At 43.3% G+C, this 72,089-nt stretch overlaps 2 protein-coding genes and 1 long non-coding RNA gene across 4 annotated transcripts; 1 reads left to right on the forward strand and 2 right to left on the reverse strand.

Annotated features, from left to right (window-relative positions):
* Nucleotides 1-5,169: 5,169 nt before the first annotated feature.
* LOC118019588 lies at nucleotides 5,170-40,750 on the reverse strand. Its single transcript, XR_004681712.1, has 5 exons — nucleotides 40,222-40,750; nucleotides 39,691-39,830; nucleotides 38,928-39,047; nucleotides 36,135-36,185; nucleotides 5,170-7,713 (listed from the first exon to the last, which is right to left on the reverse strand). It is a non-coding gene; the product is annotated as an uncharacterized LOC118019588 (long non-coding RNA).
* A 4,676-nt stretch (nucleotides 40,751-45,426) lies between these two features.
* Nucleotides 45,427-48,046, forward strand: LOC118019594 (2-aminoethanethiol dioxygenase). The gene has a single exon (XM_035018986.1). It carries the CDS (start codon nucleotides 45,756-45,758, stop codon nucleotides 46,566-46,568), a length of 813 nt encoding a protein of 270 aa, XP_034874877.1. The 5' UTR covers nucleotides 45,427-45,755; the 3' UTR covers nucleotides 46,569-48,046.
* Nucleotides 48,047-52,494: 4,448 nt separating this feature from the next.
* Nucleotides 52,495-56,872, reverse strand: LOC118019604 (E3 SUMO-protein ligase EGR2). Of its 2 annotated transcripts, XM_035018998.1 has the most exons (3): nucleotides 56,530-56,872; nucleotides 56,321-56,429; nucleotides 52,495-54,978 (listed from the first exon to the last, which is right to left on the reverse strand). In XM_035018998.1, exons 2-3 carry the CDS (start codon nucleotides 56,337-56,339, stop codon nucleotides 53,732-53,734), a joined length of 1,266 nt encoding a protein of 421 aa, XP_034874889.1. In that variant the 5' UTR covers nucleotides 56,340-56,429; nucleotides 56,530-56,872; the 3' UTR covers nucleotides 52,495-53,731. The 2 variants fall into 2 exon arrangements, with proteins under 2 accessions (XP_034874889.1, XP_034874884.1); XM_035018993.1 differs by having other exon boundaries at nucleotides 56,321-56,872.
* Nucleotides 56,873-72,089: the final 15,217 nt, after the last annotated feature.

The following is a 72,089-nucleotide window of genomic DNA, read 5'->3' on the forward strand; positions in this document are numbered from 1 at the left end:
TTCAGGATTATTGTCAACTTTGGGAAGATCTCTATGAAGCCTCTGCCATATATGAACTGTAAGGCTTAGAAGAACTATCCACAGACAGGCTTTCAACTCTGTATATCTCAAACCTTGTTTCTCTTCCACGGTCCACGTGCTTCCAGTACTGGGGACCATCAGACACATTAATAGTAAGACAGAAACCTTGCCTGAATCTGTGTCAAGATGTGAGGTTAAACTGGCACATTGGACAACAGAAATATTCCTGGAAGACGTGTGTATACCAGGATAACTAGGCAGGACGTGGAAGGGTTGGAAAACCATATAAATATATCCCACTAAACCCATACTAAGTGTATCTTCAGTTGTGCTTTCTCTAAGTTGGATTTTGAAAATATATAAAAGGTATGGTTTTGCCGATACCAGCTGACATGAGAAGTGTCACATGAGAAGAAGTGAGAAAGAGAGGAAAGAGTGAGCTTAACTGATTGTAATTAAAATATCTAGAAACTCTCCCTAGGGGTGAATATTTTAATAAAACTCAGGCTGATGTCCAAAGCTGACATGATCCATGGCTTTGGGGATTAAACGCCCCACTCCCAAATAGCAAATGTCATTCAGGAAATCCTAACTTGGCTTCTTTTATTGAAGTGGGTCCAGTCATGTCCCAGATTATCTCTCTCTCATTGCAAAAGAGACAGTCTCCCAGTTACACTGAATTTTGTGAACACTCCCAGGAGGCAAGACCATGTACCAAGGTGCCTAAGATAAAGATGGATACTGCCTATTGGCACAGAAAGGTTTTGAAGCAGTCACATTAGCTAAAATAAGACCCTCTGAATTTTGTAATAGCTCAGGTGGATTGAAATGGAAGGTGGGTTGAGATTATCCAGATGGGTTAGAAGTTGAGTGGAATTAACATGGAAAAGCTCCTTGGGGGAGATAAGTAATTTGGAGCATTATAGGATAGTAGTGGTTAAGCTCCATGAGTACGGGGACCTTGTCTGCTGTGTTTGCTGTCACCTCCAGTGCCTATAACACTGCTCAGCACAGTGTTCAATTAGACTTGGATGGATGGATGGATGGATGGACGGAAGGAAGGAAAGATATGGAGAGAAGAGGAAAAGGGGGTATGGAGAGGGAAAAGGGGAGGAGTGGAAGGAAAGAAGAGAAAGGAAGGGGTGGGAAGGGGAAGGAAAAAATAGGGGAGGGGAGGAAAAAAAAGGGGAGGAGGGATGCAGGGGGAAGGCCTTTGCCTTAGGAAAATTGCAAATTAGTATGTCTCAGTTTCCTCACCTATAAAATGAGAATAAAGGGGCTCCTGGTGGCTCAGTCGGTTAAGCGTCTGCCTTTGGCTCAGGTCATGATCCTGGAGTCCTGGGATCGAGCCCCACATCGGGGGGTCTCTGCTCAGCGGGGAGCCTGCTTCTCCCTCTCCCTCTGACCCCCCCACCCAGCTTGAGTTCTGTCTCCCTCCCTCTCTCTCTCTCAAATAAATAAATAAAATATTTAAAAAATAAATAAAATAAAATGAGACTAAAAATAGTCCCTCCCTCATAAAGTTGTTGTGAGGATTAAACGAGCTAATACACATAAATCACAAGAGGGCCTGGTACTACTTAGTCTACCTTTAGTTACTACAATGAATATTTGATTTTCACTTAGTTCCTTCAAGCACTTAGTCAGGGTATCCAACAAAAGAGGATATTGTTACTGGCATAGAGAAAAGGGAGCTAAATTAGAAGAATAATTAATGGGAAATCTGTCAGAGGGCCTGAAATCTCTACTCTAAAAATTCTCAATTTCATGGGAGAGTCCAGAAGATCCTGGCTCTCAGGCAGGACGAAAAGAAGAGCATGCTGTGTGGTATGGTAGGGCCCCATCTCAAGCCCCAGTTGGGTAAATGCAATCAATAACATCCTGTCAGTAACTTTTTGTGGTCTCATGTAAATATAGGGTACCTGAATAAAGATAAAAACTGTCATTTCCTCTCTCAAGTTGTAGCATAATGATTTATCTATTCTTTTGAAAGAACCAAACCAAACAATTGCTTAAACTTTCCTAGTTATATATGTCCATTGTGAAATATGTGGGGAAAATATGGTGCAAGATGGTACAATATTTTTAGGACATTAGCAGAGAGGAATACTAGAAAGAATAAGGAACAGTTAACTCAATCCAATGGGCAAGTCATTATAATTACTCCTAAGACAGCCATTGAGGGAAAAGGTGTCATGGGCTGTTTAATCAACCCTGAACTGCGGGGGTGACTAGGTGTTTTCCAATTAGCTAATACAAAACAGTAATAAATGGCCAGCTGCATTTTTTTTTAAGCAGGCTCCACCCTGAAATCAAGACCCGAGATCAAGAGTCAGCCAGTCTTCTGACTGAACCACCCAGGTGACCCAGCCAGCTGCATTCTTAACAGATGCTTCCACATACTTAAAAAGAGTTATTGTAGACTTCCTTTCCAACTTTAAACTTGACTTGGGATGCTCATGAAAAATTTTATTTTTCAAAATTATTATTATCAAACCCATGATCTTCAAAGAAACTTAGGCTCACAAAAGCAATATGAAATATCACTGAGGCAGGAAGTGAGTACTGTTTTAACATTTAGGCAAGCCTTTGTGAATAACAAATCCTTTACACGGAGACAAGGTTGAGGTCCAGGCACAAAAGACCAATTCACAACTTGTCTCCCACCATTTCCAATCTGCTTTCACTTTGATGCGTGGGGAGTGTCATATTCAACACTGTCTATGTTGAAAGATACATAAGATGTGTGGCAGAGAACTCGGTGTTTCAGACGACCCCATGGAGAAACAGGGAAACATCTGGGCAGGCTCCCCAACTTGGGCTCAGCCCAAAGGCTCCTCTTATCTCACTCAGCAAGGCAAAAACAAAGGTTGACACCATCTAGCCCATACCTGCAGACCTAAGGCCTCCAGACAAACACCTACATAATCTTACTGTGATCAAGTATCAGGGTCGGGGGTGCCTGGGTGGCTCAGTCAGTTAACCAGCTAACCATCTGCCTTTAGCTCAGGTCATGATCTCGGGGATCAAGTCCCGCATCAGGCTCCTTGGTCATCAGGGAGTCTGCTTCTCCTTCTCATTCTCTCCCTCTCAAGTAAATAAATAAAATCTTAAAAAAAAAAAAAAAAAAAAAAAAAAGCATAAGGGTGGGATTCATACTGTTTTTCCTAAACCTCAGCCTAATTTTTGAAAAATCAGCTCGTTTGTGTAAACAACACTAGGGATTATTTTCAAAGGCATCTTTCTGAAGTCAAAATATTATTTTAGAATAATCTTGTTTATCATATGGGTCAATATTCAAGAAAGATTAAAGTAAAATTATATCCACTCAAACCCCAATAACTAATGAGAAAGAAGCACGGAGAAAAAACTTGACCCTGAAAGTCAGACAAACTAAGAGTAAGCTCTCAACTTATTAGAAATAGGACCTGGGATAAATTATTTGACCTGGAGGAGACTAGGTTTCCTCGACTGTAAACGGAACTAAGAAACCTCACCTTATAAGGAAGCTGTGAGAAACAGTATAAGTGCCAAAGAGATAGCAGGGGATCAGGAGATACTCCATTATTGTTATGGTCAACATGAAGATTTGGTGGTAGTTCAACAAAGACAGGGCATTCGCAGATCTAAGTTCTACTCCTGAAGGCCCAAAGCTCGGCAATATGATACTAGATAAATCAATCGTGTCCCACTGCCTTATCCTTAAATGAAGATAATAATTGCAATCCTTGTAGAGTCTATAATTTTAACGGTGAAAAATACAAATGTAAAAATCTCTAAAAATTAAAAGCACGTATAAAGTATGATTCGTGTAACTGCTGGGGCTGCTGGAGTGGCCACATACCATGTGCGTCTTTGTTTTTGCTGCTCATCTGGTCCCATTTCCAGCTGGGCGCCTCTGAGTTCTGTGCTCCCCTGGTTTGAGTCTGCCAGTGTGGTTGCGGGGGCAGCGCCACACCCCATTTGCTCCCTACCCGGTTGAAATAGGACATTTTTCTAAACTGAAATTTGGCAGTTCTAGATAGCATATGGTAGGTGCTTTTGAGTAAAGTAAGCAATTTCTCCTTGTGGAAATCCTAACCTACTGAGCAGGACTTTGAGATTGCCCGCGGCCATTTTGACAGTCTCTGACCTTTCCGGATGCGTCTTGTCTTCCTAACTTTGAGGTACTCTTTCTGAGGCCAGGATCTGTATTTTAATTACTTTTGAACCTTCTACATCACTTCCTATTTTCTCTTCACAGGCTGTTAATTCTAATCTCAGATAAATCCTTCTTTTTAACTACTTATTAGCTAAGTTTAGCAAAATGATTCTCCCGCAATATAATGGATGGAGGACCTTGAGTTTCTTCATCTTAAAAACAGGATATAACAGTATTTCATGATGATGATAATAATAGTAATTATCATAACTAACACTGGGCATTTTTAATACCTGAGACATTATACTAAGTGCTTTACAAATATGACTTCATTTCATCCTCTCCGTAACCTGATGAAGTAGTTTTCATCTCTCATTTACAGAGATGGAAGCCAAGGCACAGAAGAATAAAGTAGCTTGCCTGAGTCTGTGGATAGTGGAACCAGGATTCTGACTCAAAGCCACACCACCTCAACATTTATAACACCCCTGGCTTTTGGTCCCAAACCAAAGTTTCAAAATTTACTTTGAAATGTCAAAGGCCTGTATACAAGCCTATCGCTAATTGTGAGAACTTGGTTTGTGGATTTATAACACATTTAATTAATGTCTCTCATTTTATGACCCAAACCCACTTGTAATTTGCATTGTCATTTAAAGTAATGAAACTGGCCTAATTCATAAATATTCAGTTTCTCCAATTTGTACCAAGGAAGCTTCCTATTGGCAGAGCTCATTTATCCATTAGCTACAACAGGCACAGTGCCTACACCCCAGAAAACTTTTAGGGGACCACAAAAATCTTTTCATTTCCTTAAAATAAGAGGAAAAAATGAACTTTTAGGTCAAAAGAAATGTTGTGATATATAACATTAATATGCTGTCTTTATACCAATGCAGTCATGAAACTTAATTATTTACTTATTTATCTAATTTTTATGGAGGAAAGGGCCACAATGGCAAAACCTCTAGGGCCCCCTGAAAGCCCTACCTGTTGGCTCTGCAGGCTTTACTGGCCCTCTCTGTCTTACTGATGCAATTTCTCATTGCATCTCTCTCATTGCTCCCATGGTCACTCCCCTGCAGCTTGTGACTTCTGGCTCTGTGGATGTCAAGTGTGACAGAGAGTCTGGCTTATAAAAAGCATTACAGCTGCTCCTTAGCATAAATAGCACATCCTGGGAGCCTGGTGTGAGTTGTTAGAAGGTGGTTTCCTTCTCCCTTTCAGCGTGATGAGGAAACGCAGCTACTGGGGTGTCTACATCACCCATCGGAGGAGGGTTTTCTGGCCACAAAGTGTCTAGCCACGAGAAACAGTCTACAGCAAAAGGATATTACAGAGAGGAAATAGAAAATGTCAGGAAAACCCATCTTAACTGCTCAATGGGAGCACTCAAGTCTGAGATTCTAAGAAATGTACTTGCCACAACCAATGACAGCAATGACAGTTCTAGGTCACCTGGGGGCCAAGGCCCTAGAGAAGGGAAGACCTTCCCCAACTTGAGGCTGTTTTGTGGCCATTCGTCCCTCTCCCCGTGCCCATAATCTTGAGCTCTTTTTAGCAGGCTCAGATTCCAGATGTCAGCCTGAAATCCTTGCAAAGCTGAAGGCAAGCCTTGGGTTAAGACAGGACCCTAAAGACAGGACAAGGGCTATTTGACCCCAGTGGGGCTGGGGACCCACAGAGAACCATGGATTTTCACTTTTGTTATACTTGAACTGTAATGACCTTTATCCTCAAGTCTGGCTTATGAGTAATGAATACGAAGTCCTCTCCTTTCAGCCTCTCAGTTTAAAGAAAGAGGAAGGAAACGGTCCATTGTTTTTCTAACCTTACAGTTTCCTAGTGTGAGGTGGAAAACTGTGGATGGCAAGTGAAAGCACCAGGCATCTCTATAGGAGGACATCCGGTGAGGCCCGACCTGCTCTTGAGGGGCACACAGGGACTGTGGAGCCATGGGGCACAGGAGTAAAAACAAACTGAAACAAGTTTCCTTAGCAAATACATCTGAATACTCACCACAAGCAACTCTTTACTCTGAAACCTAGCACACAGTCTGTCCATTCTGTAACTTAAACCCAGGGAAAGAAAACCTCCTTGGGTTTCCAACAAAGCAGCAATTTTCTCCAGCTCTGAGAGAGATTTTGTTGTACCCAGAAGAGCTAAAAGGGGTAACCAAAAGAGTTGTGTTTTTTTTTAATATTGTTCTGTTCATCCACTAATTTGTTCAAAAATAGCTCTCAAGTTTGTTCAGCACAATTTGACCTTCATAATTATGCAGGTGATTATGAGGCCCCATTAGAGTTTTCAAAGCACTTTGTACATAAGGGGCCTTTAAACATTCTACTATAATAAAAACAAGCTCATAAAAATCCCACACGTTTCACATAGACCTTTGATAACCCATCACATGATAATGGCCTTGAGTAACTAACAGTCTGTACTACATTCAAACCAGTAGCTTGGAGGTAAAAGTTTTTGTATCTTATTATTTCTGGCTAGAGTCACCCAGATCCTTAGAAGAAACACACACACACATACACACACACACACACTTGCCCTTAGATGAGCAAATTCCATGAGTCATCAAAAATAACCCCCGTCTTCTCTGGCTACCACCTTCTCCCAAGCAGGTTTGTCAGAATAGATGGTCTGGATCAGCACTCACATGACCAGGGTGCCTCGACCCCAGTCCTACCTAAATGGGGGATCCTTGGTCCCTTCCTCTATCTGGGTCTTGGTTTCTCTTCTATAAAATCAGAGGGTTAGTCTAGAATCAGTGGAATTCTGTGCATGACTTTAGGGCTTTTTGGTTGGGGAAAGCTGCGGAGCAGGGAGGTGCTGCCCACCTCCTCTCAATCAGAGCGTAGCCCTTTTTGTTTTATAGGTGGTGTTCTGAATTATCTTTCAGTTGGAAAAAAAAAAAGGTTGAAAACCATCATACTAGATGATCTCTAGGGCACCTTTTATTTTGAACACATTGAGAATCTGTGACTATCAGCAGTTTACCTTGGGTGAACTATCCCTTCGGTCGAGCAATTGTTAGTTTTGGGGGGATATTTTTTAACCCATTACTATCAATTAATGGATTAATAGAGATGATTTTATCCTAGTCTATCCTGAAGAAGCAAGACATAGGGCAGATAAGTCTTAATAGGGACATTTAAGAGAAAAGTGGGGAATAGATTAGAGGCGACAGAGTGAACAGTAAGGCTCTGCCTGGGGACAGCAGCCTCAGTGGGGCAGCAGACGGCGGTGGACACCTCTGGGCCCCCAGAAAGGGCACTGGGCAGTAGCAGAGCCACTAGCCTTTGCTGACCAGTGGCTTTCACACAATGCCGTCTTACTCCATCTTTACAAGGGAGTAACAATATCCCCATTTTCCAGCTGCAGTCAGAATCCCAGCACAAGGGAAGGACCAGTGTGCCAAATGGGAGGGGGAAAAGAAGGCCAAGTTGTCTGGTTCTCTTTTCCATTTTCTTCCAGCCCCATGCTAAGCTCTGCAGGCAGCCAGTTACCAACACGTATCGCTCTCCTACTACAGGCTGGTGCTGAAAGAGACAGAGGAATGAGTCAGTGTCATTACCTTCAGTGAGTTTATGGCTGGGAAGACATATATGTAAATGTGGTAGTATTGGTGCTAATCACCCAACATTTCTGTTCTCCAGCCAAACACACATGACAGCTGTACTCTGCTGCTTCGTTAGAGTGTGTCCATGCTTCTTCCAGTGACATTTTGAGCTGAAATGATGTGTACCACTTCCAGGTGGGAGATTTAGGACCCTGGGCTCAATCCACTACTCTGTGTCTCTGGGCCACAATGACTGGCAACATGTCCCGTGGTGGCTCCTCCATCAGCCTGGGTCCCCAGGGAGGCCAATCTGGGGCAGAGACCTCGACAAACTGATATGGGCATGTCTCATAAGAAAGAAATCAATCTCGTTTAGGCCACTGAGAGTTTTCAGAGTTGTCTGTTACCTCAGCACTACCTGGCCTAACTTGGCTAGTAAATACCCACCATGGCAGAAGAATCAGGAAGCCAGAGGTTTACATCAGTCATCATCCAAATGGGTTAACCTATAGCAACAATTCTTTTAAAGAGAGGTAGTAGTTTTTCCTTTCATTATAAAACCCAGCAAAATATATTTCACTTGCTTACTATATGGTAGCCAGCAGGCTTCTATTATTTAATTAAATACTACAGATGCTAATAAATTCTACTGATATAATTTACTGTTAATTAAAAGTTCTTTCCAAGTTCCTACATTGTAGGCTAAAGAAAACTATCTGGCATATTTAGTTTTACACCAATTTCTTAAATAGCCATAGCAAACTCTGAGGGAGAAGTGGGTATATGAGGGGAAGGGGAAAGCAGAAAAGTGTAGAAAGGACTTCCAATTTTTCCTTTGCAAAGCTAATGCCAGTTTTTTTAACTTGCCCCACCAATGGCTATGCAGTGTTTTCAACCAAGTCTCAATTTCAGCCTTACCTTTCTACAATATTCAAAATACTATTGCATTACTCATTATAAATGACAATTCTCTTTTCTGATTTTTGTCCCTTCCATTGAGAAGTTCTCTACAGCCTGATTCCCTTATCAACTCATGAAATGTCATTCACACCTAACAAGAAGCCACCACTTGTAGACTGTGGGCGGGCTCTTTGCTGTGTGTGAATCTCTTCACTGACCCTCACGACAACCCTGTGAAGTAGGCGCTCTTGTTACAGATTTTACAGATGAGGAAACTGAGGATTTTTTCGGGGGCAAGTAACTTATTCAAGCCCCATAGCCAGTAATTGGTGGAACCAGGCAGTTTGCCTTAAGAACCCACATACTTTACCCCCACACTTCCCAGGCCTCCTGGTTCTCTCGCAACTGAGGAATGCTCCCCTACAAAATGGCTCCCTCCTCTGTGGCCTTTCACACCACCATGGGGCTGAGGAACAGGGAGGGGGCTAGTAGTGCCAGGCCCTGTGGGGCACAGACAGACGGCCAGCCAGAGCCCAGAAGCCACACGCCCCTGAGAACAGACTGTACGGCTGGAGGCAGCCAGCCAGAGCCCATTGTCCTGGGGCCCTGCTGAAAGGTCTTAAAATAGCATTTGACAATGTGGAAACACACAGGTGTTGCATGTGACTGATCTCTGGAACCCCATGGATACCACGAAAATGCAGAGTCAGGAAGTTGGGGACTGGGCCTGGCTCTGTCATTAACTGGCTTTAATAATAGGAAATAGCACCCCAACAAGGTGTCAGGGGGTATGCCCAGCACATCATGTGTATGTTCTCATTTCACTTACTCTTCCCCAAAACTACAAAAAGGAGGTGTTATCATCCTGCATTTCAGAGATGACAAGTGACAAGTAAGCGACTTGCCCAAGACTACACAAATAGAAAGCAGCAGAGCTGGGATTTATTCCAACCATTTCCTTTCTCTGGGCCTCAGTTTATCCATCTATATTAGAATGTTGGGTGTGATGAACTCAAAACTCCATTTCAGCTCTAATATCCCAGCTCTTTCACTCTGTTGCAAAGTTCTGTTTACACGGGCACAAATATCCCTCGAGAGGGAGATATGCAATCTATACCACCTTGAATTTGCAGGGTACCATTTGTATCTCTGTCCCCTCTGCCCATCTTTGTAAAATTGGCCAAAATAGGCCAAACTCAGATCAACACAGCTCCTCATTTTCTGCAGCTCCTAGATATTGTTAAGAGAGAAGTTAGCAAATCTACGATGGGATTAATCCCAATGACAGAGGTAATAATGAAAAAGAAAAGATTGATGTTTAAACATATCCCCTTTTCTTGTAATATAATGATGCAACCCTTTCCCCATCCTCATGGGTGAGTTTATAATGTGTGGAAGTGGTTTGGAATTAAGACTAACTTCATATTCTTTCCGCAGCGCCGACTGAGGTTAACACTACCCCTGGGATTAGTCCACTGGTCCAAGTTCTGAACGTATTTGTGACTTTAAATCAACAAACTAAAAAAAATAATAATAATAAAAAATAAATAAATAAACTAACTAACAACATTCCCCAAATAATGAACTTTCTCTAGGGCCTTAGTGTTTCCTTGATTCTAAGCATCTCATCCCAGATATCCTCAAACTTTAGAGTACAGCAGAACTACCTGGCGAACTTGCTCTATATGCCAAGAACGAGGCCCATTCTCTGAGAATGATTCTGGAGTCTGGGGTAGAGACTCAGAATCTGCATTTTAAGCTCCACCCTCCCACCCCTTGTCCCCTGCCCCAAGCAAGTCTGATGCCCAAGGTTTGTGGACTGCACTTTGAGAGGTATAGCCTGGTCCTTGCACCAAATCTATTAAACTTCCCTTCCCTTGAGAGAGATATGGACTGTCCTTGCCATTTTGGCCAGACACAAACCAATTAGGTCAATGTAGATGACCAATTCAATGTGGTTGGTTGGTTTGGTGAGGTTTTATTGTTTGTTTTTGTCAATTCAGATTTTTAATTGTGGCACACAGTTGATGCCCAATAAACCTTCACTTATGTCGAACAAAATCACTATTTGGCTTCTTTGCTGTACAGTGAATGGACAAGTTTTTCATGGAAATAACACACTCTGCTACTTGTTTGGGGCCATTAGCCACAGCCTTCATGCCACTTCACATTGTTACTCAATAGTACTTTACTCTATTCCCCTGAAAAAGTTCACTTTGAAAAGCACCACCCTCAGGTGACCATGTAATGTACCATCCAAAACAGGAGACTGGTGACACTAAGAGGAGATGCTATTAATAATTTCCCTGGGAAAGCAAGCATAAAGCAAGACTGTCTGGGAGAAGTGGGAGATATGGGCCCCCCTACTTTCTCAGTTAGAAAGGAGATCGCCAGGGGGCCACCTACTTGCCAAGACTCCAAAGCGACCCCTCCCCTCTGTGAAGGTCCACAGCGCTAGATCAGACACGGCCTGGTGTTGCTTTTATCTTCCCACGGGACTTACAGCTGTCTAGCCACCAAAATGCTTATCACTGCTACAAAGGTAGAGGCTGTGTCTCTCCTCATCTCCCTCACGTCTTCTGGCCCAGGTGCTCCTCAAGGGTGCCATCTGATGGAGAGGTAAGCTAGGCAGTAGAATTCACTGTTCATATGACACTGCAGGGGCTCCCACCCAGCCCAGGGAAGCCTCATGTGCTAGGGGAAATCCTTTGAACTATAGAGCCACAAAAATTAGGTTTGCTTTCTAGCTGTGTGACCTTAGGGAAATCATTTAACCTCTCTGAGCCCTAGTTCTCTGGACCATAGAGTTGCTAATGTTAATTTTGCAATGTCAGTAGGAAGATCAAATGAGATAATATATGTAAATCACCTAAAAAGGCCTTCTAAACAATGATAATTCCCTCCCTCCCTTCTCTACAACACTGATCCTGTTGAACAGAGAGATGAACTGCAAAAGGTCATTAATGCTTACTCTTATTTTTTTCTTACTGTTCTAGTTATGACCACAGCATAACAAATTACCCCAAACCTAGCTTCATAAAATAACCATTTTATTATGCTCACTGCTTCTGTGTGCCAGGAATTTGAAAGGGGCAGAGTGGGGGTGCTTTTATTCTGCTCTTTGACATCTGGGACCTCAGCAAGAAGGACCTAAAGGCTTGGAGTGATTCAACTTCCAGGACCAAGAATCATCTAGAGGCATTTTTTACTCACATTTCTGGTGGCTGATGCTGGTTGTCAACCAGAAGGCCGACAAGTGACCTGGGCTTCCTCATAGCATGGAGACCCCTGCCTTCCTACTTTGGGGTTTAAAGCTCCAAAAGCAAACGTTCTGAGAAAACTAGGAGGAAGCTGCTTGGCCTTTTATGACGTAGCCTCAGAAGTCATATGGTCACACTTCCACCACAATCACAAACCAGCCTAAGGAGGAGAACACAGATCCCACCACTTAACAAGAGGAAAGTCATTAAGATTATGTGGGATGAAAAAACTTGATTTGGTCATTTATGGAAAATAAAATCTGCCACATTTACCCTGTAAGTGACCACATGATAAAGATGAATAGATTTTTAAAAAGAAAAAAAAAAAAAAAAAAAACCAACACACACAACATCTTAGAATCCCGAAGCACTCTGTGATAATCTGAACCTCATATTAATCCAGGCTTTGGTTAACCATGCCAAGCTCCTGTCTTTAAGACACTAAAAGATGGTTTAGCAAAGTACAATTATACCCCTACTCTTAGAAAGCATTTGTTGTTGAAAAATCAATCCTTATCAACCAGAAATTTTAGGGGATGGACATTCATATTGGTGAGTTATGTGAGGAATTTACTTATATACCAAATAAAATCTTAACCTGGCATTCATGGCCTCTTACACCTGACTTCTACCAACTGCACCCATTTTATCTCCAGCTCTGCTGAATGACATAGCATTCCTGGAATAGGCTTGTATTTTTTGCCATGACACCTCTGGGTGATTTTCCTCTCTCTGGAATGTTCTTCCAGCCATGCCTTTCAAAATCTTACCCATCCTTCCACACCTGGTTTCAATGTCACCTCCTCTCTGAAGAATTGCCTGGTTGCCCATGAAGGTAATTTGTCCTTCAGAACTTCTAGAGATCTTTATTTATACCCTTCCTTTATCAGTACTACATCCCACCTCACATAAACTTTGCCATTTCCCAAGGCCCACAGTGAAACTCCACCTCATTCTTTCCCTCGGTCCTGATCTCCATCCTTAACTGTTACAAGGAAGAAAGCAGGATTAAAGTGTTTCATCCACTTTGGAAGTGACTGCATTCTCACCTAGGCAGAAAGTGTGGGCATCAAGAGGTGGTGAGAAGTCAAGGTGCAAATGGAGAAGCAGAGATGAATTAGTAGGATTGCCCCTAGTCAAATGACCTCTGCCCTGTTTCTCATGGTTTCTTCTTTTTTTACTACTCTGTGCTTTGTGACGTGAGCACATGCGTGTACATGCACGCTCTCTCTTTCATACACACACACACACAATTCAGCCACTTAAAAACGTTATGAATTTCTATGGGGAGAGGTATATTTTTTCAGTCACTTTTACATTATCCTTTATCTCAGAAATGTAGAGCTCCATTTTTTAATGAGAAAATTCTTCTACTTATTGATTCTTTCCTATTTGACAAGACTCTCTTCAATCCTTGGATTCCTATTCCTTCTTCAAAACCACATTCATCGAATTGACCATGGACACTCCCATACACACATAATTATATTTTAAATTACATCGATTTAGACTTCAAGTTACACTGTGTTTCTTTCTACTGGACCAAAGGGTAAATTTGAGCAACTAAACTCTTGCTAAATGCAGTCATCAAAGGGAAGAAAAGCCTCCCCTTTATAATTTTAATCTAATCTGAAGAAGAGAATTTACATCAATTCAAGCACAAAAGCTCTCCTGAACTATTTGGTCTGACCTTCATGCCAGAATTATGACTCTCCTTCATATCTCCTTACTTGTTTCCTCTAATCTTCATTGTATTCATGACTTTCCAAATTTCACATCGAAAATTTCAGCTAGGACTTACTTAAGCTCCTACAGGAGTGTGATTAATTGCTGCTAAATATTCATGATTTAGGCCACAGAGGCACACTATGAAACAGCATTCACCAGAGTGGGTCAGAACTGGGAATCTCTCCTGACCCTAATTCCTCGTCAGCTAAATTGTCTCTTCCTTTATGCATGTTCTCTTTCAAAATTCCTGAAAACAATCACTACTTTACCAGACAACAGCACTGTTTTAATATACTAAATGCCATCAATGAAACTGCCAGCACTCAAGTAGACAGATTGTCTACTCTACTCTGTTGAACAGTCAAGATGGCCCAGTCTACTAATTTACCATGCACGTGTGGACCTCAGCCTGCCTCAGCATTAAGCTTTCAAGAGATCTCAAAGTGAGGTAGGCATGTAGTAGATATTTAAGTCCTTAGTTTTACATGATATAATTCATGTCTCACTTAATCATTCATTCAATATAACTATAAATATTTCTTGAGTACCTACCCTACCCAATCGAGGACACTATAATCCAATAGTGCTCAATATTTAGATTTTACAGACCAGTAAAATTCCCAAAATGTTTGGTGGACTAACAAATGCTGACAAATTTTTATTTCGTGGAGGAAGGCCACAGCATGAAGATCAGTGGGTCTCCCAGCGAGAGACTGGAAATGAACTGGCTGATGGTACAGAGTGGCAGGTTAAAAGTAACTGTAAATAAATGTACAAATCCACAGAATGAGAAAAGTACAAGAAGTAAAGAACATTCTCTAGTTTCAAGGTTAATGTGTTAAGAAGACCTGAAAATGGCAATTCACCAATACCCTTAGCCAAGTTACTAAAGCTTTGATGAGAGATCATACCAGAGTTGTACCAACTAGGCATTGTCTTTGCCCAGCTCTGCTCTCTCCTTCCCACCAGATTCCCAGAGACAGGCTCGCACTGCCCTACCTGAGGACTTAACCATAACTGCCATGGTCTGAAGCCAAATATCTCATGGATGGGAAAATCCTGCTGAGTAATCCTGAGCCCATTCAGCTCTAATCCTAGTTTTGGTTATTGGGCTTTCTTTGTGACCTGGCCTGCACCTTCTCAACAAGTTCCAGTTACTCTCGTCTTATATGATTCCAGATGCCTTCTCTTGGCTTCTTTCTCAGTAGTCTAAGAGTCTCCAGACGGTCATTATACCCTTAATTCGCAGTCCCCAGGCTTAGGCTTTGACACCTATAGCTAGTCATACCCAGCACCAGCTCCCACCTCATTGCAACATGATTTGTTGTTTGCTCTCCTTCCTACAGCTGGGAAAATCCACTAAGTTCTCTCTGAACTTCCTGCCAGCCATCCTCTCTGCCTGGACCTAAAAGTATTGCCTACTACCAGGCTTTGCTGATGCCATATTCCCTCTACCTATGAAGACTGGCTCCAGGAGCTGGCAAGCCCAGAAATTGTGTGCCACAGTTTGCATGCATATATGTGTGGATATTTTTCTTGAGAGCCCATAGCACTCACTTCTCAGCTCCTAAGAGTTCCATTAGCCTGAAAAGACAAAAACCAAAACAAAACCACTGCTGTAGAGCCATTTCCTGACTAAGAAATCTGAATTGTACATTCCAGGCTAGTGTTTATTCTTATTTTATAACAAAACCAGGCATGAATGAGGGGAAAGTATTTACCAAGGATTCTCAGCATCTAGAGAAACCCGGATTTGAGTCTACTTTCCCTATTTCTTTTCTAGTTCACCTCTGGCCTATGCTCCACCTTCCGTCAAATTACATTTATATTTCCTTCTGCTGATCATGAGACCCACTGGCACCTCTGTTTTTAAACAAGACGATACAAAAAAATAAAAATTAAAAAAAATGAACAAGATTATACAGTGCTTGGCACATCACAAGCACTCAAAAAAATGTCAGCCATTAATCTTATTTCTCAATCACATAGAGCCTCTTAGTTTGGGAAAGTGAAAATTCATGTTTTCATGGCAGTAATGCCTGGAAAATGTTATCAATTTAATTCCTAGGCAAGTCACTTTTCCCACGGAAAGGTAAACTCCTCCAGATGTGTCCTTAGTTTCCACAAGCCTAAGAGAGGCATAGGCCAAGGGGAAGGTGCAGCCTGGCTTCACAGATGATGCTTGTGACCCCATGCCATGAGTGTGAAGGTGTGAAGGATGGCAGCCAAATCCTGTCTGAGTAAATCGGTGAGGTTGGTGTGTAAAGTTTGTGGGAAACACTCCCTTTACCCTGGAAGTCTTCCTTCATATTTTCCTGTTGCCTCCCTCTCTCATCGTGCTGACTATTTGCTGAAGCATTTGCTGGTAAACAAGGAGCAGACAAAGGTAAGCTATGAGAATTCATTAGCACTCTCAAAGGGAACCTCAAACTTTGTGCCGAGGTTTTCCCAGATCTTCAACTTGATCCAGCAGCCTGCATGGCTTGTAGAGGAGCAGCCTACTGGCACAGTGTCCAGGATGCTGGGTGTCTCAGGCCTGGAACATGATCCCTGGAGCATCTCAACTTCACCTCTGGAAACGGACTCCACTGTTGAGTTTTCCCCTGTGTAGGCCACCAGGGTGGCACTGGCTTCCCACAAGATGAGCCTTGGCATGCTACTTCAGAAAGATCAAAGGCCTTAGACCTTAGATCTTAATCCTTCTGCAAAGATCTCTGACCCATACTCATTCAAAATGTGTGTATCTTGATATGATAGCTCAATAGAAGGAGCTCTCTCACAATTTGATTTTTTTGTAATTTTTTTACTGAATTTCTTTTTCTCTATTTATATATACTCTGCCAAGATATCTCTACCACTCCTACCTTGAATTAAGTCTGTCAATTAAGTCTTTAAAGAGACAGTAAAACTGACAGGGCACAGAGGTGGTTCAGATAGTTCCTGCCATATGCAAAACCTCAATCTCAACTTAGAAATCTCAAAAAAATCACTGAGCAAGTTACCATCATGGGAATTCTAATCATGAAGCAATTCCTACTGATTTCTGGAAATTTTTTAACCCCATGATGCAGTAACAAATCTAACCTATTAAGGTTTTTTTGTATTTGATAACCATGATATTTAATCTTTGCCATCATTCAAAATGGAAGTTGTCTTTATTTCAATATAATAAAGTGAATCTAATTTAAATAGCAGGGCCTTTGGAAAACAGAGACTCACCTCTCAATGCAAAGAACAAATATTTGCATTACCTATTTATATTAAAATATGCAGAAATTTCTCAAGCATTCAGCCAACTTATAAATTTTTATAACTTCTTTGAATTGTTAACATTTTTTTTAACACACTGCATTATTTCAGCTTTGTGAAGGGCTCAATAACAATCTTTTTGGTCAGGAAAAAGGAAAGGACATTAGAATAAAGAATGCAGAATAAATAAAAACAAAACAGTACAGCCCGTACATCTACTCATACAAAGACAACTTTCATGGTGAGCTATAGCAATTATAATAACACAATGTCCTTCATGTTGATTTCAGCAGTGAAAAGAATTTCTCTAGTTATTAAAGACTTTCCTGGCCAAGTTTCAGAAAAAAAAATCTGATTCTATCCCAATCTGACTTCTGTGCAATGCAAGTCATGCACATTTTAAATACTGATATATAATGCTGCCATTCTTCTATGAACTGTTAACAGCTGTAGAAACTATTATAGCCAGCTTCAAAACATGTCTGTGTAGTCAGTGCTCTCCAGACACTTAGCAATCCCAAAGCTATTCCTGGACTCACTCAGATTGCAGCGCGAACACAAAGTTTTGATTTATGTTGGTAATGAAACAACAAACTTCTGATCTTTCCTCTAAATGGCCATTCAGATTACATGAACAGCATGTGCTTCAGGGGAAAGTAGAGGGCAGAATTTACAGAAACAAAAAGGAAGCAAGAAAATAAATGGAAGGGCCACCCACAGTTACCTTAAGGAAAACCCACAGTGGCCAGTATGAAGCACTGTATTGGAGTTACATCTCTCAGCCACAAAAAGCACTTGTGCTTCTAGAGAAATAAATAGCAGCAGAGGCTTTGGATGAGGTGACCCAGTGAGAGCCATGTGCCATAAGCAGGAACATGTGCAAAGCTGGTGATGGGCATTAATACACACAAGGTGTCACCCTGGCTATGAGCAAAGATGCACAAAGACCATGAGATTCTCATTTCAACTGAAAAGTTCCACTTCACTGAATCATGACCAAAATCCCCTGAAACTGACAAACTTATGCAAGGGAATTTTTTAGCTGTAGCAATCCAACCGCCCCCAAAGGCACCATGTCCATTGAAGATCTTCCTTAAGCTATGAAGTTCCCTTATTCCACATTTGCCAACTAGAACTCAAATACATGGGGGTGCTTCCCTAAAACGCTTTGTTTCAAGCTAACCATTACAGGATGGTTACAGACCCAATCCTGCATCTAAGTTGTTCACAAAGAATAGAAATACTGATATATAACCAAACTCAAATAATGTCCACTTCCTATGACTAGTCATGTAACCTGAAACAGTCCCCACAGGATATTTCATGGTTGCTGTTTTCCTACTTAGAGACGAAAGAGGTGGTAAGTTTGTATCTTCTAAAGATAAATCATTTGCTTACTTCCCTCCCTGCTGGCTGAGATAAAGAAGGTAAGTCACAGTATTCATTCATTTCCCTACTTCCCTGTCACTGAGAACCCCCTCTACATTGAGTATACGAATCAACCCAGAAGAGTAAGAGGCCCAGACTCTGTTCTGAAGGAGTTTCAAAGCTTACTGGGAAAGAAAACATGAAAGGGCATAGAAAAGAAGCAGAAAATAGAATAGATCCTAGTGTTAAAGGTATGTAAGAATGAAATGACCTGAACGGGTGAGTTGAAGGGCTGTATAGCTGTGGGCAAATTATTCAGGCTCTCTAAAGCCAGAGTCAGAGTAAAATTACAATGGAAGGGAGCTGGGGGGAGAGAGGTGATAGGATAGCTGTAGAAACCACACAAGATACTGTTCATTGCTTTTGTACCAGTCAGTATGCATTAAGTGAGAAATAATGGAATAACCAACTCCAGTCACTTAAACAATGAGAAGTTATCTCACACAGCCAGAAATCTGAAAGTAGGTAATTAAAAGCTTGGTCTTGGACTTGGGATTTTTTTTTTTTTAACTTTTTGTTGTACCATTTGCTAATGTGAAGTTTTTTTCCCCATGATTGCTATCACATGTTGTCAAGAGAGCTGCCAGAGCACCTGACATCACATTTACATTCATGGCAGGAAGAAAAGAGGTGTAAGCTCTCTTCTAACCCTTGTCCCATTTATCAAGGAAACAAAAGCTTTCCCAGAAGCCTCACCCCAGAGGATTTCTACTTGTTGGCGAGAACTACCTCATACGGCTCCTGCTACCATCGAGGAGAGCTGGAAATGTGTGCATCTGGTTATAAGACTACTGTGATCAGTCTGGAGAATCATGATGCAGCCCCAGCTGTCAGTACAATGCTGCCAGAAGACATCAAGTTTCATTAGCAAGGAAGAAAAAGCAAAGAGGGTAAAAATGGCAGATGAGTGGTCAATGAATAGTGTCTTCAGTGTTCTCTTGTTTTCATTTTTTATCTTGATGAAAAAGTTAAAATTTTATTTTTACAGAGAAGCAGAAATATGACTTCTATTTTGCATGCAAAGTTCTTCTAACTTGTTTCCAATGATGGTATGGCATGAAAAGAATCACCCTTTCACTTCCAATGTCCTAGAATCATTTTAAGTGAGATAGGAGATATGCTGTTCAAAGAGAAAGCACATGTAACAGACACTATTGGTTGCCCACCCTACAATTTGTCCCAGTTATCCTTTGTTAATTAAGCCCTGATCTTGCTCACCCTCTGTATGACCATATACTCAATGACGATGCCCCTTTAAATGTCCAGGGTGAGTCTTAATCTAATCTAATCATAATAATTTGACTTCCTAAATTGGTACTTGGTTTTGGGGTTTTTTGTTTGTTTCTTTGTTTTTTTATTTTTAAGTAGGCTCCACGCCCAGTGCAGAGCCCAACGTGGGGCTTAAACTCAAGACCCTGAGATCAAGACCTGAATTGAGATCAAGAGTCAGATGTTTAACCAACTGAGCCACCCAGGCACCCCAGTAATTGGTTTAAGAATGAGGATGTAACATAATTCTGGCCAATGATTCATGAGCAGACATCTGCTAATGACCCTCCAAGAAAAGTTTTCTTCCTTCATAAGACACAAATTGAGAAACTGTCCTTTTCTTCATTTCAAAGAAAATAGATGAGGATATGATGCCTGGAGCATCAGCACCCATCTTGCAATCATGAGGGTATAAACCTAGGAAAAGGCCAATATGTTGAGAATAGCAAAAGAGAAACTAGGGTCTTGATACATCATTGTTGAAACACTGAATTAACCAACCCCTAAACTGCCCTACCTCTAGGGTTTTGTTATGTGTGATAATAAATCCCTCCTTATTTAAGAGACTTACAGTTTGTTTTCTGTGAGCCCAAAGCATTCTCACTGATAAGGTACTATCCCTATTAGCATATGTCCCAGGTTCTAAATTTACATTCATAAGCTTATTTAACCAGCAGCAGCATCAAGCTCTTATCAATTCCCAGTTATCTGTAGGACACTGTGCAACTCTTTGATAAGCTAAAGCTGACTTATCATCATACTCCATACTGCCACTTCAGCCTTAGCAGAACCAGATATTCTGAAATCCACGTGGTCAGAAAATCCAACCTCAGTCGTGGTGAAAGGCGGCTTTGAGGCTCTTCAGGTTCACCACTTAAAGATTCTCTATTTCCCCTCAGCCACCCACAACCGCCTACAATGAGGTGCCTCATTAATTGTAAGAGGGGACACATACACTGCTCCTAAAGTCACAGGCAAAGGAACATCAAAAGCTTAAAGGAGAAGAACCATGAAAAGCATAAAATAGTTTGACAGACATAAAGAAATTTGCCTATAAAAAATTGGCTATAATTTTGGGATTTTATTCCTATAAACTAAGATATAATATGTCTTGTGCACAAATTATATGGGGAGATGAAAAAGCTGTGAACATACAAATGTATATCCAGATACAGATAGATATTATAAATTGGAAGAATAGTATTTGGTTCTATTAAATGGTTTATCATAAATTATCCCTTTATAGAAATTATTTTAAATGTGGTTAAATATCTAAAATATCAACTGACACAATTTTTTTCCCCCAGAAACAAAGTTGTGGTGCACAACTGCATGCTTATTATATAAGAAATCTTGCAAAAGAAAATCATGCATCATTCCTAATACCCAGGATTCTCAGAGCTAAAATATCTCTTCTGATGGTTGGTGACCTTGCCTTCTCTGAACCCCAATTCAGGGTTGCTTTAAAAATGCCCCCTCACTTACTCCTTCTTGCATGAGGACAATATCCTAAAAGGGCCCTAAATAAATACTTTCTACTTTGGCAAGGGGGAAAAGTACACTGCAAATTTTTGTCCCAAGTTTATCATGCCTATAGGGCCTTAAGCAAGACTTAGCATCAGAAGGACTTAGGACAACACTCTCAACTAGATGGAGCAAACCACTTTATTTATATCTTTATAACATAGTTTCCCATGTACTTCTAAAACTGATGATTTCATATACTTATTTAACCAGCAGCAGCATCAAGCTCTTATCAATTCCCAGTTTTTCAAATCTATTTTTTAGACCAAAATATTCTGAAACCAAATGAGATTGTCAAAGAGACCTAGAATCATGCAGGCTAGGAAAGGACAGGTTTCCAAGGAAACTAATTAAGGCCCAATATGTTAGTGACACCTTCAAATCCAAATGACTTAGGTCTGAACTGATTAAATCAAAAGCCAAGTGGAAACTAGACCTAATCTTAGATATCAAAATTATAACAATCAAGTGCTGTTTTCTAGACCAAGCAAAAGAACAGGCAGTAAGACTGTAGTTTAGGATGCTCTGGGAGATCAATGGAAAGCACACCAATGGTTTTTAAACAAACATAACAAAACTTTTCAACCTAGAAAGGGTTCTAGGTAGGTAGTTTGGACAAGGGTACATTTATCCTAAGGATGTTGCTATTGCTTAAAACATGGAGAACTCTTTCATCATTTCCTTCGGAGCCTCTAGCAAGTTTAGAATATCCTCAGTAGTGTTAAACCTTTAACAAAAAGTTTATTTTGTTTGGTGGTGGACGGAGTTTAAGGGAAATGATGAGGAGACTGAAGTAGCCAATAATCTTTTGAAGGATAATCCAGCAAATAAGGATAGTTACCAAATTAGGTTAGTACCGTTTTACATTCACCTATTCACCCAAAAGAACAATTTTCAAATGGAAAAGGATAAGGCAGTTACCATTAAGAGGGCACTGAATGACCTGAAACCATAAAAATCCTAGAAGAGAACATAGGCAGTGTTCTTTTTTATATCGGCCATAGAAACATCTTACTAGACATGTCTCCTGAGGCAAGGGGAAAAAAGCAAAAATAAACTGTTGGGACTACATCAAAATAAAAACCTTCTGCACAGAAAAGGAAACAATCAACAAAAGTAAAAGGCAGCCTATGGAATGGGAGAAGATACTTGCAAATGACATATCTGATAAAGGGTTAGCATCCAAATATATAAAGAACTTATTAAACTTACCACCCAAAAAAAGAAAAATCCAATTAAAAAGTGCAGAAGACATGAATAGACATTTTCCAAAGAAGACATCAGAGGCCAACAGACACATGAAAAGATGCACATCACGGATCATCAGGGAAATACAAATCAAAACTACAATGAGATATCACCTCACACCTGTCAGAATGGTTAAAATCAGGGGCACCTGGGTGGCTCAGTCATTAAGTGTCTGCCTTTGGCTCAGGTCGTGATCCCAGGGCCTGAGATGGAGCCCCGCATCGGGCTCCCTGCTCAGCAGGAAGCCTGCCTCTCCCTCTCCCACTCCCCCTGCTTGTGTTCCCTCTTCTCGCTGTGTCTCTGTCAAATAAATAATAAATAAAATCTTAAAAAAAAAAAGAATGGCTAAAATAAAAATCAGAACACAAGAAACAACAGGTGTTGGCAAGGATGTGAGAAAAAGGAACCTCTTGCACTTTTGGTGGGAATGCAAACTGGTACAGCCACTTGTGGAAAACAGTGTAGAAGTTCCTCAAAAAGTTAGAAATACCCTATGATCCAGCAATCATACTTCTAGTATTTACCCAAAGAATACAAAAATACTGGGGCACCCAGGTGGCTCAGTTGGTTGGGCATCTGCCTTCAGCTTGGGTGTGATCTTGGGGTCCTGGAATTGAGCCCTGTGCTAGGCTCCCTGCTCAGTGGGGAACCTGCTTCTCCCTCTCCTCCGCACTGTTCTCTGGCTATCTCTGTCTCTCTCAAATAAATAAATAAAACCTTTAAAAAAAAAAGAATACAAAAATACTAATTCAGAGGGATACATGCACACTGATGTTTACTGCAGCATTATTTACAGTAGCCAAATTATGGAAACAGCTCAAGTGTCCATTGATAGATGAATGGATAAAGAAGATGTGGTATATATGTATATAATGGAATATTACTCAGCCATCAAAAAGAATGAAATCTTGCCACTTGCAATGACATGGATACAGCTGGAAAGTATCATACTAAGCAAAATAAGTCAGAGAAAGACAAATAGTATACAATTTCCCTCATATGTGGAATTTAAGACACACAAAAAAAACTAGCAAAGGGGAAAAAAGAGGGGCAAACCAAGAAACAGACTCTGAACTGTAGAGAACAAACTGATGGTTATCAGAAGGGAAGTGTGGGGGGGGATGGATGAAATAGGTGATGGGGATTAAGGAGTGTACTTGTGATGAGCACTGGGTGTTGTATGTAAGTGCTGAATCACTATGTTGTACACCAGAAACTAATATTACGCTGTATGTTAACTAATTGGAATTTAAATAAAAACTTAAAAAAAATTTTAAAAGAGGGCACTGAAGTTTAAGATACATATTAGAAAATAACTGTTAACTTAAGTGAGAAGAATTATAACCCATGTGTCCCCATATACACACACACAAAGAAAAGTAAAAAACATTTCAAATATAATCAGAGCATCATAGTTAATGACATACAAGAAATCAAGAAGAAAGACGGAGGATAGATCAAAGCCTCTGATTTCAAAGGGAAGGTACACAGTAGGAGAGAAAAAAGTAGAATCTAGAAAGCACATCGTTTCTAGAAAAATTCTAGAATAAGGTGTTAAACAGATGTCTCCAAATTATAAAATTCTAGAAATAATCAAGCTTATAGTTTTACAGATTTAAAAAAACAGAGGGTAAAAGAGACAAACTGACTTGCCTAAGGTCATAAAACTAAGCATAACAGGGAAATCAAGACAACAACTTGGGTTATGTCCTGACATGTCTTAGAACACTTAAAAAATAAAGGAACACGTGGGTGGGGTTCAGTTGGTTAAGCATCTGCCTTCCACTCAAGTCCTGATCTCAGGGTCCTGAGATTGAGTCCCGCATTGGGCTCCTTGCTCAGCAGGGAGCCTGCTTCTCCCTCTGCCTGCTGCTCTCCCTGCTTATTCCCTCTCTCTCTGTGACAAATTAATAAATAGAATCTAAAAAAAATCTTTTTCTGTTTCTTTAAAAAAAAAAAAGAACATTTAAAAAATAAAGTGATGTCACTAGGAGGAAATTGGGTTCAGAAAGGAACCAACAGAACCCACAAAGTTGCAACAAACTTATCTTTAATAAACAATTAACAATTAACCAGGAAACATCGAGTTGGTGTATCTTCACTCCAGCAAAGCATTTTAACACCACTGGTGATAGCCTTGCAGACAAGATGGAAAAATGTAGCAGGGTACTTGGAAGAGCCCAGAGGATTCTGAAGAGTTGGGTGGTTTAACAGTCAGAGCAAATTAATGACTGGGTATCTATCACCTGTTGTGTGCTGCACACCTCTCATCGACACATCTGTATTAATGACTTGGGGTAGAAATAACAAAAATATGTTTATCAAACCTACACTTCATAATGCTAAAAAGGGAAATTGAAAAATTGACCTAGAATTCAACAACAAATTTTACATATATATGCAAATATATATAAAATATGAACACACACATGCATATATATATAATTTTGGATTGCAGATATAGTATGAGAGGAAGCTGGCTTATAATGGTTCATATTAAAACAAATAAAAAAATAAGTAACAAGAGCAAATAAGTCTCACGTGACAAATTTAATATAAGCCACCAGGGCAATATGGGTATCTAAAAAAGGCAAATAAACTTCCTGTTTCTAGTACCACATGTAAGGAACTTAGAAGTCACCACTGCATCCTAACATGAAGTAAAAAGATGAACAGACTGAAAAATCAATAACTCTTCTTGGATCCTTAAGAGGTGGGAGGACACAGGGTAAACCACTGCCCCAAGACTGGAGAGAGAGGGAAGAGGAAAAGAACTATTTAGAAATACACCAGAGCACTCTATGCTTTTTTTTTTTTAAGATTTTATTTATTTGTCAGAGAGAGAGAGAGAGCGTGCACAGGCAGAGAAGCAGGCAGAGGGAGAAGCAGGATTGCCAATGAGCAAGGAGCCTGATGCAGGACTCAATCCCAGGACCCTGGGATCATGACCTGGGCCAAAGGCAGGTGCTTAACAGACTGAGCCACCCAGGCATCCCACACTCTGTGCTTCTTAGTAAGGCCAGCACTCAGAAAAAACTAGTTAACCAGAGCCTAACCTTATAGGTTATTATCAAAGTTTCACTAACCTGGGAAAAGTATCTGATTCTAGCCTACTCTAGTCATCCCATCCTACCTAAGGGGGGGAAGGGGGAGGAAAAAACTGAGAAAGACTTGTCAGGTTCACAGTCTAGAAGCATTGGTCCACTGAAAGACTGAGACCTAATCACTGACTACAGATCACTTCCCCTCCCCCTACCTTCACACCACATTACTAAGGCCTATTTACAGTAGTTTCTTTTATCCAGTACATCATGTACAGATATCAAAAAAAAAAAAAAAAAAAATCCAAGGCATACTAAAAGGCAAAAAAAAACACAATTTGAAGAAATAAAGTAAGCATCAGAACTATCAGAACCAGACATGCAGGGATGTTGGAATTATCAAAACAGGAATTTAAAACAACCATGATTAATATGCTAAGGGCTATAAAGGATAAAGTAGACAACATGCAAGAACAGATGGGCAATGTAAGCAGAGAGATGGAAATCCTAAGGACTAAAAAGAAATGCTTTAGAGCAAAAACACCGTAACAGAAATGAAGAATGCCTTTGATGAGCTTATTAGAGAACTGGTCATGGCTGAGGAAAAAATTGCTAAGCTTGAGGATATCTTAATAGAAACCACCAAAACTGGGGCAGGGGGCAGGAAGGGAGGGGACAACAGAATTTCCAAGGACTGTGAGACAACTAAAAAGGTGAAATAAATGTGTGATGGGAATACCAGAAAGAAAAGAAACAGAAGAAATATTTGAAACAATAATGACAGACTTTCCCCCAATTAATGTCAGACACAAAACCACAGATCCAGGAAGCTCAAAGAACACTAAGCAGGATTAATTCCAAATAGGAAAAAACAAATAGGCATATCATTTTAAAACTACAGAAAATCAAAGATAAAGAAAAAATTCTGAAAGAAGCCAGAGGGGAAAAGCACCTTAACTATAGATGAAAAAATAAGAATTATACCCAACTTCTCAAAAACCATGCAAGCAACAAGAGAGTGGAGTGACATATTTAAAGTGTTGAGAGAACAGTACAACCAACCTTGAATTTCATACCCTGTGAAATTATCTCTTAAAAGTGAAGGAGAAATAAAGACCTTCTCAGACAAACAAAAATGGAGGAAATTTGTTGCCAGTAAGTCCTGCCTTGCAAGAAATATTAAATGAAATTCTTTAGAGAGAAGGAAAATATATAGGTCAGCTACTCAAATCTACATAAAGCAAGGAAGAGCTTCAAAAAAGAAATATGAAGGTAATATAAGAACTTTTATTTTTTATTCTTTATTGGTCTAACAGATAACAGTTTCTTCAAAATAATAATAACAATATATTAATAATAATTATTATTAGCAACAATATATTCAGTTATATGTGCTTGTATATAAAAGCAATGATATAAAGAATGAGAGGGGGGCACCTGGGTGGCTCAGTCAGTTAAGCGTATGCCTTCAGATCAGGTCATGATCCCAGGGTCCTGGGATCGAGCCCCACATTGGCTCCATGCTCAGCAGGCAGACTGCTTCTCCCTCTCCCTCTACCCCTCCCCCTGACCCCTCTCCATCTGCTCATGTGCTCTCTCTCTCTCTCAAATAAATAAATAAAATCTTTTTAAAAAATGAGAGGGAGAAATTAGGATTCTTTCACTATTATAAAGTACTCACACTACCTATGAAGTGGTATAGCATTATTTGAAAGTGGGTTTGGGTGGCTGTATATGCATATTGTAATCTCTAGGGCAATTACCAAAAAAAAAGAAGTATAAATGATATGCTAAGAAAGGACATAAAATGGAGTTCTAGAAAATGCTCAATTTTAACCACAAAAAGCAGAAAAGGAGTGGAAGACAAAAATAAGAACAAAGAATAAGGGTAACAAATAGAAAACAGTAACAAATATGGTAGATGTTATGCCAACTACATCAATAATCACTCTGAACATGAATAGTCTAAATGTACCAATAAAGACAGCAAATAAAAGCAAAACCCAACTATATGTTGTCTACAAGAGACCCACCTTAACTATAAAGATTGAAACTATATAGATTGAAAGTAAATGGATAGAGAAAAATATACCATGCTAACACTAATCAAAAGAAAGCAGAAGTAGCTATGTTAATTTCAGACAGAGCAGACTTCAAAGCAAGGAAATTAAACAGAGATAAAGAAGGGCATTGCATATGACAAAGGGGTCAGTTCTCCAAGAAGACAACAATCTTTAACATATATGTGCCTAACAATACAGCATCAAGCTACATGAGGCAAAACTGATAGAACTTTAAGGAGAAACAGATGAACCCACTCTTGAAGTTAAAGTCTTCAACACCCCTCTATCAGAAATGGACAGACCCAGCAGACAGAAAATCAGTTAAGGACAGAGTTGAACTGAACGACACCATCAATTGGTGTAAAGAACATCTGTAGATTACTTCATCCAACAACAGCAAAACACACATTCTTCTCAAGTTGACATGGTGCATTTACCAAGACAAACCACATCCTGTGCCATAAAAAGGCAAACAGTTCTCAACCTCAGGTGACCCTATCCAGAGGATTATGTTCCATTCCCAGCCCTGGGTTTCATGAAGGACCTCCATAAACTAAATGAGTCTAGAAAAGGATGTCTAGAACAGTAAGAGCTGTAAACATGAAAAGAGTTGAAGCATCTGACATGAAAACTTAGAAGTTATAAGATGGTTGTCTTCAAATATTTGGAATGAGTCATGAGAAAAGGAGAGAAGACATGTTGTATGTTAAAGGAAGAACTCTAGCTGCAGATTAGAGGAAGGCAATTTCATCTCGACATGAAGAACTTTCTTACCAACTGCACCGTCTAGCCAAGGGATGACTGTCTCACCCACGTATGTTCAACAATGAGCACTCCAGCACCACAGGGGCCAGATGGAAGTCGGGGGACCATCAGTCAGGTGCCCCTGAAAGATGTTCCTGTACCTGGAGTTGGAGGATAAACCAGACGTTTTCCAAGGAACCCTTCCATAGTTAAAGCTGACTTTTGCTCCTAAGTGGTGTGACTAGGAGGTTTTGAGAATGATTTTCTCTCTCAGCTCATATACCATCTCTTTGAGTCATTTAAAATAAATGGCCTTATCTTCTTCCAAAGATTGTCTCCCATGAAATTCCCATTTACATATGCAGAATAACATCTTTTCCCAATTTCCACACTGCCTCATTCACTGATCCCCATGCCTCTTTCTAAGATAGCAAGATAATGGTTAACTTGGTCAGAGTGCCAGCTTCAGGTACTGCTTCCTTGTATTTGTCTCCTTCCTCTAATTGTCTCTCTGTGGCTCCTTAGATTCTAAATTTCCTTAATGAGCTGTTGGTTCTGAAACTGGCCCTTTGCCCAGTGTGGGGCTTCCCCATCCTAGAGGTGTGAAAAGACACATCACACCCTGTGGCACCGGGGAAGTCCCCAGGCCCCTGGAGAGCTGAACTATTTTATTTTAAATATTAAATAGAAGAGAAGCTTGACTGGTGGGTGTGAAAGAGATGGGGATTTTCAGTTATGAAATAGTGACTAGGTACTATTTTCACAGTAAAAGATCATTTATCTTCATTGACTCACACATACACACCTCCTTGATCAGTTGGCTCTTTTACCAAGTGTCCAATATTCTAGTAGCACCATCAGAAGAGTCAGGTCCAGGGGTATTAGCATTACAACTACATTATACAGTAGCATCTGAATGAAGCAGAAAACCTTTGATTGCTTTTTAAAACATTGAAGAAATCTTAGTTGCAGGCACTACCTAAATGTTTACCTCATATCAAAAGTCTTGGACAAACTTTTGAATAGTTTTCATCCATTAACTTTTCACTGAAAAATGCCAAGTGAATTTTAGAATAAATTTGCTCACTTTCTGTGGATTTAAATCTGACACTCCTCAAGTCACCAGGTCCTTTAAAACTTTTTTCATGGTAACAGCCCCTTAAACAAACCAGAGGAGAAGAAAAATCCAAGGTAGAATCTACATGTACTCAAGACCCTATCTACTTAGAGTCCAAGTGCATGGTGTAATGAAACAGAGAAGCTTGCATGCGTCTACTCATCTTAACTATTAACCCAGCTGGGAAGAAGAACCAGAAGTCAGTCACTTTGTCTAAAAACTTACAAAGGAAAGTTCCTGGCTAAAGAGGTTGGCATGAGAAAATGGAGAAGACAGGAGGTGGAAAATGTTAATGCCAAACATCTGGACCCATACCTCAGTGCTGAAGTTTAAAATCCAGGCAAGGAGAAAGGAAAGGACCCATACAGGTTAACACTCTGAGAACCCAGAGCTTCCTCTTTGCTGCCTCATCCCTATTTGTAATGTGTGTATAAACGGAGTCTGCTGATAACGACAAATCTGTCTATCCAGGACAGCTTTGGTTCTTCCTAGACTATACCAATAAGAAGGGATGGAGGGGTTCTCTGAGGATGACCCACTGAGATGGTCAACAGAAAAAGAACACCACCAGGAAAAGACAGAGGTTCTAAAGGACGGGAGGTATGAATTCTTAATAAAAAATTATCTTCAGGATACACTACAAAAGTATACCCTAAAGTTATACAAACTACCAAGCTTTTTCCAGCCTTAGAACCTCTGCCAGGAACGCTTTCTCCAGATCGTAAGATGGCTGGCTCCTCCTTGTCCTTTAGGTCCCTCTCAAATGCTACATTCACCAAGAAAGTTTTTCTCAGTTTCCAGACTCAGGCAGTCATCCAGTCACAGTCACTATGTTAGCTTTATCCCAGCACTCAGGGTGCCTTGAAATTATCTTGTTCGTTTGTTTTGTCTACTTCCTCCTTCTAGAATGTAAGTTCTGTGCAAACAGGAATCTTGCCTGTCCTGCCACATCTTATCGTTCACCCAAAGAAGGGTTCCTAACACATGGAGTGGCTGTTAATACACATCTGTTGAATGAATGAATGACCAAATCTCTGGTGGATTTTCTTGTTTTTAATGAATTTTATAACAAATGTTCTTGTGAGGGGAATTTCATTCCCCAGTAATACCTGGTAAATGAGGATGTAAATGGGAAAGCCTGTTGTCATTATCTAAATAATTTAAAGAACAAAATTCCTGAGTACATGCTATTATTAGAGGACAGAACTACCAGACTATGAATCACAATTGTAAAACAAAATTATTACTTACTTTTCTGACTGATAGATCATTACCTCATCTTTCTTCTGATGCCCAAGGAGCTGCTGTACCCAAGGACCACCTTTTCATTTCAAAGCAACTTGGTACGAGTAAAATGAGTCACTTTTAAAAGTCTACCAAGAGCTTTACTTTTCACTCTGAGCATCTTCTTCACCACCTACATTGTATAAAATGATTTCTGTTTTATCCCACCCATTCCCTCCCCCCACCCCCCCGCCTCCATGCCTTCTGAGAAATCCAAGCAGAGTCCCAAATCCTACATCTGGACGCACTGTAAGTCAGGTACTATATAAATCTATTCTCTCCACCAACAGTATTTCTTGCTATACTAATGTGATTCTAACATGCTAAAACAGTCACCTGCTAAGCTGAAAATTCCGCAACCAGTAAGAAATATCAAGAAGATCTGTCTTTGCAGACAAAATAAACACTGTGGTATGAAGTGTACTTTGTGAATTAAATAATTAGAAGCCAGATGCCAAAGGGCCAAAGTAAAAATAGTTGCGTCCACCAGGCTTCCTACATTCTTTATGAGGGACTAAGACATACAGTAAGACTATGGCTAAATGTAAAATTCGTTTTCGCTAATCCTGTTCATTTAGGCAGAAAATTCTTTGTTCTAGCTTTAGAGCAAGAAGACTGCACCATTACTGAAAGTCCATTTTGTACATTTAAAAATAAAACGTGACAAATGGGGATTTGCTGCCTGTCCCTGGCTGTCAGTTACAGTGCATAGCTGTGGGCTTACCCGAACAGGAGAACAAAAGCCTGTGTGGGAGAGAACGCACACTGCTGACTGTATCCAGGGAAAAGCCATAAAAGAGGAGATGCTCTTGTGGGACAGTTTGGGCAGGATTACCAGAATGTTGGAGAGAATTCCATTAAGCAACCAGACTCGATGCCTTGGTGGGATCCACCATGCACACAAGGCCACAAAGAAAAATGTGTGACTCTTCCACAATCAAACGGGAGAACACGGGCTGAGCCTTTGCTCCAAGTTTTTCTGACTGGAGTCCTCTACACTCTCCTTTCCATCAAGTTGCTCCCAGTTCTTCTGTGGAGATCTGGGTCAAGCTGCACATCCTCAGAAAAGCTTTTTCTAACACATCTTGCCTAGGGTTGACTTGGATGTATTTCGTGAGCCCCTACCTGTTTTTACAAACATATAACAGCCGCTATACAAATCCCCATAGCCTGCTGTTGTTTTCATTCTAGCCCCTGCATGTCCTGGCTTGAGGCAGATTATAATCTCCCCACCAGGACAGATGTATGTCCCCTATTTCCCCACAGAGTTGAGTACTGTATTCTTTCCCACAAATCGGTTATTTTTATTTTTTTAAAAGATTTTATTTATTCATTTGACAGAGATAGATACAGTGAGAGAGGGAACACAAGCAGAGGGAGTGGGAGAGGGAGAAGCAGGCTTCCCACAGAGCGAGGAGCCCAATGCGGGGCTTGATCCCAGGACCCTGGGATCATGACCTGAGCCGAAGGCAGACGCTTAACGACTGAGCCACCAGGTGCCCCTCCCACAAATCAGTTATTTAATAAAAGCTGGCAGAATGACCTAGCAAATTATATTCTCACAGGATTCATTCCTAAAAACCAGGGGGCCCCTGCATAAGAACTGGAGTTTGGGGAACACTGAAATATGACTGGAGGAAGGCTAAGGATTAAACACGTTAGGCCAAGGAAGAAGAGGTAAAGAAGATGGACATTCCCCAGGAGAGAGCAAGGAAGGCCCTCCGAACCAAATAGTACCATTTAAGGGTCAAGGAGAGAATAGGAAGCACTGAGGGAACCCAGGAGGAGCAAAGACTCAAGGTCAGGACAGAATGGTGGCACTAAACCCAAAATGAGAAGAATGGAAGAGGGTTTCTAAAAGCAATGTGCCAAATGTTGAGTTAAGAGTGAAAGCAAGCAAGCATTTCTGGGTGTGTGGGTGGGTGGGTATGAGGTCACTGAGGCAGGAGGAAGGTGAACGGGAGAGCAGACCACAGATGTAGCACAACCGAGTTCATCTGCGGGACGAGGAGAGCTGTTAGGCTAAGGTGTACCCCAAGCTGCCTTCCAGTCCCAAATGTGCGCTAGGGTGCTAGCTCCCAAACCACACCCAGCTCTGATGAGGTGTGGTCACTGAAACCTCAGTTTCCAAGGTCTCCACCGTGATTAACGATTAACGTGCTCATTTCCATGGTGATACTTTCTGGCACTTGCCCTCTCTTACAAAGGTAGTATAAGGACTAATTAGATAAAAGTCTCTCGGGAAGTCAAAGTTGTCACAGCTGGGCTCAGTTCTCCCAGCGTCAGCTGCTGGCCCTTTGAGCAGCCTTCCCAGACCACACGGTGAACCAGTACAAGGACCCAGGAGAGTGCCCAGCTTCCCTGTGGGACCCAAAGGACCAGCTGAAGATGTGAGGCAGAGGCAGTCTCCTCCTGGGACCCTTTCCAGCTTCCAGTAAAGCTATTCTGGGGCAGGAACACACATGGAGCAACAGTGCTCTCGTCTTGGTCAGTGTCTGCAGCCAGGGTCGGACATGCTGCCTGAGGTGGACCCCGGACCCGGGAAGGAAGAGGAGGAGAAGTGACAGTGCCATCACTAATCACAGATTCTTAGATTGGCTTATTTCTTTGACAGTTCATTTTAATACTTCATACCTGATGCTCCAAAACCTAAAATAAAACTGTTTATCCCCACCCCCCTTTTCTAATAGAAAGAGGAAAGCAATTCAGAATCCATTCCTCTATCACTTGGGCAAAGAATACATTAAAGCAGCATCTCTGTCCTCACTTCCCCAGAAAATACCCAATGACCATTCCTTCTGGGAGTGTATTCCAGAAAATGCTTTGCTTGAAAGAGTGCAAAAAGAATAAGCCCCACCGTCACTAAGGTGTGTTAAGATGGTCATGGTATCATTCTGAATTCTGCTAAGAATATGTTAATTAAATGCAGTCTTTGTCCTCAGGAAATGTATAACCCGATACATGAATTCCCCTCCCATCTCTGCCCCTCACGGTGAGGAAATGGCCCAGGTGGCACCATCTTGGATTCCCACCCTCTGGCTGAACTCTGGGGCTTGGCCACTTGACCTCATACGGTTTGGTGACCATATTCATCAACCCCAGTAAGATACATAGCCTGAGGCAGAAGTTTTTCAAGGAACTAAATTGTGCAGGTTCAAAATCTTAAAATAAATATATTTCCATCTAATGTTGTCTTGTGAAATGTTTATATGAAGTTTCTTTGGTCAACAACTTATTAAAGTACTTTCTATCAGTAATATAATTTAGGGAATTGCTGCAAAATCTATAGAGTTTCAAGAAAGTAACAGACCACTTGTTCTGGTCTATGGTATTTCATGATTGTTTGCTGACAACACCCCATAATTCCTGCAGCATGTTTCTCTGAACTGCGTGTGTTTAGAGAAATATAATCTAAGGAGAATTGTATGGCATATTCCTGGATATGGTCAAGAGGGGTTCACTTAGTTTGGGTCAGTTTTCATATTCAGTCCCTGGATTTCTATTCACCTTTGTCTGTCAGTAGTAGTTTATAAATGTCTGTCTGAATAAATAGGGCCAGGATAGCTCACAATAAAGAATAAGTGGTAATTTAAGATAACAAATTCAGATTCATTAAGGATTTTTTTCCTAGATTTCCTAAAATCCAGTAAGAATTGTATTCCTTCGGAACAATTTAAACTTTTATTCAGTGTTTCACCTTGTCTGTAATTACCATTCTATGAAACCATGCATATCTATTAAGAGTTGGAAACACCACAGTAAACGTCTGGTAACTGTAAAAAACAAGAAAACCAAACCTTAAGGGGAACAAGGAAACTCGATATCTGAAAGCAGGATTGGGATCATTTTCATAGATCCCTATATTTTGAGGGAAAAAAAGGCTAAAGCACATTATTCAAAGGTGAACACTCATATGGCCATCAGTACTAAGGTACTCTTGTTACTATTACAATAAGAAAACATTATCTTTATGTGAAACCGTGTTGGAAAATCTGAGTTGACTGAAGAAAGGTAAAAACATAATGCTAGATTGGAAAAATTAGGCCAAAAGGGACAAATGTGAAACTTGTCAGGTATAATGTTAAGACAACTGCTTATATAATATGTGTAAGTCAAAACTAAAAAAGAGGAACCATTTAGTCTGTTTTGAGACAAGGAACCTAAAAAAATGGTGAGGTCCATGCATAATATTAAGCTATACAGCCTGAAAATAAAAACTGTGAAACAAGAATATTTTATTTTATTTTGATGTTTAGTTGGACTTTTGAAAACATGTTGGATTAACCACTAGAAGGTAGAAGATGAGAAACTAGTCAAGGAATCCATAATCTTACCTGGTGAACAGCAAAATGTTTACATAAATAAATCAGGCTCTGTGCAAGTCCCTGCAAAGGAGATGCCTGTTGTCCAAATCCAGCTGTGATCTGTGATGTATTTTAGCCTCTTTACTTTAGGAAGAGATCAGGAAATGAAGAGGCAAGTGACACTGGATGGGTAAAACCAAAATAAACAGAACCTATACTTAGAAGTTTGGTCATGGTCCAAGTGCCATGATGCAGTATTCCGTAAGAAAAGCCAACCAGACAAATAGCCAGCATAAATAACTGAAAACCTACAGCTACATGGAAGCTCAGTGGAGGAGCTACTAAGTCAGGTAGGAAAGTCCCCTGGACTCAGTTTCAGCGTGCTGGCCTTCAGATAGATCTCCATGTCTCTCCCATGGTTTAGAAAGCTCCTTTTAGTACAGCATTATTCTAATCATTAGAAAGTGGGTTTGTTTAAATTGAGCATCAGCATGAACATCTACTTATGCGAGGTTGTCAAGTGTACCCACAGGGCCATCCTTTATGGTACCCGCTGAGTGGGGCTGGAGGGGCCAGCAGCCTTCCAGGCCTGAAACTGCCAGTCACTGATGTGATAGACAGCAATGGGAGAAAAGCAGGCTGACGCGGCTCAGACCTCCTCTCTCAGCATGGAGGGTACATTTAGAGGTCAGGTAATCTAGTCAATCTTTCTCTAGACTTTTAGATTTCATCTACCTGTAACTTTACAAAATTAACTTGGGATACCCAATGCTATGTGGCAAAAAAACTACATTAAAAAAACAACTACCATACAATCTACTAGTCTTTGCTGCTTTAAAAAAAGGCGGGGGGGGGGGGGGCGAGCAGGGGCGGGGGCACCTGGGTGATGCAGTCAGTGAAGCGTCTGCTGTAGGCTCGGGTCATGATCCCAGGGTCCTGGGATCAAGGCCCGCGTCAGGCTCCCTGCTCAGCAGGGAGTCTGCTTGTCCCTCTCCCTCTGCCTCTCCCCCTGCTTGTGCTTGTGCTGGCTCTCTGACAAATAAGTAAAATCTTAAAAAAAAAAAAAAAAAAGGCGGGGTAGGGGAGATTTAAAGATACAGGGAGTAGCAGAAAAGGCAAACACTGAAACACGGCAAGAGTAACTCAGGGTGGCCCATTAAAAATGAGGCTCTTTCTAGTGCTTCCCACCTCCCTTTCATCCTTCCTTTTCCCAGACATGGTGCTTGACTCCCATTCACCCACCAGCTCTCAATTCCCGAGGATATTTTCTTCAGTGTCCTCTTCCACAAGGACCTTTTCATAAGGAAAAAGGTAGGTAGATACATGTTAGTAACATGCTAGTTTTTAGCTGAAAACTAAAGTTTCAGTTTTAATGTAAAGGACGATCCTCTCAGAAATATTTACATTTTTAACAGAAGGAACAAATAGGAGTGCAAAGTTCCATTACTCTAGCTTGCCTTTTGGAAAAGTCAAGTGCAATATGGGAGCAGGAGCCTTCTTTCAGTGCCCCCCCAAAACCACTCCAAACTGGAGGTCAACAAGGCTCTCAATTCATTTTCTAGTAAGACTTCACTTACTAAAGACAATCTAGAAACCCAAATTCAACATCCTTCATTTTGTTCATCCTGAAATGCTTTTAAAGGAAGAAATTGCCACAGACTTATTCTATATTATTGATTACCAGTCGGGGGTGATTTTGCCCCCTAGCCTGGGGACTTTTGTTAACATCTGGAGATCCTTATGGTTATCTCAGGGTGGGGAGTGGGGGACAGCTGGTGCCACTGTCATCTTGTGGGCAGAGGCCAGGGATATTGCTAAGCATCCTACAATGCACAAGGCAGCCCCACAACAAAGAATTAGCCAGTCCAAAATGTCAATAGTGCTAAAGTTGAGAAAACCTACTTTATAAGAGCTAACTGCTATATAGCTGATATTTGGAGGATGTAAACACTAATGCTAGTGAAATTACTGTGCCCATGGTACGAATAAAAATGACCATAATTTGGAAAGATTCACACTATTTTCTTAACATTTCTGGAACATCATAATTCTGGCTCTGAATTATTTAAATTACTTTTTCAAAACAGTCGATTGAATAAAACGAAGAGGCTTTATATAGTTCATCTAAGTTTTTCTATTTTGGAAATAAGAGTTTTGATTAAAATTGGCATTTCTGAAACTCTAATTGCTAGTTATTGCTGGGGAAAGAAAGGAAAAAATTATTTCCAAGACCAGCCAGATGGGAAGTCTCAAGATAAGAAATTATAAGCCAATGTTCATATTCCAATCACAAGAAGGTTTCTGTTTACACGTTCTTAATTCTGCTTAAAAATAAGCAATATATTTCTTCAAATAGTTACTGAACTGCTATTAACTGGCTAATTTCTTAACATTAGGTTTAATCCCCCCAATCTTGTTAGATTATTAATAAGTAGAACAGCAATTTTTACAAGAACACTCTGTATATTAAGGAGTCCATAAATTCTAATAGAATCAGAATGGTTTCTGATATGGCAAAGGATATCTCTTTGTAGATGTTAAATCTTCCCATAGAAATTTTTAATGTCCATATTTCTGAACCTATTTCTGATTGAAATATAATGAATGCTTCAGTTTACAGGCCCAGAACCAGAGCATCCCAAATGTCTTCCTGACATTTATACTTTAGTACCATTCATTCTTAGGACCTGCACACTTTGGTAACTTCTGATCTTCCATATCTGAAAGCTCTCTCTCCTAACTTTCTCACTCCCTTCTCTTTTTTTCCTCTCCGCCATTTCCCCCAAGAAATGTCAAATGGATGAAAAAGACTTGCAGTACAGGGATGTGAGGAAAAGCCATAATGGTTCCTTCTGTCGTCCATGAGATTGAAAACTGTCCACAACCAGGAAAAGATGGCCAACTGAGGACTTTCACTTACTGAAATGCATCTTAAGCACTTGTAAGAGTTTCCAAACGTAAGAATCTTCAAGCCACACACACACAAAAAAAGCCTCTTTTTTTGAGGATCTTGTTTTAGGTAGATTTATGGAACTGCTTCCTTTTATTCAAGTCTACTGAAAGCCACAGAGAAAGAACTCCAAATTGAGGTACATCTCTTACTAGTTGCTTGGATTTGACAAATAAAGCAATCATCAAAATCAAGGAGCGTGCACTGCTTTTAAAAACCCTATTCGTTTGACATAATATAGCAGTGGGATGGCAAGGCAAATAAACGGCATTACTTAACATAATCACTTAATGTTGTGCAACCAACAGTCAGGTCTCATTGCTTTATCGCTTGCAAAGAGTTGGATGATAATAAAGTTGATTGTTAGTGTGAAGATATAAATTGTTCAGTAGTTAGAGTTGTTAATGAAAGCAAAGGAACACAAAAGAGGAAAAATAGGTTTTAGCAGCTCAAATTCATTGCTAATTGCCTGTGCATTCATTATAGGCTGACCAGGGCTAATTATCTAATTAAACTAAAGTTCTGCTGCCTTAGAGGAATTTCTCCCACTATGATGTTGGTTGTCAATTACCTCAGCAGGTCCCATTGAAATGTGTAGTTAACTCAAGTCATGTTTTGCTTTTTCCAACAGCAATACGTGGCACTCTTGGTGCATGATAATTTATGTTTAGAATTTTTAAAAAGTTTTTCCTTAAAAAATACTGTGAAAACTTAATAATAATGGTAAACATCATTTTAAACAAGAGTCTTGCTCACTTTATTCAATGATTTGTATTCAAGAAATGTCAATATAATCTGCTTTAGGTAGAGACGACACAATACAAAAGAGAAATCAAATATCATTGTATGCATGTTACTGAGTGTTCTTTTCACATGTTGCTTTTAAAAATACATTTAAAAGTGTCTTTTGTGATGCTCTGCAGTATTTCACAGTTGGAAATTATATTACTTATTGTCATGTAATTACAATTTTTAAAATTCATAGATTTTTCTAAAAAGCTGGAAATAAAGTGGTAAATCATCTGAACTAAATTCTTCACTTTATAAATAAGGGAACTGAGGTGCTAAGAAGTGAAATGACTTACCCAAAGTCACAGAGTGGGTTGTCAGAACCAGAGCCAGAACTGGTATTCAATCAGTTCTTCTTTCGTCCTTGATTGCTGCTGGTCCACTTTCAGATTAGACTGTCATCCTTCATGCTTTCTCTAAAATGTTGTAATAGAGCATCTAGTTGGACAAGGTTTCTGGTGTTTGTTGATTGGTTTTTCAAAAGAAGGCTTCAAAACCTTTCACTCCCCCAAGGAAACAGGTACTACGGTCAAGTCAGTCAAATATGCCCCAGAGATGTATTTTGGTCCTAGGGAACTTGATCCCCAATCGGTGGGATCATAAACCATCAAGCAATATTTACTAAGCATCCTTTGAGAAAGACATCTCCAAAGAAAGTACAATCTTGGGGCACCTGGGTGGTTTAGTCAGTTAAGCAACTGACTCTTGATTTCGGCTGAGGTCATGATTTCACGCTGGGCGTGGATCCTGCTTAAGATTCTCTCTCCTGCCCCTGGGTGGCTCAGTTGGTTAAGCGTCTGCCTTCAGCTCAGGTCATGATCTCAGGGTCCTGGGATCAAGTCCCAAGTCAGGCTCCCTGCTCAGAGGGGAGGCTGCTTCTCCCTCTGCTGCTCCCCCTGCTTGTGCATGCACACTTCCACCCTCTGTCAAATAAATAAAATCTTTAAAAAAAAAAAGATTCTCTCTCCCTCCCTTTCTGCCCCTCCCTCCCACCACCCCCACCCTACTCGCATGCGTGCTTTCTCTCTACAAAAAAGAAAAAAGAAAGTACAATCTCACCCTAAAGAGCTTTTCCCATTTTCACCTCCCTTGATCTTGGGATGCGGCATCTGCTCCCTGTAGGGACACAGGACTCTGGAACCTTTCCCTTTCGCAGTCATTTTTCAGGCCGGCAGCAGCAATGAACATACAGGTCTTTTCTGCCAAGTTAGAGAAGATGATTTTTCCCTTTTACTGCCTCTTGAAGATGAACATCAACTGTTTCACCACTTGTGATTCAAATCCATTAATTAAAATAAATATAAAGTAAAAATCTCTCTTTCAGCCAAGAGGAAAAGGACAGATGGGGAAGCGGAGGAGGTGGAGACAGCTGATGTCTTCTTAGAGGGGAAAAAAGGGAAAGAAAAACAAGAAGCATGAAATTGGGGGAAAAAGTTAATTAAGAGAGGTAAAAGGTGTTTCGATTTAATTTACAGTTCAGAACTATTTTGGTTCTCATAATAATTGCACTACTCAAAGAAGAGGAAAACCTCTCTAATATGAAAGTGGTAGGGGAGTGTTACCTTAAACCACTTCCAAAAACAGTCATACCTGGACTTTGGCAGTGCTTCAGACTGAGCTCGGCAAAAGCTTCTCTTCATTCATTCTCTTTCATTGCAAAAGCCACACATTTTTCCCCCTCAAGCTCCTTCTTGCATGCGCCTAATTTTTCATTTCTTTCTCCCTTGCCTCCCATTGCCTAAAACAAGACACTGGCAAGGAAACTAAAAAATGAACCAGTTTTAAGTCCTTTTCCGTCTCAATGCCACATGCACTGGCCTACAGAAATCACACAGTTCGAAACCAATGTCCTATAGCTTACACCACATACCACAACCTCCACAATTTATTGGTGCAATGTGCATACCTGAAGTCTAACCTGAACACTAAAAATTCCTAAGCATAGCATATTTAACTGAACACCCCATACACCAAAATGATTTGATTTCAGATAAACACACAAAGTTAAATCAGAATAGAGTGGAGCAGAGTTACTTTTAAGGTGGTAAGAGAGGGCGCCTGGGTGGCTCAGTAGGTGGGTGAAGTGTCTCCCTTTGGCTCATGATCTCAGGATCCTGGGATCAAGTTCCGCATAGGTCTCCTTGTTCAGCAGGGAATCTGCTTCTCCCTGTGCCCTCCCCCCCTCCAGCTGGTGCACTCGCTACTTCTTGCAAAAATAAATACAATCTTTAAAAAAAAGATGGTAGTAGAGATGGACAGAGCTAAGAGATGGACAGAGCTAAAAATAATTTTAGATAAGTGAGATGAAAGAAAATACATGGTTTTGTCTGAATTGTTCTTTTTAACTATCTCCATCATCCATGTGGAGCTAATGAGATGCTGAAAGGAATCTCAGAGATCATATGTCCCTGAACCACTAAGAAACTAGGATCTAGGGAAGTCAAATGATTTGCTCAAGAACACACAGCTGGTTAGTGTGAAAGCCATGTCTAGAACCAGCTCTTCTGCCTTCGAAAGTATTTCTTACAACTTGACATTTATTCATGATAACAGATGAGAAATATGTTAACATTTCCTAAGAATTGAAAGGAAAGCTACAATATAAACCCAAAATATTTCAAATATAACTAAGTATAAGTAAGTTAGTTGAAAAGTAGGAAAAATTCTTTAGCAATTTAGTTACCATGTTCTATAGTAACATAAAAGACAGATATAGGAGTAAGGTGACAAGAGCTACTGGGAAAAAAGAAACCTTCCTGCCCACCTCTAAACAAACAAACAACCTCAGGCTAGGAACTCAGAGCATTTGAGAATGTCAATACTTTTTTACTCTTTTGACTGGGCCCCAGTGTGATCAGAGAATTGGACAAAATTAATTCTGAAGAAGGATTTGAGAAAAAGTCAGAAGGTAATCTATCTCATGAATTAAGGAAAATAATTCCTCATAAAGAGGAGGGCCAAGGGAAAAAGGAAAAAAAAACAAAATATAAGCCTATTCCCAAAGAATGAAGAAATCAGAGAATTGAGGTAAAGTTAAGGGGGGTGGGGTGTGGAGGTGTGTGTGCGTGTGTGTGTGTGTGTGTGTGTGTGTGTCTGCCAGTATGTCTGTGTTTGGGGCTTTTTCCAGTTCTTCTTGGTTCCTGGTTAATTAAGCAAATATTTAAAAAAATAATCAGCTTTATTCATGCTTCTGTGTGCTGAGCCCATTCCTAAATTTAATAATTAGATGTGGGCAAGAGGTACGATTCAAGCTTTGTCAGTGTTACCTATCACTACATCGCTGCCAACTCATAAAAAAGAAAATGTGGAGAGAATATACTTTAAGAAATAGATTGTCAAAGCAATGGTTCATTAGCAAGCCCTGTCAGATCCACCTACAAAATAGATTCCTAATCTTTATACTAGTTCTCTCGTCTTTTCCCTGGATTACTGCCTCTAAACAGGGATTCTTTGCTGTTACACTCTTCCCCCACCAATCTCTAAGAAGTGTAAAACAGGTAAGTCATTCTCCTTCCCAAAGTTCTCCAAAAGCTTCTCACTGTATTTGTAATAAAGTCCACCTCCCCACCATGGCCCTCAACTCCCCATCACACCCCTATAACAATGGCCTATAAGGCCTATAAAATATGGCCCTTGCCTACCTCCCCAAATTCATCTCCAGGAACTCTGAAGGTCACTATGTGGTCTAACCTCACAGGCTTCATTCTCGTCCCCAATGATACCAAGCTCCTTCCCACTGTGTCAAAGTCACAGTATCTTATATCCTGTTTAACAACCTTAAGGCTTGGAATGCTCTGACTCCAAATTTTTCCATAACTGACTCCTTAATATGCAGGAGCAGCTCAAATGTTATCTTCTGGTCACCTCTGACTACCCAGTTTAAAGTAACACACCATATACACACACAAATATCACAGCATCCTATCATCCTGTTTTGTCTTCATAAACATATCTCTATCTGAAATTATGTTGCTCACTGATTTATACTATGTAACCTCCTCCATCCCAAAATACACACACACACACACACCCATGCACACACATGCAGGTAAATTCCTTGGGAAAGCAGATATTCCTTGCTGAAATCCCCAAAACCTAGAACAATGCCTGGTACTCAGCAGATACTTTTATCGAATGATAGATTCTGAATGATTGATTCCATCTATCCCAAACTTTTCCCAAATCCTGTGTCTGCCTTGTATTTCTAGCACTTGTTTACTATCACTTCTTCTTTGCTCCCTTTTCTGAATTTCTTTTGATCTTCATTCTGCTTACTGCAACACAAAGGAAAACAGAACAAGGAGCATAAAAAGAAGGACATTAATGGTGACAGAAATCTACTCAGCCAATGCTATTGGCAGTGGTAGAGAAGGGCAAGTAAGGTGCTTAAGGGCAAAAGTCCCTAGGATTGATTTCATCCATTAGTGTAGCTCTAAGGACATCACCAAAAGGAATTATGGAGATAGCCTGTCTGTGGCCTAAAAAAAAAAGTACCACATGCCCTATGGACACTCAGTAGTTCTTAAAACCTTTAATGTGCAAAAGATTCAGATTCAGTAGGTGTAGACATGATCTAGGAATCTGCACTTTCAACAAATGCCCCCAGGTGATTCAGATTCAAGCAGTCTTTGAAAACTTTCAGGTCTTTGGCCAAACAATAATAGCAAGGACCTGAAGGATGGTATCCCTACATAGAAGGTTTAGCCAATAAAAATGATCTTTTTTTTTTTTATCTCTACCTTGAAGCTGATTCTCAAGTCAAATTCCATTTCAGTATTTGCTGAGTATTATTTAAAATCATTGGTGCTTACTAATTTCTAAATGGCTTTTCACCATTTAAAAACTATAATAATAGCTACTGCTATGGGACATCTATGTTCCATATGCTATTAACAGTTTTTCACACATGTATCTTATTATCCCATTTCATAGATGAGCTTCAGTGAAATAAGTACAGGTAACTATTAAGTGACAGATTCGAAAATTACATACATCTATATGTTACTAAAGTCTGTGTTCTATAGAGTCTACACCTCCCACTAATTATACCTTAACAGAAGCAAAACCAATAAATAAAAACCCAGATTTGTAAATAAAGATAGGGGATTCTTCTTCTTAATTTAACTAGTCCTCACTTTAGAAAAAGATTGCATGGGATTTCACTACATGGTGAACTTTGACAGTATAATTTAAACACCTTAACAATGGCATGGTAACTCTGAAGAACAAAGAAATATCAAGAGTCCTTTCTCTAACAAATAATCACCGTCTTAATCAAAATCACCAAATACTAAGAACTGGTTCACTATTTACAGATCCAGCAGTGATTCTCAAACTGGGCTGATAATTAAGAATCACTTGGGCAGCACCTTAGAAAAAAAATTCTAGGCTTCACACTAGTTCTTCTGAATCAGAATCTCTGGGGTAGGACCTCCAAATCTTTATTTTTATAAAGTTTCCCAGGGGCTTCTGACGAGTAACTCCCGTTCAGAAGGACTGTTACCCTAACCCCAGCATTTTACAAGTGAATAAACTGAGGACCTAAACGGGTAAGATCTGCCTAAAGACATACAACCTGTAAGTAGCACAGTAGGTTGGAAAAACAATATCCTGACTCCACATATAGTGCTTTTAACACCAATTCAAACTGTTTTTTTTTTTAACTGTACATTTTCTGCACTGCTTAGGCCCTGCGCATTCCTTACTATCCTTGTGCAACTTACTCCCTCATCTGCAAACTGGGAATAATAGTGCCCACCTTTTAAAGAGTTGCTATGAGGATTAAATAGTATAATATTCATTAGGTACAGAGTGCCTCGCATATACTGAGCGCCCATTAAATAGGTTACACAGCCCACTAAAAAACCATGCCTTTTTCAGCTGGAGAGGATTTACAGAACCACTTCAATTACAAAACGAACAAGGAGCCCATGTTCAGCTTTGGAAGTCCAAAAGTACTTTAAACTCAGGGTAAGGTGAAGGTCAAGAGCTTGCCTGATTCTCGCACACCACTGTTGCTCATAAGATGCCTCAGAATCATCTAGTGAATCAATTTCTAGACCAGTAATCTGTATTTTTTAAAAGCCCCTCCCTACCTCCCCCTCCCAACCAGGTGCTTCTTTGGCAAACCATGGTTTGATAATCCTTAGTATACACAATCCTTGGCCACAGCAAATGGCCTCTCGAATCCCAGCAAAACTATCGTGCTCTGTAACCGGAAGAGCAGCGTCATCACACCCTGACGCAAACAACAGCTGGGGACGGCTGTGGGGAGGAATCGTGATCACTAAGGACGGCCTCGACCCTCTCATCTCCCAAACTTGCAAAATTACGAAAGTGCCGTCCAGTAATCTCCAGGGCAGACAGTGCTGCCTAGGTGGCCAGGAAGACATAAAGTTAACTCAACAGCCTCCTTTCCAAGGGTAGAGCCAAAGAAAAGCGACCCTGTTGGGCGGAACAGGACCGAGCGGCGCCAGAAGGTTAACGACCCTCTTGCCCTGTTCCAGGCGGTGGCCAAGACTCCACCGCGCCACAGGCCAGCTGCCGGAAGTGCGTCATTCCAGCTTACTGGGGGTGCCGGGAGTTGTAGTCAACTGGCTATTTCTCTTGTGCCCCAATTCACCTTTTTCAAACAAGCAACCACCTTGGAACCGTAAAGAAGGGCGCTTTGTAAGAAACAAATCCAATCCTTCCTTTTCCAGCTGACAAAGGAAACTCAGACCTCACCCGTAATCTCGGACTACAAGTCCCAGCATGCTCTGTAAGACGGCCAGAGCGCCCGGCCACCGTCGTAGGTGTGGGCCACTTGAATGGAACGTCGGGCGTAATGCAAAGCCTTCCACGGTCCGCACGGCCAGTACCTGCTCCCCGGGCGTGAGTGCGGCGTGTGGGTCGTGCGCGTGCGCGCTCGCCGGAGGCGCGGGGCGGGTGCGCCGGGCTGTTGCGGGCGTGAGGCTGCTGAGGTTGGCCGCGGCGGTGCCGCGCGCCCGAAAGACCGGTACTTGCGGGGCCTCTAGCTTCGCCCCGGGCTGCGGGCAGCCCTGGCGGCCGCCGGAGACCGCAAGGCGCGGAGGAAAGCAGGGGGCGGCGGGGGCCGGCCTCGGCACGCGGAGGAACAGCCGAGCATGCCCCGAGACAACATGGCCTCCCTGATCCAACGGATCGCCCGCCAGGCGTGCCTCACCTTCCGGGGCAGCGGGGGCGGCCGCAGCGCTTCCGACCTCGGCGCGGCGCCGGGCCCCGAGGCCTCGATGCCGCATGGCTTCCCGGAGAACCTGAGCAAGTTGAAGAACCTGCTGACCCAAGTCCGCGCGGAGGACCTGAACATCGCCCCGCGTAAGGCCACGCTGCAGCCATTGCCACCCAACCTGCCGCCGGTCACCTACATGCACATCTACGAAACCGACGGCTTCAGCCTCGGCGTGTTCCTGCTCAAGAGCGGCACGTCCATCCCATTGCACGACCACCCGGGCATGCACGGCATGCTCAAGGTGCTCTATGGCACCGTGCGCATTAGCTGCATGGACAAACTGGAGGCGGGCGGCGGGCAACAACCGCGGACCCCGCCGCCAGAGCAGCAGTTCGAGCCACCGCTGCAGGCCCAGGAGCGGGACGCCGTGCGGCCGGGCGTGCTGCGTTCGCGGGCCGAGTACACCGAGGCCAGCGGCCCCTGCGTCCTCACTCCGCACCAGGACAACCTGCACCAGATCGACGCTGTGGACGGACCCGCCGCCTTCCTGGACATTCTGGCCCCGCCCTATGACCCCGACAATGGCCGAGACTGCCATTATTACCGGGTGCTGGAGGCCGTCAGGGACAAGGAGGCCTCTGGCTCGGCCGGTGACCTGCCCCGAGAGGTGTGGCTCCTGGAGACCCCGCAAGCCGATGACTTCTGGTGCGAGGGGGAGCCCTATCCAGGTCCCAAAGTCTTCCCTTGAAGCCGCTGGCGCCTAGTTGCTGTGGGCTGAAGACGTGCCCTATTCACATCTGGGCCTTGCTGCCCGCGACCCACCATAAGGGCTCTCTCCCTACCCCCAGGCCTGGGCGTTGGATCTACTGGAATGGGCTGTAGCCGCTTCCTCTGGAGCCGTGGGAAGCACGGGCGACTGGAGTGCAGCCACGGGGCCCGGTTAGGGGGTGGGGAAGGCGGGTAGGCTAGGTTGTTTCCTGGCTCTGTCACTGCCACCGGGGTTTTGATTTGGGGGAAGGAGGGTAGGGGACTATCTGAAGCGCTTCCATCCTAAAGCCATAATGAAAATATCTTTTCTCTGTTCCTTATCCTACACAAAATACACGAAATGCCCCCACCCCCCTTCCCCGGGTAAATAGGGTTTGTTTTCCACTCACATCTTATGCCCTTTTACTTATTGTTATAGTTTTAACTTATTGACTGCATGACCCAGTGGTTTGAATTGTTTTTAGTTCAAGTCATTGGTAAAAACTAGGCTTAAAAAGATGAGCTACTATTTAAAGTGAGTTGTCCTGCCTAATTAATTCGTTGTGGAAATTAGATCTTTTTTCCAGAGTTGGGGCATCACCCCCAAAACAACTATGCATGTAGAGGACAAGATTTAATTTCTTTCCTCCCCCTGCCCAGTAGCCACATCTGGTTTACTCTGGCAGCATCTACTAAGAAATTCAGCACCTGCATATCTCAGTGACAAATGGTCACTTACAGCTTATCTTCCCCATGAGTCTCCAGATCTGTGAGTTGAACAGGTTTCTTGTTGCAGATTGACCTTTAATGCAAAAACTATATTATCCTTAAATGACCTTTTTTTTTTTTTTTGGTCTTAGTGTGCTTTAAGAGGTGATAGGGTAATTCTGTGTTTTCTAAGGAGAAGATTCAAAGGAGCTGAATCGGTATGCTTCCAAACAACTGAATGTAAAACACTCCTAGCCAGCTGTTGCATTCCATGCCCCTATTTACTTCCAGTATTTTCCTGCAAAAAAGAGAAAAATGTTGATGACTGTTTCAAATTCTCTCAGGAGCTCTAATGTTCCAGAAGGCCGGTGGTTCCAGCTGTGTTGTTTTGGTGGCAGTGTTCTCAAAACTCTTCAAAACAGTAGAGAGCCAGTGCTTGTTTCATCCAGTGTGGTTTTCTATAGGAAGAGAGAAAGCACAGATGATCAAGGCTACAGAATAGAGAATTACTATACTGCTGGCCATTTTAGAGCACCAAAACTTGGGACAAAACACTTCCTAACCTCTTAAACAATTGTGCTATCTGTAACTAGTTTAATTTTTGTCCTTTTAGTAAGCTCAGCAACTTTTACCTTGTTTACAAATGTATTTACACCATTTGCTTCAGGCTATGGAGCACTATTATTTCCCTCTTTTTACTATTTATAGGATTCCTTTTTCACAACACTTTTAATAAAAACAAACTGTAGAAATAAACACGTTAAAATCTGCCCAGCTGTTGTCTAAGCCCTCTTGATTGACTTGCCCAAATGGCAATCCAGTTCTAAGGTCTGTAATAAAGGGAGATTTGCTATTGGCGGAAAGTGTTGACCCTGTAGAGAAACAGTATGTGCCTTTGCCTCTTTGCGCACAGTGGGTTACTATGGCGCAGAGTGAAGGAATATTTGTTCCCAATTTTTTAAATAGAATAAAAAAGCAAATTCTTGATGGTTTTAAAAAAGATGCTTATTCAGTGCGAAATGCCACTCTGTTGTAAAACCTGAGACAGGCATAATGCCAAGCATTTCTTCCAGGGTTGCTAACATTGTTTTATGGTAGCTTCACATTCTGGTATAGTTTAATATGCCTTGGGGACAGCTTAAAGCAGTTCTTAATGCCATTCAGTTTAAAAATAATCCTAGATATGCAAATGATGATTTTCTTAGAAAAATGTTCACAAAATGGGGTTTTTAATAGCATAGTAATGAATGTGAATGGTTACCACATACCTACCTGTTCTGAATTATAGCCAAAAGATGATTAACTTATATTGTTTATAATGATATATATGCTGTAATACAACCTGGCCTATATTAAACCGACAAAAACTCATTCTGGCAGTAGGACAGTAATAAAGGAGGAATTGTTTTTCCAAACTTTAAAGTTCTCAAGTACAAACAAGTTGAATGAAAAAAAAAACTAAGGTGCTTTTCAAAAGATTAACTGAAATGGTTGCAGGCCAAAATAGCAATATGATATCTCTCTAATTTAGTTCAATAAGAACGGTGAGACTTTTGGTTCACTAATAAATTCTGAGGAAATTAATGGTGAAAACAAATTGTGTCAGTGAGCCACTAAGGAAAGAATATTCTTAATACAAGTACAAAATGTGGTGCAGCAAAGCTGTCACCTCTCTGCATAACTGTTGGTCATGACTGACTGGATGTGCTGCTGTTGTATTTCCATATATTCCATATATTCCTGCAATATAGACTATATAACAGCTGTAGGAAAAATTTGTCTTCCTCCACACAGACTAATGAGCACAATGACACTAATCACTTTTCTGTGGAATAACATGCAATAATTGCCTCTCATGAGTGAGATGTCAATCTCAATACTTCTAAAGCTTTTTTATTCTCTGGTGATATCAAAAGCCAGTTATATTATTGGGGAATATGGTGCATCTACCTACTACTTTATGACAATTGACTTTTTACAAAGCTTGATTTGCATGGGTTGAGTTTACACTAACTGCTGTTTATTAATGAACATCTTGGGCCCGTTTTAAAGAAATAGTTGTCAACAGGAGTGGGTTCTCTGAACTTTTAAGACTAATTGACCTTAAATTCTTCCGAAATCCATACCTTTTATTCCTCCTTTTGCATTGTCCCCTTGTAGGTGCCTCAGCCTTGGCATCTCAGGAAGACTCTTACTGCTCATCTAATCCCAGTGGCTGTCTTGTGCCCTAGCTCTGCTGCTCAGCAAAGCAGTATGTCTTTAATTCAGGGTTCAGCCCATTACTATTCAACTCGAACCTGAGGGCAGTGCCACTCCTGTAACCCTCCTAGTCTGAATTCTGAACTCCAGATTACAAACAAGCCAGCCACTGATCATTTCAGTGTAATGAAGCATCTACTGTCAAGGAAATCGTTTGTTAAGCCCCATATACATGCTGAATTTTCAGATCCAGAGATGTTTACATTTCTGGATTAAAATCAGTGTACTTATGGAAAATAAAGGCATGTTTGAAATTGTTTAGAGGTAAATCTTTTCTGATTATTGCAAAATAGAGAAGAAAAATACTATGATGTCTACATTTTAATTACTATTAAAGATTTAGTCTATACAGTAGGATTATGTTGTATTGAAAGCCGGTGGCTTTCTGCAGATTCTAAAGCCCAAGTAATAATATAAACTTAGTCTATTTCCTTGAGAGTGAGCTTTGAAACAATCTGATTGAAAACACATCTGAAACTGTCTAATCATGTTACTTTGCTACAACAGAAAATAGTTCCTTTTATATTTAAGCTAAGGAAAATAAACTAGTGCAAGAAAACAAACATACTTTTATACATGAAGGAAAGAATCTTTGGACTTTATTTCTTATCTTTACTTTTTCTGTGAAGTTTAATTGCAGTTTGGAATGGCAGCATCTTAAGTACTTGATGATGCTGACCATTCATTCCCATATATATATATATATATAACAGTTAAAATATCACTACAGCCACTTTTAATATATATCAAACAGTTTGGCTTAATTTCATTAGCAGTTGGTATTTAAATACACTGATTTATGAATAATTGAAGACCTTATTTAGGTTTAATAGACCTTTTTATAATATGCAGTGAACCATAGCAAATGCATTATGATCTCTAGGCAATTAACTCTCCAGAAGTTTTTTTTTTTTTTTTAAGATTTTATTTATTTATTTGAGAGAGAGATTGAGCATGAGCGGGGTGAGGGGCAGAGGGAGAAGCAGACTCCCTGCTCAGCAGGGAGCCTGATGTTGGGCTCAGTGCTGGGGCGCAGGATCATGAGTTGAGCCAAAGGCAGATGCTTAACCAACTGAGCCACAGGTGACCCCAGAAGTTTATTTTTAATAATCCCCAGTAACAGCTGTACCATCAGAAATACTATTCAATAAGGCATACTGAATGTAAGAAGGAGCAGACTTAGCTTTGTATGCTTTATTTCTTGAGCAAAGTAAAAAATGAGGCACTTGCATGACAGTACCCTGAATGTTTCAACTGAGAGTAAAATCTGATTAAAGATGGATCTAACATGTTAAAATCAAGTAAAAGTCACCAAGTTGTGAAAAAGCACCAAGATGTGTTCCTTATGGTATGTTATGCCACTTCGAGCCCACAGCAAGGTGGTTATGTAACCAATTTGACTACCATCAAAATATTTAATCTTACTCTTTTAAAAATGACTTCTTTACTTTTTTAGTCCTGCTTTATAAACAGTTGTTTACATTATCTTGATTAAAGGTGTTCTGAAATTTAAAGTGGCAAGACAATTCTAGATCTTCTAAAACTTAGGTGTACTATATTTTAATCTAATGAAATTTTGATAGGAGGGGAGTATTCATTAAAAACACAGTTATCAAAATGTGGCGTTGTTTTATACATATTTTAACAAAATTAGCCAAGCAAGGATGATAATATGCTGACAAATTAGGAAATATGCATCTAATAGAATAACACCAGTCACTAGAACGATCTGGCACTGAAGTTTAGAAATTTCTATTTCGCAGTTACAGAAAGAGGTATTCTGTATCTTTGAAATAGGGAAAGAGAGGAAATAAAGGATTAATTACCTCCACAAGTTAGATCTCAAAATTCCAGTGCTTGGAAGGACAAAGAGTAGCTGTTGCCGTCTGCTGTTCTAAAATAAAGGCCTTTGAGTATCCACCATGTATGAAGGCGGCTGACAGTGGCAAAGGACAAACATGACCGTTTTCAGAGGATAGAGCTGAACAGTGAGTATTCCAACAGGTTACGCTTGTGTGAGGATCTAGAAGCCGTGGGTGAACTTAAATGATCCTGAGGCCCAATTTTAGAGTACAGATAACTTCACAGAGACCCAACCCATTTACTTCGTATGACAGGTAGATAAATTGTTGGGGTTATATTTTAAAATCACAACAAAGGGCTTGCGGTAAAATGAACCCTATAGTGTATTCTTTTGCAAACCATTATCCAGTACCATGGAGGCCCGTATATGCCTATTCAATTTGCCTATTAAAGAAAGGGTGTCTTTCTTTGAGATTTTCTTCGGCTGCTGTACACCCATCTTATCTAATGAGCTGGGTATTTGGATCGTCCCTTGACCCACCAAACCTATGGCAGATTAGTGATCCTTCCAAAAACGGGTAATCAGGGAGAGAAGACGAGAGAGAAATGAGTCCTGGGGTAATTCCTTTGGCAACCCATTAATGCTGTCTTCAGCAGTGTCTGAGTGCATTTTTGATCTGAAGAGGCGATAGCATTTTTCAAAAAGTTTTCTGTGGTCCTGAGACTAATCCTGGAACCTAAAAGTCATTTCCAGCTTGACCACGCCACCACACTTTCCACAAAGCCACATCTCGTCTGAGTTCCTGGCCTTGGTCAGGGTTCTGAAAGCAGCCACAAATGTGTAGTCTCCGAGTGGGCACTTGTTTGTAAGTATTTATTTTCCGGAGCCCACTCAGGAGCCAAGAGAAGCTATAGGCTGTTATAGAGGACGGAACAATGAGTCAAAACAACGCCTCCCCACTTTTACACTAATGCATGGGGGAAATCCCCGGAACACTAGTGTTTGATTATGAATGGAGATTGCTTTGGGGGTGACCGGGCGGGCTGGTGTTGAAAGGCAAGCAGAGATCCTGGCTTGGTCAAAGCACTAAAACCCACTGGATAACCATTGAATTCCCGCCCAGGAAATCTTTCATAAATGATTTCTGCAGCAAAAATATTGTTGAAAAGTATTTATTTACACTATAGTCATAAACCATCCATTATCTGAACTTCAGTTAGTGGTTTTGCATTAGAATAAATCATTTATATTTCCACAACTATTAAGAGCTAATAACCAAACAAGTCAGCTCCAGTAATATTATTTACATTCTTATCTGCAATTCGACTACAAAGGTAACACTTAAGTCACAAAACAGAGCATACAAAAATATACTTTCTAAAAAAAAAAATCCAAATATTAATAGGCAGAAATATACAGCCATACTAAACCCAGGGAGTGATTTTTTTTTCCATAGTAAGGCAACCCATTTACATGCAGACCCTGTAACATTGTCTACATCACACAAGGCACCAAGGACACTTCTGACACAACTGCATGCATCCTAGTTTCAGAGAATATATGTACATCCCCCTTTAAATAAGTTAACTTCTGACTCATTTCAAGAGATCATAAATGCTTTACTTTTTTTCCCAAAGGTTCAGAACTTGGAGAACAGTGCACATCAAAAAATACACAAAATCTGAGTGGATATACACTGAAAAAATAGTCTTTACGTTTCTCAAACAACTCAAAAAGGAGCAGATATTGCTAAGTCCCTCCCATCACATTGCACTTCCGTTCTTTGAGTTTATAATACATATTGCTTAAAGGGTTAGAACGACTAGATGAGCTTTGATTCACTGTTCTAGGGCCACAGAATGCAGCATAAAGGCCATGCTTCATTCACTGTACAGCATCCCCAAATGAGTCCCAAGCCATAAAGTGCACATCAGCTTTGCTTCTTTCTGCTGCCCCCACCTGAAGGGATCAGCATCTCCCAACCTACTGTAGAAAAAGTCTCAAATCAACTCTGACATCCAGAGTCAAAATCCTGTAATGGGACAAAATACGAGAGAGGGGAAAGCAAAACCTAGTCAAACAACCCTTTAAAGCAGGGTCAGGCCTCAGCCCTCCAGGCCAGGGGACCCCTCCCAACCCCTTTCTGAGCCTCCCCATTACGTTGGGGTGATGATAGTCAACTCACCTAAGAGAGACTACAGTGGGCTAAGTTTTGGGGAGGACCTGCTTCTAAGTGTAAAGGGGACAGTGCTGGGCTCCACCAAGGCCCTTTGCCCAAGGAAGGGAGAGAGGGGCAGGAAAGGGTGGTAGTGTTTGTTGTGCAGCTCGAGTGGACCAGTGGACGAAGGGCCTCCGGGGCCTCAAGGAGCTGGTGTGTCAGCCTGAGGCTCATCTCAAGGTGTCCGGGTCCGAGAGGAGCAAGGGGCAAGGGACCCTCCACCGATAGCGCTGCTGTTGCTGCCGCACATGGGCCCCCCAGCCTGAGAGCCTCCAGGGCATGAGGCCGAGGAGGCCCCAGGCCCGGATGAGGAGGGGGCGCTGCTTTTGCGCTCCTTCTGTCTCAGGTGGATCTTGGTGTGGCGCTTCCTCTCGTCACTCCGGGCAAACTTGCGGCCGCAGTAGTCACAGGCAAAGGGCTTCTCGCCAGTGTGGGTGCGGATGTGGGTAGTGAGGTGGTCACTGCGGCTGAAGTTACGCATGCAAATCCGACACTGGAAGGGCTTGTGTCCCGTGTGGATTCGGATGTGCCGGGTCAGCTCGTCCGAGCGGGAGAAGCGTCGGTCACAGCCTTCTGCTGGGCACGGGTAGGGCCTCTCATGCACTGGGGTCTTGCTGGGCCTGTTGGGGTACTTGCGAGGCCGCAGAATGGGCCGCAGTGGCAGGTGGTGTGGGTTATAGGCGGCAGCGGCGGCGGCTGAGCTGCTACCAGCCAGCCTGGGTCCCTCACTGCCTCCATTGGCCCCTGGCCCTGTGGCCGCAACACTGGGGCCCCCCAGGGTAAAGTTGCGGATGGTGGAGAGTGGAGTGAGTGGAGGAGGGACTCGCAAGGAGTCCAGAGGGCAGGGGAAGGGTTTGCGGTCTGGGCCAGCTGTACCATGTAGGTCTCTCTGGCACTGTGATGGGAAGAATCCAGGATAGTCTGGGATCATGGGAAAGAGACCGGGGTCCGTGGCTGGCTTAGGGGAGGGGTAGGAAGGAGGTGGTGGGTAGGCCAGAGAGGAGGAGGTGGAGGTGGTGGCTGCTGACAGGAATGCCGAGGGATCCTGGTAGATGTCTCCTGCACAGCCAGAATAAGGAGGCGGTGGCGGTGGAGAGTAGAGGTGGTCCAGGTCAGGCTGGGTCTGAGACATGGTGCACACACCCAGGGGTCCTGTGGCCAGTGGGTTGGGGGAGGCAGAGGTGACGCTGGACGAGGCTGTGGTCGAAGCTGGGGAGGTAACCCCCTGCAGGATGCCTGCACTCACAATATTGATGATGCCTTCTGGGTAGCAGCCGGCACCAGGGTACTGGGGGTCAATGGAGAACTTGCCCATGTACGTGAAGGTCTGGTTTCTAGGTGTGGAGACGGGAGCAAAGCTGCTGGGATATGGGAGATCCAAGGACCTCTTCTCTCCAGTCATGTCAATGTTGATCATGCCATCTGGGGAGGGAATAGAAAGAATGGAGGTGGAGCAATGAAAATGCAGCCAAGTATCCCTTGTCATCCCCTCTAAACATGGGTCCATTCCCAAATCCCAAGATCCTAGCACAGTAGAGCTGGGGCAGAGTCCAACAGGTGGGAAAATTGCAGCCCAGAGACAGTAAGAAGAGGGCAGCCCAGGATCCCACTGGCAGCCAGTGACAGTCTGGGACTCAAACTACCTCCAGGAAAGCAGGATGAGCTACTCCCAACCCCCACACACAGCCATCTGTGGCTCTTGTCCCCAATAAAAACACCCAATAATAGCAACAACAATATTTAAAAAATTCCCCATCTGCCTGGAACTTCTCTCCCTCTCCTTTGTCTGGGGGTCCCACGGCTGGGGCTAACAGACACTAACCAGGAGACTGATCCCAGCCAGTGCCGCCCGAGAGAGGGGAGCCTGAGGAGGAGATCAGTGATTTCCTGGCTGCTACCCATCCGCGGTGCCTTCCTTCCCTCCCTCCCTCCCTCCCTCTCCAAGCTGCGCTACAGCTGACGGCTGCTGGAGGGGTATGGGGCGCTGCAGTGGAAGGAATCTATAGGTTTCTTCCCTTTCCCAACCTTCTCAGCCTTGTCCAACACCCGCACGCCCCAGCCCAAGGCCAGTGGCGGAGCTTCGAGGAAGGAGCGGGGGCCGCGGGGGACCACTTTCCACTGCATCGCCAAGGAAACCAGCGGCGCGGGTGCCCCCGCGGGCCTCCTTCGGCAGCCAGGGGACCGCTTCCCGCGTTGCCCGCCCTCCTCCTCCTCCTTCTTCCCGCCTCGCCAACCCCCTCAACTTCATGGGCGGCGCGCAGGTGGGGGCGCTCCTTCTGGCCGCTCCCGGAACGCGCTCGGAGATTTTTCCCGGGGTCGGCTCTGCCCGGGAGGGAGCGGCGGACGCTTTCCTCTGGCGCTTTTCCGCCGCTCGGCTCTCCAGCTCTCCTCCGGAGCCCCGAACTTTCTCGTCACTTTGTCCCTGCCCCGGGAGAGGGGAGGCCTGGGTACCTCCGGCCCACGAGCCGGCACAAGCCCGACGCCTGGTGGGGCACCTCTTCTACTCTTATCCCTGCGCCCGCCGGGGGCTGGGCGCGCCGCGGCGCAAGCACGCCGGCTCGCTGACGACCTGGTGCATCTGCCCGCGCGCTCAGCTCCAGCGATCCGGTCCTTGCTCCCGCGGGCTTCTCCTGCACCCCGTTCGGTCAACACCGTCCACCTCGCGCCCCAACCCTCTCCTCCAAAGTCCTGCAAACGCACCCCACCCCACCCACCACCTTCGAGCCGCGTGGGTCCCGGCCCGCGAAGGGGATATGCGGCTTACCTCCGGCCACTCCGTTCATCTGGTCAAAGGGGCCTCCCAGTTCGGCATTGGGGAAGATGGTCACCGACGTGGCGGCGAGGTCCTCCACCGGGTAGATGTTGTCAGACAGCTGGTGCACAAAACCACTGAGAGTTACTGGGATTTTGTCTACGGCCTTGGCGGTCATCATTTGCTCCTCGCACAACCTGGAGACCCAACTCCCTCTCTACCTGGAGCGTCAGAGAAGCCGTTTTGGAGAGGGATTGGACTGAGTCTAAGTTGGTATCTCCTTTTGCCCTCCACGCTTAAAAGCAACCACACACAAAAAAAAACAAAAACAAAAAAACAACAGAAATAAAACTAGCAAACAAGTTGCTGTTTTTTCTAAGAAAGCAGAAAAATGACTATTTGCCACTGACTCTCTCCTGTGTTCCGGCTGGGAAGCCAGGAGTTGCTGGTGTAGTGTTATTATAACAGTCAGTGTGTCCCCTCGCCGAGCTATTAATCAATTGCTGCTCTCTCGGTTAGACGGAAAGTGTTGCTGTAAGTATTTATGGGCAGGTCCTCAATGCCCGTGACGTCGCTGCCCATATATGGACTGAGGAACAGGGCTGGGCCAGGCGGCTTCTTGCCGTCACATGGCCGATTTGCATACGGGCTCGGCAGCGCGGGCTCCGCGGGGCTCGCGACTCCCGGCTCTCAGACAGCAGGGAATCACGGGGGTCTAGGGCGCGCAGCCCAAGCCCCAGTCCCTGTCCAGGGCGCACGGCCCAGCGGGGAGCGGATGAGCCCGGGGGTCCGGCTCAGGCCACCGGGGAAGAGCTTGCGGGTCCAAGCTGCGGCGAGGCCTCCCCAGGCGGGGAGGAATTCCGGTTCTCCGGGACTTTCCAAAAAAGGCGAAGATCCGGTGCCGGCGGCTCCGCCTCCCCAGCCCTTGTTTGGGAGCCATTCCGGAAAATTAAACTTCGGAAAGAAACCGAGCGGAGCCGAGACACTACAGTCAAACCCCTACTCACTTTCTTGGCAGCTCAAAACCGCAAGCAAAAGGAGGCAGCGAAGAAAAAAAAAAAAAGCTGCATGCATTCACGGAAGCTGACTGTTTTTTTCTGAATTACTTGGTGGAAAGAAGTGGCTGGTGATAAGAGTGAATGCGGTATTGCTTTTTTGGAAAGTCTGTTCTATTTATACAGGAGTGAAAACGGAACAGGTTTGGGGTTGTTTGTTTGTTTAAGTATTTCGGGCATCTTGGGGCTGGGGGGTAGACCCTAGGAGGAGCAGAATAACTGCGGCGAGCTTCGAGAGAAATCCTCAGCCGGAGACACCCCCCCTTCCTCTGCCCGCGCGCTCCCCGCCCCCCTTCAGCTGCTGCGCGGAGCGGGCGCCCTTCCCGGCGCGTCTGGGCGGTCGGCTGTGTGGGGGCGTCCAGATGGAGGCTTGGACACTCACCCTGCCCCGCCACGCACACACACACACACTCTTACACTCACACACGCTCCACTTCCGCTACACACACTCCCGCCCCCGCTGCCTTCTTCACACACCCACTCGCACACCTTACGCTACACACCTCCCTGTTGACAGCGCGCCGGGGCGCCCGCCTCGCCAACAGAGTGCCCAGCCCGCCGAGCGCACCGGGGGTTGCGGCACAGGGTGCTCTGCCAAGACACCCCTCCTCACCTTCTCTCGCCGTACCGGCAGCCCCCAACCCCTGAGAGCCTACAGTCGGGGGGTTACGCTCTGCCCTCCCCCGAGCCCTACTCCACAACACGCACATTTGGAAGAATCTTCTTGCTTTGCCTCGCCAAGAGCCACCTCGGTGAGCCCAGGGAGGTCCCGAGTGACAGCAAACAGCGTCGCTAACGCCAATTTCGAGCCGCCATCACCCCACACGCGTTTCCCTTTTTGAGTAAAAAAAAAAACAACAAGAAAACTATCCCGGATGGAAACCTTTCTGTTTAGTTCCCAAAGCAATTTTTAAAAACTTTTCCGAGGTCCAGAAAGCGGTGGGTTCTGGCTCGCTGCACGCACCGCTCCCGTCTCCCGGCCCACAGCCAGAGCGCTCCCGGCTTGGTCCGGGCCCCGCGGGAGGCTGGTCCCAGGTGCCCAAGCCGGCGCGCCGCCACCGGCCTGGCTCTGTCCCGCCCCAAAGCCGCCAAGACCTGGGATAAAGCGCGGGGGCAGCTTCTGGGGCCTGGCCAAGCCCTTTCCCGCCCCCGGCCCGGGACGGCCCCAGCCTCGTGGGGGCCCAGGCGGGCGAGAGCCACGACGCCACGCCGTGGAGGAAGCGCGGCGCTGCAGGCGGCTCTCCAGCCGCTCACCTGCCGCGGCCGCGGCCGCCGCCGCAGCCAGCCTGCTCCCACCCGGCCCCGCACGCGGGGGAGACCGGGCACGGGGAAGGCCGGCAGCGGCTTCTGCTCCTCCGCCCAAGCGTCGCGTCTCCCCCTGCCCGCCGCGAAATCGTCTTCAAGGGGGACCGGCCACCTTCCTGACTTCAAATGCCCAGAAAAAAATTGGGAAAGTTTACCACTCTCACTGCGCGCTCTTTTTCCAATTGGAGATAAATATAAAAGGGAAAGGAAGGATCGCAGCGACCTTAGCGCCCTTGTAGATACCCCACCCTCGGCGTAAACGTGAAAAGTCCCATTTTGTAAAAAAAAAAAAAAAAAAGGGAAAAGGAAAAGAAAAGAAAGCTGCGCTCTTACCACGTGCGCCAGCCCGCTCCGCCTGCGCTCCGGCCGGTCCCGCGGTCCCCGCGCTGACCACCGGCAAGACGACGCCTCGGAGGGGAGCCCGACTCGCATCTCCAGCCTTGAGTCCGAAAGAAATGGGGGGGGGACAAATTATGCAAATGTGGGTAGTGGCAGCGAGACTCGGGTTACGGCCCCCGCCGGCCTCTGAGGTGAGGCACCCACACGCACGCAGGAGGCGCGGGCGCGGCGACTGCTAGAGCTTCGCTCCTCTCCACGCACATGGGCGGGCGAGTCTTCGGGGCCGCCCCGCGGCGAGCGCTGCTGCCAACCCCGCCGGCGGCCACTCCGCGCGGCCCGGAGGGGGAGCTCCTGGATGCCCGCGTGCCGGCTGCGAAGGGCGCAAAGGGCAGGACGCAGGCTGGGGGCGGCCCTGGCATAGGGGAGACTTGCGGTCCTCGGCTGCTACCCTTCCCGAAGGAGGAGGCTGAGTTTGGGGGTGAGACCGGAAAGGGGGCCCCACCGAGGAGAGGCGGGCTTGCCTGGCCCGTCTAACAGGCACATTAGAGTAAGTGGGAGTGACTGACCCACAGGAATTATCCGGAGCTTTCTAACAACTCACAACTCCCTCAAGAGCTGCACCGTGTCAAGCCCGCCGTGTGCCTGGGGTGGAATGGGGTAGGGGTGATCAATAGCGGCCGCCAGGCTCCGCGGGCTCCCGGGACGGCGCCTGGGGCCAGTCCTGGGAGGCCCTCCCTCAACCTCTGCTGGAAACGGGTCAGTAGATACTTCCTGTAACCACCTTCTTCTTTTTCTTCTTTTTTGAAGAATGCTAATGGAACGAAGGCTAGGCACACTCATTTCAAGCCAGCCACTCCGTGGTAAGTAGTAAGAAAGCTCAAGTGACTCTCCTCAAGTCACGCAGCTAAGTGGTGGTGTTCAAACTTGCAACCGGATCTTCTGACTCCAAGTACAGTGCTCCGGTCGCTACCTCCTTCTCTCGGGAAAACCCAGCTCCGGAAAGGGAACAGCTCTTTGAGGACTGAGAGCCTGGTTCGGCCCACTAGAGAAGAAACAGGTCACCTTCACCAGCTTCATCTCTTTTCTTTGACATTTCTGAGGAGAGGAAAGCTGAGGTCAGCGCTTTCAAAGGGCAAGGGCCGCAGGACCGTCGTGGACACACACTCCTCCCCAGGGTGAAGGCAGAATTTGAATTCTTGGGCTCTCTAGACCTATGTTGTGGATGGAGTAAGCAGGTTGGCACAAAGCCAGCATACTAATAGGCCCTGGGATAGGAGAAGTCAAGCACACAGTACGCTTCCTGGAGGGAGTAAGTGAGGAAAGAAAGAGGTAGAGACCGGAAAAACTCAGCAGGTGTTTACAGAGCCCCTACTGTGCTGGGGAGGAGAGAAGCAAGGAAGGGGGAATGTGGCAGTTAGTATGCAGATAGACCACCGCCTCTACTTTTAGGCGCTTGAACTTTTTCTGATCAAAAAACTGAAAGAGCCAACCAATTACAAATAAATTGATTCTTAAATCACCCCCCAAAAAACCTGAAAAAAAATACCCTAAACAAATAGATGTCTTTCTTTAAAACAGAGTTGTCAAAATGCCCAAGTAAATGGGGCACTCCAAGATATGTCAGGATTATTAATGCCAGATTCAGATGTGCTTTGTCCTGAATTCCAGACCCCAAAAGTAAAAGGGCAAGGAAGGAGAGGAGCATCTGGTGGGCTTGCCCCTGCAAGTGGGGCATTGGGTGGAAGGGAAGAACAAGGTTGGCAGCCTGAGGCTTCTGGCTAGTCCTCAGAGTCCCCTCTGTAAGTGGTTTCCAGCTTCTTTCCCCATGATGTGTGGACTGAGAATCACAATCAGCCATGAGGCATATCACAAATAATGTGTTAACATTTGCATTTTGATTTATTAAGAAATATTCTTAACATCATTAGAGGCCATTCCTATTGTAATATCCTTTTCACTCACTCCCATTCTAATCCAGCTACCGGAGTGGGAATTAAAGGGATGTCAAGGGATACAAGAATTGCTTGTAACTGCAGACACACATGAGATTATGGATCCAAACTCGAATGGCATAGGACATGTGCATCTCAGTGAAAATCAGGCTGATTGCCAACTCTGCCATCCAGCAAGGCCTTTCTTAAAGGCGCCCCTGTGTGCCGAGAAAACTGATAAACGATTCCCTGCATTCAGCATCTCACTAGGCATCTGGTAATCCCAGAGACTATAAACCAAGCACAGATTATGCCACTCAGCATTGTTGGGAAGCCTGGGAGAAGCATTGCAATGGAAATCGTGTTTTGTTGGCACAAATCCCCTGGTGAGGAGGAAGTAAGACCCCGGTGATCTCATTTTGTAGCAGTAGCAGCATTGGCTTAAGCAGGGGGTACTCAGCTCACCCTAAAGGGTGAACCATCAGTAAATCAACAGATATTTCTTAGTATATGGGCTGCCAAAGCAAGCACAAGTCAACAGATATTTCTTGAGCATCTACTATGTATCAAGCACTAGGCCAAACCCTGGGCATACAGTGGTGCCTAAAACCAGGCCTGGTTCCTGCCCCCATGGAGCTTGCAGTCAATCACACAGATACACAACCACAAACAATGACAGTGTTTGACGCCAGTGACGAAAAGGACAAAGGACCCAATCGAGCCTAGAACATTGAGGAAGGCTTCTCTAAGCCAAGATCTGAAGGATGAGCAAGGATTGAGGAAAGGTCAGTGGAGAGAGCATTCCCAGGAGAAAAAGCACGTGTGGAAAGGCCCTAAGGTGGGAGGAAGCAGAGTGTATTTGTAGAATAAAGAAAGGCCAGTGTGGGTGGAAACCTCCAGGACGAATTCCATACCTAGTACACTGGGGCTGAGGGTTAGCCGATACAAGCCGGCTCCTTGGAAGCCCCTCCCCAAACCATACTCCCCCAACCCCCGAGAGATTTTAACCTCTACAAGGTCTTTCCTTTTTCTCTATTATCTTTTCTGGCTAATGACAATGGCATTATAATTTTAACATTTGAGGTTTTATTTTTTACCACTCAACTTCTGCAAACGAATGAGAATATGCCAACAAGATTTCAGCAAGACGAGAGAACACAGACAGAAATGCTTATTGACATCAGTATTGTGTTTCAGTGACAGTCTTAATGAAATAACACTCCTTAGTTGTCTATTTCTCAATCAGGAAATGACAGACCAAGTGAATTTTGTCCCATTGAAAATGAATAAACTGAAGAAGTGCAGCATCTCTAGTTATAAACACATCATGTCAAACCTACTGATCACTTTACCACTGCTGGCAAAAAATATAAAGTAAACCAGTGCATCATTTATCACAATTGTTGAAGACAAGGTACATATCAATCTGGGGTCTAGGTTAATAAGTGATAGTCTGTCAGATTGGTCACAAAGGCGTGAAGTAAAACTTCCATTCCAAATCACCCCTTTTTATGCCTTTAAAGGTTAAATCTTTCAGCTTATACATTTAAATGTATGAAAAATGAAGTTCACTATAACTAGGGAATTCCTGGATTTTTTTCATACACTTATCTCTAGCCTCCTTATATTACCAGGTTATGGAAAACAATTTTCCTTTTTCCTAGTGTCAGACTTCCTACATAAGCTTTGTTTTTATGTTGAGAAAGGGATGGGACCAGTCCCTGCATCTGTTGTCAGAATAGTTATTTTGCAGCGTTTAAACGAAAAAAAAAAAAACAAAACACTTCATATTTCAACTTAATAATCTTGACAAGAATGGCCACCATTCTTGTGGTTAAGATTATGAGCTTTGGGGGTGCCTGGGTGGCTCAGTTGGTTGGGCGACTGCCTTCGGCTTGGGTCATGGTCCTGGAGTCCCAGGATCGAGTCCCGCGTCGGGCTCCCTGCTCAGCGGGAAGTCTGCTTCTCCCTCTGACCCTCCCCCCATCATGTTCTCTCTATTTCATTCTCTTTCTCAAATAAATAAATAAAATCTTTAAAAAAAAAAAAAAGATTATGAGCTTTGGAGGCCCAGACAGCCTGGATTCAAATCCTAGGACCTAAATTTAAATCCTAATTCTGACACTGCCTGGCTGTGTTTTCTTAAGCAACTTATATAACTTCTCTGTGCCTCAGTTTACTCATCTATGAAAAGGGAAAAGATGATTATACATATCTCATAGGGTATATTGGGGATTAAATATAATGATATATGAAAAGCACATAGCATACCATTTGGGACATAGTAAGTATTCACTAATTGTTAGTTTTTAAATTATTACCATCAGTGAACATCTACTTTGTAGGTAGATAGTATACTGTGTTTTCTAGGTTCATTGCTTTATTCCTCACAACCACCTTGCATAATTGGGCTATTTCTGCCCGTTTCACAGACAAGGGAACTAAGGCTCAGGAAGATACAGAGCTTACCCAAATTCACACAGTTGGGAAGTTGCCAAGCCAGAATACCCACCCTATTCTCTCAATTGCCAAAGCCCCCATCTCTGAAGCATGTCATGTGATAGAGAGCAACCTGCAGCAGATAAAAGCAAAAAGAGTAGCTATATGTCCAATACTAATGTATGAAGCATTTGTGATATTTATTCTCAAATTCAGAGTTCCAGCTTCCAAGAATAATGATGATAGTATTACTGAGGACTTTCAGGTTTCGGCTGTAAGGAGAAAAGTTAACTCAGAAAGCAGCGATTATTGGCACACAATTTATAACAAGCTGTGCCTTTGTGGAAAACGTCATCTAAACTTCGAAAGCCAAGTTCCACATTAATAATAACCTAATTGAGGGGCACCTGGGTGGCTCAGTTGTTAAGCGTCTGCCTTCGGCTCAGGTCATGATCCCAGGGTCTTGGGATCGAGCCCCACGTCGGGCTCCCTGCTTGGCGGGAAGCCTGCTTCTCCCTCTCCCACTCCCCCTGCTTGTGCTCCCTCTCTCGCTATATCTCTCTCTGTCAAATAAATAAAAATCTAAATAATAATAATAATAATAATAATAACCTAATTGACATGACACCTTTCTTCCCCCAGGAAGATCAAAATGCATAATGATAATACTGGTGTTTTTCCACAGAGGTTTAGAAGTGTGGGATAGAAATGTAAAATTTAGGGAGGGTGGGTTAGCCAGTGACCTGCAAAATCCGCAGGCAGGCCTCCATGAGAGACATTCCTGGCCTTCATGGAACCCGGGTACAGGACTTGCCTCCTGCTTTTTCTCACGTAGTCTCTATGCTGTTACTCTTTCAACTCCATCAGTTCCCTGAAGGCAGGGGCCTCCAAGTGTGCGCCCTGTCTTTTCTCCAGCAAGCGGAGTTCTGATAGAGTCATCCCAGCAGTGAGAGGAATGAGGCCTGGCCCATCTGAGATTTGCATATGCTATCTTGTTGGAGAGCTCCTAATTAACTAATTCTCCCCAGCCCATGGCACCGTATGTCTAATGATTTCTCCAGGAGATGTTGGACTTAAGAGCAAAGACAGGGACCCCAGAAAACATCCTCTGAAGGGCTTTTTTTTTTTTTTTTTTTCAGATAGGCCCTGTGGGGAAAGCTTAAATCAGAAAGTTCCAAGCTGCCATCATCTGTTCCCAGCACAGTGAGTACCACTGAGGCAGTGGCAGCTGGGAGTGGGGACCACTGTGGAGACATGGACCCAGAAGCCCTTTGCAGGCCCAGCCTCCGTCCTTCCTGACTCTTCCCTCCGCAGGACTACTAGTCACAGATGCAGGGCAATGCATGCAGCTGGGGAGTGGAAGGGATTCAGGGTAAGGAGCCCCAAGATCCTCCTTTCCAGTTCCACCTCTGCTGCAGACTGGTGGCATTATCTTGGGTTGGTGGTTGCTGCTGGGAGGAAGCAACAGGGCCTCCTTGGGGGGCAGCCTTGGGAGATAGGCTATTCTTTCCCCATATATGATGATACTTCTCAACCATATGCCACAAAGATGTAGAGACATCACGTCCCCTGCCCTCATGCCTGCCCAGACTTTTAAATAGCAACCAGAAAGGCCAAAGTGTCTGCAAAGAGTTTGAGTTTTCACCGTCTTGAGTGAGGAAGGTGGTGAGGGCAGAGGGAAAGGATTGGAGGGAGTGAGAATGGCAGAACCATTGCCGGGTGCATCACTGGGTAGTGGAAAAAGCACTAGATTGGGAATCATGCTCCATGGTATCTCCTCATAATAATAGTATCCTTAATAATAATAATGGTTAATATTGACCAAGCACTAAAGGGTACTAACCACTCTGCTGACTATGTTGCCTTATCTCTTAGCCTACCAACCACACCATGAAGCAGGTATCACTACTCTTTTCATTTTACAGATGAAGAAACTGAGTCACAAAAACCCAAGCCACAGAGCTACTTAAGTGGAAATGCCAAGATATGAACCCAAGCAGTGTGACTCCATCGCCTGTCCGCAGGTGCTCCCGGGACCTACCCTAGCCTGTGTAACTAGACAAGCTACTTCGCCTCTCGGAGCCTCAGGTTCTTCATCTTTACAATGGGCCTGGGCACTGCTGCCCAGGCTCTGCCCTCGGCCAGAGTATCGTGGTGAGTCAAAGGGAGAGAAAGAACACGTTCCGAAAAGCAGGACAGGCACTGCAAACCCAATCGTCGTCTCCCAGAGCAACTGTGCAGGTTGCTGGACCTTTAGTGATAGAGCTGAATGTAGATTGGGGTGGGACAGGAGGAGGCGACGTCTATGATTCCAGGACAGGGACAAGGCATCAACAATTGAATTGAACTTCTCACCGGTTCGCCAATCCTGAGGCCCTTCAAAGGTCTGTTGCCTCCCTCCTGCACACTGGAAGGTGGTCCGGATCTGTGTATTCCCTTTCATCTGAAGATGGGATTGGGGAACGTGTCCCCCAGAGGCTTGGGGCCTTTGGAATGCGTCCTTGGCAGGTCTGCCTCCCTGATGCTAAATAGAGGCCCAGACACGGGGTTACGCGACTTCTTTTATCCTAATAATTAACTAGAATGTATGTTTCTGCTCAAGGGCTGTTGTGCCTGAGAGAATATTGTGGTTACAGTGTGATCACCAGTGGGTAACAGAACAATTCAGTCAATGGCCTTGTAAGCACATAATCAGAGCCTCCCCAGAAACCTGGCAACTCCCAGCCTCTTAGAATTAGAACATTTGCTCTTTAAAAATACGATTAGTTAGGGGCGCCTGGGTGGCTCCGTCAGTTGAGCGGCTGCCTTTGGCTCAGGTCATGATCCTGGAGTCCTGGGATAAAGCCCCTCGTGAGTCGTAGGTCAGGTTGTAAGTTGGGCTCCCTCCTCAGCGGGGAGTCTGCTTCTCCCTTTCCCTCTGCCGCTCCCCCTGCTCGTGCTCTCTCTCTCAAATAAATAAAATCTTTTTAAAAAAATGATTATTTAGGCAACAGTCCATGGAAACTTCAAAAAGAGGAAAACCGGAACAATTTAGATCCTTTCTTCTCATTGTTTGGATTTTATGAAACAAGAAACACCAAAGACATGACCAAAATGACCATTTTAGCCCCTTCATCTGTTACTCAGAAATCCTCTGGGGAAGGTGCCTTCACAGAAGACTTATTTTCCTTGCCTTTCCTGTGCTTCAGACTTCTCATCTCGAGGCTCTGTCATATAACAGCAGCTCCAAACCAAAGCAATGGAAAATGATATCCTGAAGCCCAATATACACAATGAAGGGTACTACGCACTCTGCTGACTATGTTGCCTTCTCTTAGCCTACCAACCACACCATGAAGCAGATATCCCTACACTCTTTTCATTTTACAGGAAGAAACTGAGTCACAAAAACCCAAGCCACAGAGCTACTTAAGTGGAAATGTGACCAAGTAAGGCTTGGTGGTGCCAGTTGAACGGGATTGACTCTCTCCACTCTGTGCAGATTCCCTGGCGTCTGAAATCTGTTGCTGTGACAGGAAGCTGGCCCACCACGGCTGGGGCTGGGGCTGCTTAGGTAGGGGAACCAGAGAGCCAGCGAATACATAGGGATGGGCCGGTCTTGCTTTCAAATGCTGGGACAAGCCATGGTGTTCTGTTAATCCATTCAGTGAAGATTTATTAAGTACTTACTATGCACCAGGTACTGTGCTGGGTGCTTGGGATGCATCCGTGAACAAAACTCCCTGTCTTCATGTAGCTTACAGCCTGGAAATCCTTGTGTCTTTAATTCCAAGAACAAAAAAAAAAAAAAAGAAAGAAAGAAAGAAAGAAAGAAAAGCTCTGTAGGTAGTGTAGTGTCTTCCCTTATCTTCAGCCAGAATCACATTTAAGCCACCCACACTCAGGTACAAATCTCCTGTAAGGCCATTAGAGAAAAAATACCAACCTTGCTTTAGTAACACATTCTGGTATTTAACACGCTTGCAAGACATTCGTTCTTCAGAGATAGAAAATGCTCCTTTTTTGTTTTTTTTATGCATTTTATTTTGTTTTCTCTTCAGGAACATGAAAGAAGTTAGTCATGATGTTTTGAATAAGAACCAGTCCCAGGCTGGATACGGCCCTCGACCTCCCCTGTTTAACATGGACAAATCTCAGTTCCTACAGCCTGTCCTCTGAAGTTCTCCTTTTGATCCTTTCAGCATCCATATCAACTCTTTGATGAACTTCCTGATTTCCCACACTTCCCAGAGCTTGTAAAGCCTCATCAGACATTTTATGTGGCTCTCTATTCCTCCCAAATCCCTTTCACACACATTACTTCTTTTGGGACTTGGAACGCAACCCTGTGATGTTGGCAAGGTCCCGTTCACCTTTCCCACTGCCCAGAGAAGCCAAATGAGACCCAGAGAGGCCAAGGCACTTATCTAAGTTCGCACAGCTATTGAGGAGGCAGGGCGGACATTCCCAGTCAGGTCTCGCGGTGCTGATGTTGAAAGCGCTGTCTAATGTGAGCCTCAACACTCGCTGGGAAGGCCCAGGCCCTTGAATGCTTTTGAAATCTCTACTACACTTTGATGGCTGGTGGACAGTTAACATTTAGGTCATGGGTTTCCTTCCCCAGGTGTGTGTTCACCCTGTTCTGTACCCTCATGTCATCTTACCCCCAGTGGCAGAGGCTGACAGCATAAAGCCAAGCCACAACAACAGCTAGCTCCTAGCCTTCGAGGTCACCGAAGGCAATTTGGGGGCCACCAGCTCCAGGTCCATCCCATGTAGTCCTCATTTGTCCCATTTCTGTGAGGTTGGCACTGACTCACTGCTTGCTACCCTCTGGGTTATCAGCCTGTGGTGCAATCAGAAGAGATTTTCATCTGTGTGGGGGTGGCGTAAGTGTGGTTGGGTCTACCCTACTGGGGTGACCAGCCTGACCAGGGGGAGGGGTCAAATTCATCAACTTCATGGATGGAAGACCTTGGTGGTTTCGTTTTCCCCAAACTTAGCTAGCCTATGCTATGGTCTGCTCAAAGATGATCACATAGTATTTTTACGTGAAACTTGTGTGCGTGGCTAAAATTTGGCCAATTTTACCTTGTCTAATGGGTTTTGTGTTTGCCCAGAGGGTGGCAAGAGATTCATTAATACAGTGGAAGGAGCTGACTTGCAACCCCAGGAACTGGCCCGTAACCATGCCGGTCCATCTTCCCATCTGACTCATCGGAAGCCTAGTCCCAACAATCTAGATCAAAACAATAAAAACAACAAAGAAAATGCCCTCTTAAAAAGTTAAATTTGATGATGAGCTGATAGCCTGTTACAATTTTTAAAAAATCCATACTCTTTCCATGACCTATAAATCTTTACATGTCCTGGCCATGTCCTACACCTCCAACCATAGCTCTTTCCTCTTGCCCCATGCTCACCGTGCTGGGCCACCTCTTAAACATCCCAAGCTCTTTTCCATCTTAAAGCCTGTGTTCTCACCACTCCCTTTGTCTGGAACGGTTCCTGACCCATCCCTTTGAACATCCCACATCTAGTCCTATAGACTAAATGTCATGTACCCCTAAAATTTGTATGTTGAAATCTATTCCCCAGTGTGATGGTATTTAAAGGTGGGGCTTTTGGGGGTGATTAGGTAATGAGGGTGGAGCCCTCATGAATGAGATTCGTGCCCTTATCAAAGAGGTCCCCGGGAGCTCCCAGGTCCCTTCTGCCTTGTGAAGACACAGTGAAAAGACAGGCACCTGTGAACCGGAAAGTGGGCTCTTGCCAGACACGAAATCTGCTATTGCCTTGATCATGGACTTCCCAGCCTCCAAAACTGTAAGAAATAAATTACGATTGTCTATCAACTGCCCAGTTTATGGTATTCTGTTTCAGCAGCCTGAATGGACAGCTCCTTCAGATCTCAGCACAAGCCTTTCTTTCCCAGACCTCCCCACTTTTCCCTGGTCACTCATCCCCTGTCCATCACTATGCAGTGTTCTTGGTGCTGGGCATATACAATGGTAAGAACCACAGCTGTCACAACCACCACCGTATGCCCAACACTAAGAGTAGTGTGCTACACAGAGCATGCAGTAAGCATTTGCTGAATGAAATGAAAGGAAAGAGCAGTGATCAGCCAGGTTTCAGATCCACTGCCTTAGTACGGGGTCCCTTTCCCTCCGTGGATCCCAGCTGCTTTATTTGTAAAACAGAAATATTTGCGCGACATCCAAGGCCCCGTGCAGCTTTGGCGGTCCATTATTAGCTGGCCCTGAGGACGCAGGGGAGCCCAAGGGCTGCAGGCTCAACATCACCCCAAACTGGACTGTGCTTTCCTCCATAAGGCAGCATCTCAAGTCATGATAAAGCAAACCAGATTAGGTCTGTAGAAGAGGCCTCCCCTCCTCTACAAATAAAAAATTAGGCTCTGCTTTCTTCTATGAAGAGATCAGATAGTTCTTATAGAAATTGTTCTCCATGAAATTGTTTTGATTGAATCCTGCTGACTTTCTTTTGCCGAGACATTTGCAAGTGGATGGAGCAAATCAATGTCCAGATGTATACGTGGGTTATGCTGAGAAAGTAGATGGACTGAGTCCATAGCTACTGGCGTCTCTTTTCACTTTTATAAATAAAGGTGATTTATTCTTTTTCAAACTTCAGGTAAGACCTCGGGATTCCATTAATTCTTTCAAATGGATGTTCTGCTTAAAATGATATAGATACAATGGAAAGGAGACAGGGGGAAGAAAAGAAATGATTTTTTCTATCTAATTAGAGTACAGAAACTTGAAGTAACTTATATTCTTTGGTCTAAGGCAGTGAAGGCCGCATGTTATTTTTTGAATAAATACTGTTAAATTTCAGTTAGTAAATACCATTATCATCAACGTGTGGTCTTGAATACTCTAATGGCACTCCTGTGGGCTTACTTTAATTTCATTAATGTATTTTAATTTGGGCTCTAGAAATGAAACTACAGGTTATATAATTTTTTAAAAATCAAAAATAAGTTGATCAAGAATCAGCTGGCTTCACTGGGACTTGGTTATTTAAAACACACATACGCAAATCATCAATAAATGATGTAAAGAGAAAATGAACGTGCAAAGAAGTCAATTCTTTCATTTTCAGGTCCCAAAAGAATCAAGAATGTCAGGTGTAAATTATACTTGACAGTTAAACAAATGTCATCTGTCAAAATTGAGGAGGGAGGGCATTGCTGATGAAATAATCCGCTAAGTATTTTGAGACCTAGTGCGTGTTAGGTCCTGTGCCAGAGGTTACAGAGAATGCAAGAGGAATTAGAGTTCCTGCCTCTTGGAACCAGTAGTCCAGGAAAGAGGTAAGGCAAGTGCACAAATCAATAGAATGCATGAAGGACATGGCAAGTATTATCAGACATGTTCAAAAATGTTGGTACGGGGCCCCAAGAAGGGGGAGGACAATCAGCGGTGTGATAGTAGCCATCAGATGAAGCAAAGCACAAGAAGGTCACTCAGTTCTTCAGATTTAGGTGGAACCGTGTCCTTCATAGCTCAGTACACCGCTCTGTCGTACATCTAATTCAGCGGCATGGCTGTGAGAGATGACCAATAAACACTGGTAGATCGATTGTTTGGTTGGTTCTTAGTAAGAGACAAAGGAGTCTCTCTTATGGTTTGCCTCCCTCTCTTTTTTTTCTTTCCCCTATGTTCATCTGTTTCATTTCTTAAATTCCACATATGAGTGAAATCATATGGTATTTGTCTTTCTCTGACTTACTTCGCTTAGCATAATACCCTCTAGTTCCATCCACGTCATTGCAAATGGCAAGATTTCATTCTTTTTGATGGCTGAGTAGTATTCCATTGTGTGTATGTATGTATGCATGTGTGTGTGCGTGCGTGTGTGTGTGTGTGTGTGTATACCACATCTTCTTTATCCATTCATCTGTCAGTGGATGTTTGGGCTGTTTCTATAATTTGGCTATTGTTGATAATGCTGCCACAAACATCAGGGTGCATGTACCCCTTTCAATCTGTATTTTTGTATCCTTTGGGTAAACACCTACTAGTACAATTTTTAACTTTCTGAGGAACCTCCCTACTGTCTTCCAGAGTGGCTGCACCAGTTTGCATTCCTACCAACAGTGTAAGAGGGTTCCCCTTTCTCTGCATCCTTGCTAACACCTGTTGTTTCCTGTGTTGTTAATTTTAGCCATTCTGATAGGTGTGAGGTGGTATCTCATTGTAGTTTTGATTTGCATTTCTCTGATGATGAGTGATGTTGAGCATCTTGTCATGTGTCTGTTGGCCATCTGGATGTTTTCTTTGGAAAAATGTCTATTCTTGTTTTCTGCCCATTTCTTAACTGGCTTATTTGTTTTCTGGGTGTTGAGTTTTATAAGTTCTTTATAGATTTTGGATACCAACACTTTATCAGATATGTCATTTGCAAACCATAAGACAGCCTCTTAACGACAGAGAACAAACTGAGGGTTGCTGGAAAGGAGGTGGGTGGAGGCGGGGGATGGGTAGATGGGTGATGGGGATGAAAGAGGGCACCTGTTGTGATGAGCACTGGGTGTTAGATGTAAGTGATGAATCACTAAATTCTACTTCAGAAACTAATATTACACTGTATGTTAACTAATTCAAATTTAAAACCTGAAACATTAAAAATAAATAAATAAACAATAAAAGACAAAGGAAACATATTCCAAACATTTGCTGTAGCAGCCAGTTGGTAGAATTAATGGAT

This window comes from Mirounga leonina, unplaced genomic scaffold (assembly GCF_011800145.1).
Source record: "Mirounga leonina isolate KUSES-001 unplaced genomic scaffold, KU_Mleo_1.0 Mir_108, whole genome shotgun sequence".
Taxonomy (NCBI): Eukaryota; Metazoa; Chordata; class Mammalia; order Carnivora; family Phocidae; genus Mirounga; species Mirounga leonina.

Excerpts from the sequence above, each read along its gene's own strand:
- LOC118019594 (XM_035018986.1), top strand. The coding sequence starts at position 45,756 with ATGCCCCGAGACAACATGGCCTCCCTGATCCAACGGATCGCCCGCCAG.
- LOC118019604 (XM_035018993.1), bottom strand. The coding sequence starts at position 56,489 with ATGATGACCGCCAAGGCCGTAGACAAAATCCCAGTAACTCTCAGTGGT. Across the intron at positions 54,979-56,320 it reads GATGAACGGAGTGGCCGGAG|ATGGCATGATCAACATTGAC; the intron begins GTAAGCCGCATA and ends TTCCCTCCCCAG.